At 45.4% G+C, this 72,089-nt stretch overlaps 2 long non-coding RNA genes and 1 other non-coding gene across 3 annotated transcripts; 1 reads left to right on the top strand and 2 right to left on the bottom strand.

The window, feature by feature from the left end:
* Positions 1–30,553: 30,553 nt before the first annotated feature.
* On the bottom strand, positions 30,554–39,295 carry LOC128338218 (uncharacterized). Its single transcript, XR_008312549.1, has 3 exons — positions 38,200–39,295; positions 37,760–37,887; positions 30,554–30,982 (listed from the first exon to the last, which is right to left on the bottom strand). It is a non-coding gene; the product is annotated as an uncharacterized LOC128338218 (long non-coding RNA).
* A 1,822-nt stretch (positions 39,296–41,117) lies between these two features.
* On the top strand, positions 41,118–56,634 carry LOC128337797 (uncharacterized). The gene is made up of 3 exons (XR_008312438.1): positions 41,118–41,201; positions 55,218–55,335; positions 56,171–56,634. It is a non-coding gene; the product is annotated as an uncharacterized LOC128337797 (long non-coding RNA).
* TRNAP-UGG (transfer RNA proline (anticodon UGG)) lies at positions 52,985–53,054 on the bottom strand. Its single transcript has one exon. It is a non-coding gene; the product is annotated as a tRNA-Pro (tRNA).
* Positions 56,635–72,089: the final 15,455 nt, after the last annotated feature.

The raw sequence follows: 72,089 nt of genomic DNA, 5'->3' as shown, positions 1-72,089 counted from the left end.
TAAAAACACTCCCTCTCCATGGAACAGTGACCACAGGTCATTTGAGATAGCAAGATAGACCAATGAGCCAGCGTGGTGTAGTGGTTAGAGTGCTGGACTAGGACCAGGGAGACTGGAGCGTAAATCCCCATTCAGCCATGATACTAGCTGGGTGACTCTGGGCCAGTCAGTTCTCTCAGCCTAACCTACTGTACAGGGTTGTTGTGAGGAGAAACCTAAGTATGTAGTACACCGCTCTGGGCTCCTTGGAGGAAGAGTGGGATATAAAGTGTTAAATAAATAAATAAATAAATAAATAAATAAATAAATAAAACTGCCTTGGTACTATGGAACTGCTTCAAATGTTCATTTAACTGAAGTGGAGTGAGCCATAGCCCAAACAAATCAGCCTACTGTTCAGAATTGTTGAGATTTATCATCACTGCATTTACCATGGATCATGGTTACAAGAAAGAGAGAAGCAACTAAGATTCCTGGGGATCTCAAAATAAATTGACAGAGATATTCCCCACCCACCCCTCCTTTTATCTCCTGTAGTCTCATGTGGATGACCTGTTCCTGCAATGGCAAAAGTTGTGAACCACTGGCTTAGATATCATGTCCCACCAAATTACATTGTGGCCTAAATTACATTAGACTGCTCAACTTGGGCAGCAAAACATAGACACTACTATAACTCATAAAAATCAGAAGAAAAACAAAATAGCTCTTCAAAAGACCCCTGGACAAGTCAAGAGATTCTTTCTAAACCTTTGGAAAGAAAAACCTGTGTAATTTCAGAACTTTCCTAACCAGGTTCTCGAAAAGCTTCTCCACACAATTTATACCATGGCTTTTAGCAAGAGCTTTGCAACTGCATTGAGCTCCCAAAGATATTTGGACATTTCTGTCTCAAAATGCTGTCTTCCAAATCGCTTTGCAAGGTCAGTTTGCATTTCAATCACACTGAATACAACACATACTTAACTAAACCATTCAAGCTCAAAAGCTTTTTGCATATCTTATCTTCTGCTAATCACTCACTCAGTGCCTCAGCTGGAGTGGAGAGAGTCAGAAAAGTCAATTTCAATTGCAATGCTTTCCCAAAGAACAAAGCATTCTATCCGAAACACAGTCATTTTGATTTGGAAACAAAAATCTCTGTTTTTTAATTCTTGATTTTGTTTTGGTTACAAAACCTCCGAAATTGCCATTTACGGGCACAAAATGTTTTGTAACCGAATTGAAATGCACAAGCCTACCTGCCACCTCAGAGAACTGCCCCCAGAGGGGGTAAATTAAAAATAAAAATAAAAATATTTTTTTAAAAGAACCAAACCGAAATGTGGGGGTTCAAGGAGGTGCCGGACTGAAGTGACCCAGTCTGGTTTGGGTCCGGTTTGGACTTGAACCGGACCGGACCAGCCAGTTCCACGCACACCCCTCACAGTACAGGTTACAGATACAGGTACAGGTTCTCCAAGGTTACAGGCAAGAGTCTCCTCCAGCCCCATCTTGGAGATGCTGCCAGGGACTACACTGACCAGCAGCAGCTTCTTCAAGTTTTAGGAACATAGGAAGCTGCCATATACTGAGTCAGACCATTGGTCCATCTAGCTCAGTATTGTCTTCACAGACTGGCAGCGGCTTCTCCAAGGTTGCGGGCAAGAACCTCTCTCAGCCTTATCTTGGAGATGCTGCCAGGGAGGGAACTAAGTGGAATATCTTACAGTGCTCACACTTCTAGTCTCCCATTCATATGCAACCGGGGCAGACCCCACTTAGCTAAGGGGACACATTATGCTTGCTACCACAAGACCAGCTTTGTGGGTGGGAAAAGCCCACACCTGGTTCCCAACATGTGAGCATAGGTTCTGTGTGTCTCTGCAAACTCACTCTGCAGATGACCAAGGATCCTGGCATTCCGGGAAGGGGAAACAAAATCTGGGTCTGCTAGTGGCCATCTTTATCATAAAGTCCCAAGGCCAGAGGGGACAAGCAGAAGAGATCTGTTGCTGTATAGCAGCCCTCTAGCCACAGGACTCTATGATAAAGATGGCGCCAGCAGCCACAAGGTTTTTAAAATGCCGAATGCACCCACATGACCAAACTCTACGGTACAAGGACGTCTCGTTTCCGCCAGCCTCAGTTAAGATCAAGATAGAGAAGTTGGGCTCTATGGGTTTTAGTGGGCTGGTTAGGTGGTTTTACCGTGGGCTCTCACAGTCAGCAGAAGGTGCCTTTACTGCCTCCTACCCTCTGATTCCTGATTGTGAGCACGGGCTCTCTCCATATTTTCCCCATACCTGCTTGGAGTTTGCCTCCTCTTTCTTTTGCACAGGAAAGCCTGATCAACGAATTCCAGCAGTTCTGAACTGATGCCAAACGTGGGAGGTGGGGGAACCTGGGGCACAGCAAGAAAACTCATAAGTGTATTTCATGGGTGGCATGTTTCTGATTACTATATGGCTGAAGCAAATGTGTCTGATACTCTTCTAGCCATGCTCCCATAAGCACCCGGAATGCACTTTAATATCCAGGTAAGCCGCTTATTAAAACATAGATAATTTCAAATGCATGAGTGATATTTTCTAATTTAAACATTCCACCCGAAGCACTGTGTGTGTGTGTGTGTGTCTGTGTCTGTGTGTGTGGAGGTGCATTGCTTCTCTATGGCGGGGGGAAAGTGGGGGGGGGGGAGTTTCAGACAAAAAGGCTCATCCGCACATGAAACCCGTTATCTCACCGATTCAATGAAGCAAAGAACTTTAAGGAGCTTAGAGTGCTGTGTGAGAGGCGCTCTAAATGGCAGGAGGAGGTGGTGGCACCTAGTCACACAGAAGACCAGGAAGAAAGGAGGAGCCATTTCCAGGAGGCCCTGTCTGAGACAGGGGCGTAGCAAGGTTGGAGTGGGCCCAGAGACAAGATTTTAAAATGGCCCCCCACCCTCACTGAAGCTCAGCTCATGAAGTCAAGAAATCTTAAATGAGGCTGAATTGTGGTAACAAAAAGCAGAGTAAAAATTCTTATATATATTTTAAAAGGTTTTGTAAATTGTGGACGATACAAGTCATTTAATGGTACTAGAGAAAGACAATCTGTTCTGGTAGCTCCAGGTCTTAACACTCACATCAATTTCGGAGGATGAATACAACTGAAGGAAGCCCAGGCAGGCGAGCAGCTGGAGGAGTCAGTCATGTGACTTGCCTCTGGGGGGGGCCCAAGGCAGTGGGCCCCCGGACAACTGTCTCCCCTTGCCCTATTATAGTTACGCCCCTGAGAGAACAGCCCCCATTCCAGAATGGGCTTGCTCCACATTATTTATTTACTACATCTCATGCAGTGATGTTGCCAAGGGTGCAGAACTGGGAATGCGCCGGCCGCTCGCTCCCGACCCATTCGGGGCATGGCTTCTTTGCCCCATCCTCAATTTGAATTGACATGAAGCTTCCCCGGCTGCCTATTGGCTCAGGGGTGTACAGGGCAGGCCTTGGGCTGGCCATAGAGGAACACCCCAGACTTTCTCCTTCCACCCATTTTGAGCAGCAACCCCCTCCCTCTGGGAACAGTGTGGGACTTACTGGTCGCCCTTAGGAACATAGGCAGCTGCCATATACGGAGTCAGACCCTTGGTCCATCTAGCTCAGTATTGTCTACACAGACTGGCAGCGGCTTCTCCAAGGTTGCAGGCAGGAATCTCTCTCAGCCCTATCTTGGAGATGCTGCCAGGGAGGGAACTTGGAATACTGACAGTACTGAGTGAGAGGGACTAATGGTCTGACTCAGTATTTGGCAGCTTCCTATGTTCTTATGTTTCTAAATGTCTCCAAGGCATTTCCTGACTCCACCAGTGAGCTTTTCCCACTGCCACTTCCCCCAGCCCTGCAAAAGAGCAGATTTGGTTCTCTGACCCCGTCAGAAGAGCAGATCAGGGAGGAGACAGAGCTGGTCTTGTGGTAGCAGGCATGAATTGTCCCCTTTGCCAAGTAGAGTCAGCCTTGGTTTGCATGTGAATGGGAGACTACATGTGTGAGCAGTGTAAGAGATTCCTCTTAGGGGATAGGGCTGTTCTGGGAAGAGTATCTGCTTGCAGACAGAGGAGCCAGGTTCCCTCCCTGGCATCGTCAGATAGAGCTGAGAGAGACTCCTGCCTGCCTTGCAACCTTGGGGAAGCTGCTGCCAGTCTGTGTAGACAATACTGAGCTAGATGGACCAAGGGTCTGACTCAGTATATGGCAACTTCCTGTGTTCCTCTGGTTAGAAGAGGTGGAGGAAACTGGTAGGGAGGGCTGTATGGGGGCAGGAGCTGAGTGCATTACAAAGCAGCCTGCATTCAGAAGGGCTGGGGCCTATTCCTTAATACGGTGGCCAGCATCCTGCAAGAAGATTGGGTAGCCGTGCTAAATAAATCACAAGGATTTTCGCAACTGTGCTTCTGCACAAAGGTGCCCCGGGAAACATGAGGCGTGCCACAGGTTCCCCATCATGTTGCACCAGCGCCTTTGCACCCGTGTAGGGGTTCCCAACCCGTGGTCCTCCAGATGTTGCTGAACTAGAATTCCCATCACCCCCACCACAAATAATATTTTTTGTGGGGAACGATGTGAGTTGTAGTCCAGCTACAACTATGACTTCAACATGTTGTGGTGGGGAATTTCGGGAGTTGTAGTGCAGCTACAACAGCTACAACTACAATAAATTGTGGCATGGGATGATGGGAGTGGTAGTTCAGCCACAACTACAACAAATTGTGGCAGGGGGTGATGGGAGTTGTAGTTCAGCCATAACTACAACAAATTGTCACAGGGGGTGATGGGAGCTGTAGTTCTGCAGTTCTGTAGTTCTGCAACAACTACAACAAATTGTGGCAGGGGGTGATGGGAGTTGTAGTTCAACGACATCTGGAGGACCACAGGTTGGAAACTCCTGCACAATAGCCTTATGCTAATGTTACATCCTTGCAGGAGTGCAATGTTAGGCTGTCGGCTGGTACATTTCAAACTCCCCTAGTTGTGAATTCATCACCACCACGAAGCAAACCAATGAAGCTTTTGCAAGCTTTCTCTGGATGATTTTTATTTTTTTTTCCCCTGTGAGCATTTAAACTGAGCACCAACCTCGATCATTTCTGTAAAAAAGAAGGTCAAACATTTGTTAGATTGAAAGTGACATTAATACTTTCCAAATTTGTATTTGAGAAGTTCCATCATGGTTCCATTTTCCTGGAGAGTAATAGGTCAGCTGCTAAATCCATTGCTGTGGTCGCCTCCATTCTTCCGCCTTTCAAGCCATGATCAAAGCAATTAATTTTCTAAAATATATATATACACCTACAAGAGGAACAAAACGGAGTACATTTTGTGACAGCATCCATTTGACAAGTTTAATTAAAAGCCAAAAAAAAAGTCAAGCGGAGAGCAATCCATTACCTGACATCCCTAGAGTGGAGTTTTCATGCTGCACTGACCTAGAGAAAAATGAACATGTAGGCAGAGACAAAAGGTGGGTTCACATTAACTCCCTTTTGTTTCGTGACAAAAATAATAGTAAGGAATAGAATTGGGAGGCAGCTCCTGGGTTATGTCAACAGAATTGTCAACAGAAACATGGGGATAGTCAACTGGTGTCTTGCCCGTCAGTTCATGAAGCAATTTTATCTGCCTCCCAGTAACCCTGCCAAAAGGTTGGTGGCTACATTTAGATACTGCCTTTTAGGGCTGTGCATGCTGGCAAATGTTGGAATAGGGTCCAACCTGATCTAATCTGATGCCACAAATGTTGGTTCGGGGTCCTTTGGACCTTTCAAGATGCCAGGGTCGGGGTTGGTTTCCCCCCAGCAAAAATCCCTGGAAAAAAAGTAATGTAACACCAGAGAATCGCAGGGCAAGTGATGTAACATCAAACATAAGGGAAATGATGTAACATCAGAGAATCTCAGAGGGAAACGCAGAAATTGGTTGCTTAAATTTTTAAAAAATTAAGTTTGTTTAAAATGGGCATTTTTTTTTTTAAAAAAAGGAGATAAATACAAGCAGGACAAGCAGGTGGACAGAGAGATGGCAGAAGTGGGGTTTTTTTGGGGGGGGGATGATTGCCAGCCACAGACATGGGGGCGGGGAGCACACAGACTCCCAACAGCTCCCATTTGGAGTTTTGGAAAGCTCTGATTTCCCCTGAAGAAGTCCAAACTGAAATGGGCTTCTTCAGTTTGTATTGGGAACTTCCTTGATCTTCTTTTGAAATGGCTCATATAGGGCAATTTCTGATATTCCTGACCCAAAATTGATGTGCTCAGGGAAGTGTGCAATCTAAAATAATGGCTTGTAGGCATGATAACAAAGAGATGAATGACCAGGTAGGAGGGGGGGAGGGAAATAAGGAAGGAAGGAAAGAAGGAAGGAAGGAGGGAGAGGGATTGTGGGAGAGATTTGTGGGAAAGGAGAATTAGAGTAGCGTTGTGTGTTTTTTTCTTTTTCCTGTTTTGTTTTTGGCCTGAATCCGAAACACCCCCATTTTGTTCTTTGTTTGAAATCAACCAATCTGAAACACCCCAATTTTGTTCTTTGTTTGAAATTGCAAAATCTGAATCTGAAACATTTTGGATTTTAAAAAATGACCCCCGGGGTAAAACTAGTGATTGGGGGTGCTAGTGCCCAATGGGTGGAAGCTACCACCCAAATTTCAGAGGCAAAGGGATGATTTTTGGTGAATTTTTGAAGTTTAAGATTTTTCCCATACAGAATAATAGAGGTTTCAGCATAAGTATAGCTTCATGCTAACCCATGGGGTACTGGGTTCTGTTGTTTCTGAGGTGTTCTGAGTGTAGATTCTCTGGTAGCATATGAGAGTGGATTCATGGTTTGTCGTTGAAAATCTCATATGCTACCAGAGAATCTACACTCAGAACACCTCAGAAACAACAGAACCCAGCACCGCATGGGTTAGCAGCACCCCATGGGGGTGGTTGGCACCTATGTGCACTACTCTACCACTTGCTTCCAGCCACCACAGTGCCCCCCCCCCCGTGGAGTGATGGGTCTGCTGAAACCTCCATTATTCCCAAAGGGGGGGACCTTAAAGATGCGTAAACTTCAACAACTCCTGAGAAATCAGCCATTTGCCCTATTCCTTTGGAATCTGGGTTGTGACAGGCACCCCTTGGGGCACTGCCACCCAACCCACTGTTTTGCCCCTCAGGCCCCCTTTCTGCCATGAATCTGCCCCAAAGACATGTAAACTTCAGAAATTCTTTAAAAATCAGCCCTTTTCCCAATTCCTTTGGAATCTGGGTGACAGCAGACACCCATTGGGGCACTACCACCTGACCCACTCTTCTGCCCCCAAATCCCCCTTTCTGCCTCTAATCCACCCCAAATAACATCAACATCACACTTCAACAACAGCAGAGCTTTGCAAAGAACCAGGCAGATTCCCAAAGGTCATGCACATCCATATCCCCCCTCCCAGAAATGCAATTGATCTACACACAACAGTGTGAAACAACAACAATGAAATGCACACTTCCCCATGCAGTGTGCACACTGCCCACTGGCCAATGAGGGTAAAATTTACCCTTAAATTTCCTTAAAAGGAATGAGGAGGCAATTACCAGAAGATCAGCCCATGCTTTCGCCGGCCAATCTGCAGGCTGGAAGGGCTGGAAATTCAAACAGATGTCAAAACCCAAAGTGGAGACTGAAGTAGAAAGACTTTTCATGATTGCAAAATGGAGTTCCAAAACAGCCGAAACAACAAAACGTTTTATATCCGAAACAGGGCTGTTTTGTTTCGGCTACAAAATTTTCTGTTTTGAGCATTGCATGTTTTGGTTCGGCTACAAAACAGCCGAAATGGCCTGTTTTGGGCACAAAACATTTTGTATCCAAAACAAAACGCACAGCCCTAAATTGGAGAGAGTTGTGGGAGAGGAGAAGTAAGGAGCTGGTTGTAGCTAGGGAGATAGAGGCCACTGGTAAATTGGAATGGGTTCAAAGCAGGACAACAGAGATGGTGAAAGGTCCAGAAACCAAGTCCTACCAGGACTGGTTGAAGGACCTGGGAATGTTAAGAAGAAAAGACTAAGGGGGGCGTGGAGGCAGATGACTTCACATATCTGCAGGGCCATCACAAAGGTGGAGAAGTGAATTTATTCTCTGTTACTCCTGAGGGCAGGATGAGAACCATTGGGTTGAAATGACAAGGAGACAGGTTTTGGCTGGACACCAGGGAGTATTTCTTAACTGCAAGGTCAGTTAGACAGTGGAGCAGTCAGGTGCTCATGCATGGCTGGGCTCTTCTTCTTTAGAGGTTTTCAGCTAGAGGCTCAACAGTCCTCTGCCTGGGATGCTGTATCAGTTTCCTGCACTGAGCAGGGGATTAGAGAGGACCTCTCCAAAGTTCCTTCCACAGCAAGAATCAAATTCTATGGGTCTCCCTCTTTCTCTCATATGTTGCATCTGGGAGGAATGGAGACTGATGGAGACAGTCTGGGGAGGGAGGAAGCTGACCTCCTGCATTGGTTTGGCTGGAAACAATGGGTTAAATCAATGCAGAGGGGCTTGCCCGCTTGCTTTTCCTTCTGAAGCAGCCAGGAGGAATGGTTGGTGAGGGAGAAAGTACTGGAGAATGAGGAGTCGGTTGGTCCCAGCCAGGCTGATGAAAGGGGCCTTGTTTTCAGAGGAGCATAGGAATAAAGGGAGCTGCCACATACTGAGTCAGACCATTGGCCCATTGAGTTTAGTATTGCCTACCCAGACTGGCAGCGGCTTCTCCATGGTTGCAGGCAGGAGTCTCTCTCAGCCCTATCTGGAGATGTCAGGGAGGGAACTTGGAACTTTCTACATGTAAGCAGGCAGGTATTCTTCCCAGAGCAGCCCTATCCCCTAAGGGGAATATCTTCGAGTGCTCATATGTAGTGCTCTCATTCAAATGCAAATCAGGACAGGCCCTGCTTAGTAAAGGGGACCTTTCTGATAAAGGCAGGTTCAAATGCTGCTGGTGCAAAGGAGTCAAATGGCATTTGATCCCAGTTGAGCAGATGAAGAGCAAAGATGTTTTTAGCTGCATACTTGCCCCTGGAGGATATAATCAGTATGGAGGTTATGTCTTACATGGCGACAGAATCTCCATAGGAGAGGGCAGAGAAATCATGGCAAATTGGGCCCATGGAAGAATTAACTTACATTACACGCCTGCGGAATTTGTTTGACCTTCATTTCACAAAGGCTCCAGGGGTTCCTCACACTTTGAATGACTGCATGAAAAGCAGCTCTAATCCACAGCTGAGTGAGGACTCTGGCAACGGATAGATCAGACCCGAGTGACAAAACGAAGGAAGCTTGTTAGCATGAAAGAACCAACGTGGGTGGGAATAAGAGTTCCCTGGTAGAAAGATCATGATTTACTGCACATATGATATTTGGCATCCCTGAATTAACTGCCAGACCCCGAAGCATTGGCTCAGCTGTGACAGGTATCAGATTGGATTTCTAAATACCTAAGTGAGAAGTGTGTGTGTGTGTGTGTGTGTGTGTGTGTGTGTGTGTGTGTGTGTGTGTGTGTGTGTGTGTTGGGGGAGGGAGAGCCACCCGGAAAAGCAGATATTTGTTTTTTCATAAATTTCTCCCACTGAGCTCACAGGTTTGTATCTGATCTTGGCAGATCAGTTCTCTCAGGGTTGATGGAATTGGCTGTTGGGTTTCTGTTTACTTCTGTTTGGGATTATGCTGCTCAAGAGAAGGAGAGGGGAGACAAAGATCCCCATGCAGTGAGAAGAAGATATAAATCATTTGGAGGAAAATTAACAAAGAAGTTGTTATATATCCATTGGGCAGGGGGGGAGAAGGGGCTCATGAGTTCTTGATGTAAGCTTCCATTTGGAATCAACCATCCGCAGCTCGATAAACTCCCTCCTCAAAAAAACCCCCCTCTGGTTTAGAAGCTTATAGTTAATATAGTTCAGTGCAAGCTACTTTGCTTCTGCATATTTTGATTGATTGATTTAAAATTTTCTACCCCATCCTCCTGACTCAGTTTTCGGCACTCCGGGCAGCTCACAACTGAATGACATAATCAATAGCAAATTATAAATGACAGAATGAACAAAATTAAACAACTCAGTAAGCACCAACCAATACAACAAATAAAATCACGATGAAAATGCAATATTTATGTATTGCAGTTTGACCAAAAAAAAAAAAAAAAGTCCTCAGTGAGGTTTGCTTAGGAAAAAGGAATGAGAAGATAACTCGCTATCTAAAGAGAAACACAAGGAAGGCACCAGCAACTTCCACTGGGAGAGATGTTGTTCTGTGCTTCAAAGAGATGCTATCCCCCAGTTGCTGTCCCTTTGGGATGGTGCTGAAAGTTTGGAAAAGAGATATTCAAAGCAAATAGCAGGGTTTCTCTCAAGGCAAAAGAAATCTTAAGAATTTTCAGGGGAAGCCAAAGGAGTTTTTTTTAAATAAGAGAAGTACAATTTATTTGGGTGGTTCCTAAACATCCCTACATACTCCCCCTGCTAAATATGAGAGGCACCAATTGAAAAGGTTCCTCTGAGCATCCATTTGCAGGGTCTGGGAGACAACTGGGTCTCATTGGGTAGGGCAATCTAAGGTGAGGCACAGCAGCAATGAAGGCCTTCTCTCATGTTCTCATCAGCCATATCTCAGATACAGGCCAGACACTGTGGGAAATCTCTTAGAATGTTCTCCGGGGCAGTAAGGTCCATGTGGTACTCCATAGTTTCTTCCCAAAGCTGTCTTTCTCTAGGAAAAGCAGTCATTGGGCACTTACTTGCATGAAATATATGTAGTTAGCCTCTGGAGATGTTGTGGCTGAAAGCAGTGTGGTGCAGTGGTTAGAGATTAGGGTTGGAGAAGCCTAGGCTTAAATCCCCCAGTCTCATTGGGAAGCATTAAGCTGGTTGCTGTCTCACATGTTTTTTTTTAACCTCACTGGTTTTTCATTAGGCTGAACTGGGGGCATAACACTGTTATGGTGCATTAGAGAAAGGGTAGGCTCAGGGGCGTAGCAAGGTTGGAGTGGGCCCAGAGATGAGATTTTAAAATGCCCCCCCCCCACTCAAAGTCCAGGGCCTCCGCACACCCCAGGTCCCTAAGGATTTAAGTCTGATATTTCAAAATAAGTATGCTGCCTGGAAATACATTTCACTGAATACACACACGCACACGTCACAATATATAGTGATATACATTGAGTACTATACATCTGTGCTACTTTTAATGCCTAGAACACACTAGAAAGACAAATTATTAAAATGGCCCCCTCGCTGCAGATTAGCAAAGGAGACTTTCAACCATGCAGTGTGAGCCTATGTTTGTTTTCTCAGAATTCTGAACAAATTCAGTCAAGTTTGATTCCAGGAGGTTTTTCACAGGAGGCTTTTAAAGCCCTTTAACACACTTCTCCTCTGGAATGGAGGTGCTGCATTCACATGTTGGCCAGATTGACCCTGAAGTCCCTGCAAGTTATTGGGGAGCAGTTCACACACAAGAAAAATAAAATAAAAGCACCACACATGCTTCCCAGTTTTCACTCAGACCTTCTGGGTTGCAAAACAACTTGAACATAAGTGTATTTATAAATGAATGAATGAATGAATAAAATAAATATAATACTGTTTGTTCCAGAAGTTTTTGTAATTTTCTGCCATGAAACAAGCCACTTATAGGACTTTTTAGATAGTTTTTTTTTTAAGCCAGCAAATTTTCCAAGCTGTTTTAAAATAAATAGTCAGAGACTTCTCAGTCCCACCCCCCATATCAAAGCCCTATGGCAAGCAGATCCCTATATATCCGGGGGCGGGGCGGGAAAGGTAACCACAAAAAGGAGTTCACACTCTACCTGGCAAATGCTGGGCTGGGTTGGGCAGGGCAGCAAGGGGTCTTCTGCTGCAGAGACCAGTGGTGGCCACTCTGGCTGCCTCCTCCTTCCTGGCTGGCTTGGGCCCTACTCGAGTAGGGCCCAGGCAAGCCAGGAAGGAGGAGGCAGCCTTGGGGCTGGGCAGGGGGCAATGGGGAGTCATGTGAGGTTCCCCTGGGGGGCTCCTCCAGGCAGTGGAGCCCCTAGACAACTGTCTCCCCTTGCCCAATCGTTGTTACGCGTGTGGGTAGGCTAAATGCCATACATATGTTTCAGTAGTGTGTATAGGTGTTTTTAAAAGATCACACACTGATTGCTAACCATCATGAAGAGAGAACGGGTGCTTCACAGGGCAAATCAAAAGTTGACAACTTATGGGTTGGATGCAAAGGTATGGAGAGGAGAGCTGATCTTGTGGTAGCAAGCATGACTTGTCCGCTGAGCTAAGCAGGGTCCACCCTGGTTGCATATGAAAGGGAGACTAGAAGTGTGAGCACTGTAAGATATTCCCCTCAGGGGATGGAGCCACTCAGGGAAGAGCAGAAGGTTCCATGTTCACTCCCTGGCTTAGAGAGAGATTCCTGTCTGCAACCTTGGAGAAGCCACTGCCAGTCTGTGAAGACAATACTGAGCTAGATAGACCAATGGTCTGACTTAGTATATGGCAGCTTCCTATGTTCCTCTTTTGCACATGGAAGAAACCTCATGCTCACCAAAGGCCTGTTTTATAACTTTGTAGGGTGCTGGGAAAGAAAAGTGGAACTGAATACCAAGGAGATGTTCTGCTCATCCAACAGCTTGAGCAACTTCTTTCAGAAACCTGCAAATGGCAATAGGGTCTAACCTATAGTATTGTAGCAATTCAGCAATTGCATAACAGTTCTAGCAGCTATTTTCCTTCTGCTCATGCTACTTGGAATCTAACCCATTAGTTCAGATCCAATGCTAGGTCACTTAACTAAAATTTTTAACATTTCAGAGGAGGAGGAGGATTTTCCATTGCAGGTGCCCAGCTACCTTGGATCAGGTCTACCAAAGTAAGCTCAATATGTTGAGAGAACGCATTCCTGTTCCTGTCCTCCCTCCATCCCACTCTACCCACCCCCTCGATGATTCTAATTTGCTAGCGCAGAAGGAAAGCCCAGCATCTATCATCTGACAAACTTGCTCCGTTAAGTATTGATCATACAATCACAGCTAATGACAGTAGCCTTTAAGTGAATTAGACAAGGTTTCCCCCATGCCCTTCCATTTAATTTTCCCTGTCCACCCCAATGCGCTTTTGCTACCAAGTGAAAACCCTTTCCTGAAAGACCGATGGTTCTGTGACTCTACAGATCCCTTTCCATTACCACTGTTCTTTATTTATTTCCTTCTTTGGGGAAGCTTAGAGGCCCACTTCCCTTTCATAAGTGACGATTCTGAAATTCTCCCCGGACAAATGTCTCCCCAGATTCGGATGTTCTGCTCATGTGTACATGCTCCAATTCCAGAACTGCTTTTAGACATTCTCCAAGTTAAACCATAATTCAAGAGGTGTGGGATGCAAGTCAGAGTGAATCTGTGGAACATGTTTTAAAAAATAAGCAACCAAGGAAATCAGCTCATCCCTAATGAAGCCCAAGGCAACTCACAAAAATGCATTTCAACGCATGGGAAGAGAGCTGGTCTTGAGGTAGCAAGCATGAATTGTCCCTTTCGCGAAGCAGGGTCCACCCTGGTTGCATTTGAATGAGAGACTATGAGCTGGGTCTCACAATCAGTGAGACCCGGTTTTGGAGGGTGCGCAGAGAGCGGCCTAAGCCCGCTCTTCCCGCACATGAGCAGGGAGGGAGCCCTGGGCGGCCGGATCGGCCGCCCACACGATTGCCGGGTCTGTGACGGAGCCGGCGGGGGCTGGAGAGCTTGGGGACTGCGTGGCCCCCGGAAGCTCCAGTATCCAGTATCCAGTATGAGAGCCAGTGTAGTGCAGTGGTTAGAGTGCTGGACCAGGACCAGGCAGACCCGAGTTCAAATCCCCATTCAGCCATGATACTAGCTGGGTGACTCTGGGCCAGTCACTTCTCTCTCAGCCTAACCTACTTCACAGGGTTGTTGTGAAGAGAAACCTAAGTATGAAGTACTCTGGGCTCCTTGGAGGAAGAGCGGAATATAAATGTAATAACAACGACAACAATAACAATAATAATAATATGCCCTGCGCTAGTGTGCAGGGCATACTGGGGAGACCCCCAGATCCGGGAGGCAGCTTTTCGCCTCCCCTCCAGGGGTCTACTTGTGAGTAACCACACGCAGAGCCACGCCACGGCTACTCACGATCTGTAAAACCAGGTTTGTGGAGTGCTTGCTCCGCAAACCTGGTTTTAGGGGAGCGCTACAAAAAGTGGGCTAGCCGCTTTGTAAGCCACCAGGCTCGCCTGCGAGCCCGGTGGTTTACACGAGCAGCAAAAATTGGGCTAGGCTCTCATAGCCGAATTCTTGCTGCTCGTGAGAATAGCCCCTTCATGTGTGAGCACTGTAAGACATCACCCTTAGGGGATGGAGCAGCTCTGGGAAGAGAAGGTTCCAAATTCCCTCCCTGGCAGCATCTCCAAGATAAGGCCGAGAGAGACCCTTGTCTGCAACTTTGGAGAAGCCGCTGCCAGTCTGTGTAGACAATACTGAGCGAGATGGAGCAATATTCTGACTCAGTAGAAGGCAGCTTCCTATGCTCCTGTGTTTCTATGCCATGTTATCAAGATACACCACCATAAGAAATGGAGTTGCTCACTGAGAAATCACATGCTTTTTATCCAAGAAGTCATTTTGAATGAATCACTTAGACGTAAAACACTGTAGAATCCAAGGGAAAGAGTTGTGGCATGCAAGGACAAGGCAGTGGAGTGGAAACAGGAAAATGAATAGATTAATGAAATAGATATTGTGTACAGAGAGACAAGGGCAGACGGCTTTTCAGTGCTCTTGCTGCTGGTTTAGCCGCAAGTTAGACCCTCCTCGACAGTACTGGAATCCAAGTAATTAAAGCCCCATTCATGAGCTGGCCTGGATCAAGGAATGGGCTAACCCAAAACACCAGAGATACATATTGGCCAAAATCAGTGTAGATGATTTTTGAGATGATGAAAAGAATGGAGCTGTTCTCATGACCGGCTGAAGAGGGTTACCCAGGAATCTCTGGTTATCTCCAGCAGCGGGCGCTCTCCGGATCCAGCAGCAATCTCCCTTGGTAGCCCAGCCTTGCTACCCAGGCTCAAAGTGAGGTAGGACATGTAGGGAGCCTGTCCTACCTTTTATTTTGGTGGTCTGCAGCATCGGCATGATTTAAATGGCTCCTGGGCTGCCGGTGGCCATCTTTATCATAGAGTTGGGTGAAAAGAGGGGCCAGGCAGAGCGAAGCAGCTGTAACACAGAGGGCTGTCTCTCTGTTGCTTCCATAATTCATTGTGGTATAGCTAGAGGACCCAGCTCTAGGGCACCCCTCCCTCTTAGGCCCCTCCCCCCCGGGACAGGTGTGTCATGGCATCTCCATGCTGAGTCACTTCCTGAGCTAGGGGGCTGTGGCAGCAACCACAATCCTTTGGGTAGTTCCTTCAGTGGTGAAATGGGGCACACGGTGGCACTTAGGTTAGATGATTAGGACTGCCAGTTTGCAGGTTGGAATTCCCTTGTATCTTGGCATCCATGGCTGCATCAAAAGATGAAGCATTTTGTACCTCTGTCTCCTATTCCTTTCATCCATCCTACTGTAGAGAAAGCAAGACTCCATCTAAGTACTGGAGACACAGCTCCAGTTGCATTGCTTGTTCGCACTTTCTAACTTAGTGGCCACCAGGGGCATTAAAGGAGTAGAGATAGTGAGGAAGGGTCTTCTTCTTTATCCCCCCTCTTGTTGTTTCTCTCAGGTGTCCCCCACTTCCTCCTCCTCCTCTACCTGCATTCTGTATTAGCTATGCGGCTTCTTTCTCTCCCTCTCTGATCTGCACTATGGAGACAGAAAGCTCAGCATCTGGGACAAATATAAGAAAAGGATTCGTCCAGAATGATCACCACTGGCATTGATTTGGAATATCTTTTTTTTAATGAAGAAGAGAAATCCAGCAAGTACGACCTCTGGAGAAAGAACACATATACTTTACAAACTTTAACCACTGGAAAGGCTAGACCGAAATCAATTCAAACTCTTACTTTGGGATGGCTTGAAGAACTTCCTTGGTTTCAATATTTACAAATTAGCTCGACTGTACAGAAAGAAATACAGAAACAAGGTGGAAAGCTCAGAGATCTAACCGAATTTGAAGAATTAATAACTAAAGAAGTGGATTATTTACTGGGATTGATATATAAATTGCTACTAAAATATGATACAGAAATGGAACAGATTAGAGACTGTATGGTTAAATGGATGCAAAACATAAATAACACAATTATTATTCAGGATTGGGAATATCAGTGGAAGACAAACATCAAATTTACTGCAAACAGCAATTTAAGAGAAAATTGATACAAAATGTATTTCTGTTGGTATACCACCCCCGTGATCATCATCAAGATTGACTGCAATTATCCACGAGATTGTTAAGCATCATGCGGGGACTTTTTATCACATGGGGTGGATCTGCAGTAAAGCTCAACAATTCTGGGGGAAAAATTCACTACAAGATGCAGCAAATTTTAAACATAAATATTCCTTACCTACCAGAACTTTTTTTTGCTGAATGTGACCAAACCTATCATACCTTCTAAATATACAGAGTTATCTTACAGCTGCCAGGATTCTTTATGCCGCTAACTGGCGGTCATAGATAACTCCGACTCTGGATGAATAAATGGCTATTATGGGAATATGCCTCTAAGATTACAGCCGATCTTTGTAACAATTCTGATGAATCATTTGCATCAATTTGGGAACCCTTTATAAATTTTAATATTTTGCAAAGTTATCATCCACATCCAAGATTTGGGTTTTTTAAAATGTAAACCATTTACATTTGTATTCTTGCCTAACTACACCTGGGTGTGGGGTTGGGACTGACTGGGGGGAAGAAGTTTTTCTTGAATGTTATCTTAATATTTTACATATAACTACTGTAAACTGGACGTTCAAGAGATTATAATGTAACCATTTTATTTTCTTAAATATTTTTTTTTTAAAAAGAAGAAGACAGAAAACTCAGGGACACAGGCTTTTCCAGCCAAGTATGTAACTTTCCCAATAAACCTTATTTGCTTTTGGTCCTTTTGTCTCCAGATACTCTTTAAGGGGGGTTACTCTTCTCACACACATTCGCTCTGCTATAATAGGGATGAACTAAACCTCTCATCTCCAAAAGTAATTTGCCCAATAAGGGAGTGGATAAAAGGGCTGGGGGCAGAGGCCATGAACACCATCTTCATTTCAGTGCTGAATTGGCATCAGGATGCAGTACGGTCCACCCTAGCTCTGCCTCATCTTGTTGCAAATATAGACTAAACTAAAGGCACATTCAGTGGGAAGCATCTCACAATCCCTGCAAAGCTGCTGAATCAGGAAATGGGAGATTCTGGAGGCATGAACACTCCTGATTTCAAATTGTAGGAACCTGGACATTTTTGCCAATGTTGTCACTGTGCCGACCCAATATTTAACCAATATGGGCAGCCCTAGATGAAATCCTAGATTATGGATCACAGTTAAATGCTGGATTGGCACAGTGCCAACCTAATGTTGCCCCCCAATTTCCTGGTTCTTATGATAGGAAATTGGAAGCCACATGCCTTGCAGATCTCTCATCTCCAAGTACAGTGACATCGGGCTGGTTGTGAGAACCAGGCCAATGTCAAAAATTAAATGTCGTATTTTCAAACTGGGATGTCAAGCGTTGGGTGGATGTTGAGATGCTCAGTTGCCTTGCCAATGCGAAAATCCTTACTTCAAAACAAGATTCTTTGGGGTCTTTTCAGCTCAACAAAACAAACACCAGCACTGCACAATCTGCTAATAACTCCCAATCCCTCTCCTTGCCTGTTCCAGCTTTATGGCTACTTTTAACCAACCCCTATAAATTCTCCAGCAAACAAAGCATCAATTAAAATGATATCTCCCCTGGTTGAACACCAGATAGGAGGACAAGGCTTTATCTAGCAGCTGCTGCAGGTAGGGGCGGGGGGCGGGGCGGGATGGAGGAACCGTTTCTCTTGAACAAGATCAATACTTTACTCATACCTGAAGGCACTTTTCAGTTTTTTAAAACAAACAAACAATTGCAATAAGCTAAAGAGGAGATGCAGAATGTTTTCAAACCGAACAGAGTGCAAAGCTATCATTCTCCTCCTCTGACTTCCTTGTGCAAGAAGAACTGCACTGAGAATTTGACATCTCATCACGTTGAGTCCACAAAAGGACTGGAGCTATACGACGAATATTTATCTACCACTATTCAACAAAGTCCCCAAAGCAGTTTACATAGATACAAATAAATAAACACTTTTAAAAAGCATCCCTTTCCTTTTTTAAAAAAAAAGCAGGGGTGATTAGCATGGCTATTAGATTACGAAAGCTGTCTAAAAATAGCATGTGTTTCTTTTTTGCCTTGCAATATGGGGAATGAGATCCACCTTATAACAGAGGCCGACATACCAGCACAGGGCAAGGTCGGTTAACAGGTAGGGTTGCCAGTTCTCAGTGTTATCCTGGAGTGTCGAGCAATCAGCATCCATCTCCAGGTGGATGGATTACAGTAATCCTGGAGATGTTATTGCTTAAAGCAATCCTGGAGATGTTATTGTTTTGTTGTGGTGGGAAATGTGGGGCGGGGGTGCATATTGGAGGGGAAAAGATCTCCAGGGATAAGCTTCAGAGCTGAAAACTATAGACACAGAAAGGGTGGACTATTGAACAGCATATGCTACATAGAACATAGGCACATAGGAAGCTGCTTTATACTGAGTCAGGAGAGGAGAGCTGGTCTTGTGGTAGCAAGCATGACTTGTCCCCTTAGCTAAGCAGGGTCTGCCCCGGTTGCATATGAATGGGAGACTAGAAGTGTGAGCATTATAAGCTATTCCCCTCAGGGGATGGAGCCACTCTGGGAAGAGCAGAAGGGTCCACGTTCCCTCCCTGGCAGCATCTCCAAGACAGGGCTGAGAGAGACCCCTGCCTGCAACCTTGGAGAAGCCGGCCGCTGGCAGTCTGTGAAGACAATACTGAGCTAGCTGGACCAATGGACTGATTCAGTATATCGCAGCTTCCTATGTTCCTATGTACCAGACCATTGGTCCATTTAGCCAATCTAGTCTACACTCACGGGCAGAGGCATTCCAGAGTTGCATGCAGGAGTCTCCCTCAGCCCTACTTGGAGATGCCAAGGATTGAACATGGGAACTTGGACATGCAAAGCCGATGCCATACCATTGAGCTACAGCCCTTCCCCCAAAGAAGCCCGTGCAGTTTGAACATCAGAAGCTGACTTCTACTGAATCAGACTATTTGTCTGTCTAACTCAGTAGTGCCTACACTGATTGGCAGCAGCTCATCAGTATTTCCAATGTGGGCTTTCCCCAGCACTCCCTGGAGTTGCCAGGGATTTAATGTGGGAACTTCTTTGTGAAAAGCAGATGCTCTGCCAACTGAGCAGTTGTCCCTCCCCAAGCAAGCTTCAAGTTGAGGGAGGACAGAATAGAGATGTGCATGAAACGAATGTCTCAATTCGTTTTGAATTCAAATCAAATTCTAAAAATGCATTTCAAATTTGAATCGCATTCAAATTCGGCCCGAAAATTCAATCCAAATTTGAATTGAATTCAAACCAACTCAACCCTGTTTGGGCATGTTTTTTTAACCAATCAGGGGGCCTGAATGGTTTAAAAATGATGCCAAACGGCTCTCAAATCAAATTCAAATTGAATTTTGAAAATTCACTTTGAATTTGAATTGAATTGCCCTTTTGAAGGGTGATTCAATTCAAATTCAAATCACTCGAATCACCCAGGTTCGAATCAAATCAATTCAAATGCAAATCGATGTGCACATCCCTAGGACAGAACTGTGGTGGCATCCAGGAACGTTCTCTGTGTTGTCACCATGCAAATGGTATTAAATAGCATTTCCACATAGCTTTCAGCTTACGGTATGTATGCTAAGCTTAGTTCTTCAGCATCAAAAGCCTCTTCTATCAACTTCAAAAGACAGGGAGGTGATGAGGGGAGCAAAATGTGATGTGAAGTCCTTGGGTGGAAACATGTGCGATAGATTTGATTTCTCTAGCACAATTGAGAGATGCCATTACGGTAGCAGCTGCTGCACCTGCCTCAGAGAAATATTAGAAATGCCACCACAGCCATTAAGAAAAGTTCAGCTAGTGGTGATGAATCTGTTTGTGACAACAAAAGCTCTATTGTATTTTATGGCGCACAAAAAAGAAGTAGGGAAGGAAAGAAAGAAATCAAGTGCCCTTACATCTCATATTGGGAATTAACTTTCTGTCCTCAGAAGAAAGCTGCCATTCGTCACTCAGTTGGACATGTAAAGAAGATGCAGTCAAAGAGGGAATGCATAAAGAGAGGTGAGGATGATAGAGTAGAGTGGGCTAGGAGTGTGGCATTGATATCGCTTCAAGGCGAACCTCCTCTTTCTGTAATTTCCTGAACTTCAGAGGAATGCTGGAGCATCACATAAGCACCAGGAACTGCACTTATCAAATCAATCAATCAATCAATCAATCAATAGCAAAAGGACTGGTCTGCATATTCAGAGTCTGGGATGGGGGTGGGGGGTGGAACAAAGATCAGCAAATTGATGAAGTTCAGAAAAGCGAGGCAGCTTTTCCCATTTGGATTATGGCTTGTTCTACTCCTTCAACCGGAGGACTATGCCACTTGAGTATAAAAATGATTAGACCACTTCAGAGTGCAAATTGACTGGACCACAAGTGCAAATTGTCTAGACCACTTCAGAGTGCAGATGGGAAAGCCATTTTTCAGTGCTCCACTCAGGCCAGTGATAACAAGAACTCAAACCCACTCTTGCTTATATGGCAATGGAGTAAAGACAGATGCCCACCACTAAGACCTCAGAGGCTCATCTTTCTCTCTCCCATTGGGGGTGGAGGCACAAGAATATTTTTCTCTCTTCATTGGGCTGGTTCTCATAATTCCTGTGATGTTGGGGAATTGGGAAACGAGAGATCCCAGTTTCCAAATGTAAGAACTTTGAAATGTTTGGCAGTAACACACCAACCCAATATTTCATAAGGATCAGCAACCCTAGATCAAATGCAGGATTACCAACAAAACAAAATCACTGAAAAAATTATGGGTTCTTACAACTGAAATCGGGAGCATGTATTGCTTGTGAGTCTCCCATTTCCCAATTCCACGGCATCACATGGACTGTGCGAACGAGCCCCTTGTGGACCTCTGAATAAAGATCTTATTTATTTTTAATTTCTCTGTGTAAATCACCCTGAGCCATTTTTGGAAGGGTGGTATAGAAACTGAATGAATGAATGAATGAATGAATGAATGAATAAGATGCTGCATACTTTCAACAGAAAACAGCTGTGGATTGGCAAGCACCAGTGCTGTCAACAATCCTTATTCCTTGAAGCAGTTTCATTAACCCCCTTTAAAAAGGTTTCCTTAAAAAAAAAGCAAAGGATGGATGCATAAATGGATAAGTGCTTCAAGGAGCACTGACATAGAGATATAGTGATGGATGAATTTAAGAACATAAGAACAGCCTTACCGGATCAGGACCATCCAGTCCAACATCCTGTTTCACATGGTGGCCCACCAGATACCCCTGGGAAGCCCACAGACAAGAGGTGAAGGTGTGCCCTCTTTCTTGCGGTTGCTCTCCTGCAACTGGCATTTAGAGGCATCCTGCCTCTGAGGCTGGAGGTGGCCTATATCCCTCAGACGAGTAGTCATCGACAGAACTGTCCTCCATGATTTTATCTAAGCCCCTTTAAAAGCCATCCAAGCTAGTGGCCATCACCACATCCCGTGGCAGATAATTCCATAGATTAATTATGTGCTACGTAAAACAGTACTTCCTTTTGTGGGTCCTAAGATTCCCAACGTTCAGTTTCATGGGATGACTCTGGTTCGAGTGTTGTGAGAGAGGTAGAAAATTTTCTCTCTGTCCACTATCTCTACTCCATGCATAGTTTTATACACCTCCATCATGTCTCCCCATAGTTGCCTCTTTTCCAAACTAAAAAGCCCCAGAGTAGCCCTGGCACCTGTTCCAGTTCTACAATGTCCTTCTTAAGATAGAGTGACCATAACTGCATTCAGTCCTCCAAATGTGGCTGTGCCATGCATTTGTATAAAGGCATTATCATGTTAGCATTTTTATTTTCAGTCTTCTTCCTAATGATTCCTAGCATGGGATTTACCTTTTCTAAAGCTGCTACGCATTGTGTTGATGCTTTCAATGAGCTGTCCACCATGACCCCAAGATCACTTTCCTGGTCAGTCAATGACAACTCAGACCCCATCAGTGTATATGTGAAGTTGAGTGTGTGTGTGTGGTTTTTTTTTTGCTCCAGGTACAGAGCAATATGCAGAAGAAGAATGGCTGTTGGCAAAAAAAAAAAAAAAAGGTCAGAAGAGGGTGCAGGAATGAAAAGATACAAATATGCATATGCCTTGTCGTCCACAATTTGTAATACTGAATGGAGCAAAAAGACGTTAATACGTTCCTATGCAATGATTGTAATGAAGGCTGACTTTCCTTGAGTAATGGTATCTTACACTGTATGCATTTTAAGTCAAGACAGAAAATGGAAATGACTTTGTAGGTTGCCGCCCCTGAGAAGCCCTTATCATGAATATGAACACTAATCAAGTCCATTTGAAGCCAGACAAATTCCATGCATTTGAACTTGCATCCATACACTGAGATGAGCAAGATTCCCTTTCTTTCAGGGGTTCCTGACCTGTGGTCCTCCCGATGTTTCTGATCTACAACTCCCAAGCAGCTTCCAGTAGGATGCAAATTCAGTCACATCACATGGTATAGGTCTCTTGGGATTGTACCACATTGGGTGAAAGAACTACATATTTATTTATATTGATTTAATTATCCATTGGTCATATTTCTATATCACCTGAGATAGATATCTCTAGGTGGTTTACAATGTTAAAACATAACAAACGTAAAACCAACATAGAACAGTTAACATTCATAAAACAGATGAAAACAGTGAATAAAAACATTAAAATTTCAGTTAAAAGCCTGGGGAAACACTACGTCTTGAGGGTCTTCCTAAAAGCAAGCAGAGATGGAGATGCTCTTCTTTCAATCGGGAGTGTATTCCAGAGCCCCGGGGCAGTCAAAGATAAGTCCTGGTTCTGAGTCACCACCAAGCAAGCTGGCATCAACTGTAACTGGATCTCACCAGATGATCTTAATAGGCAATAGGGTTCATGACAGAGAACCCTGTCATATTTGACTGAAAAGGGTGGTTTTGAGGAAGGAGAGAGAGAGAGAGAGAGAGAGAGAGAGAGAGAGAGAGAGAGAGAGGAGGCAGCAATACGAAGGTGTCCCAAGGGAGAGATACTCTATATACCTTCTCCCAATCATCACCCAAACATCCCAATTATGGTCACAGAAATAAAAAATGTCTCCTTAGCAATGCTCTTATGAGTTTATTTTTTCCCCTTAAGAAAGGTTCCAACTTGAAAAGTCACTCGTGGATTAGCAAAAAAGCACTGAAGTAAGCACTTCCCACCCAAATGAAGATGGAAAAGACACAGCAAAGCATTTCTAAGGGCAGGAAAGGGACTGTATCTCTTGCAAAAAAAAAAAAAAAAAAAGCCAGAAACTCCACCGGTTAATTACATTCATTTCCAGAAATCCTCCTCATCACGCTTTCCCCCTCCCCTTTCCGATCATGCCTGGAGACGCAGACCCTGGTGTGTGCATATTAAGCGTCCTAATAGACTGGTTCTGTTTATGATCTCGGCGGCCTCTTTTTGAGTTTCCTAGCAGGAGCTGTGATAGTGCAGGTACTGAGTAAATTGCCTGTGTGAACTCATTCTGTCGGAATCTCCTCATTAGGGCCAGGGAGGAAAGTAGAACTGTCATTTCTGTATGGAGATGCTCCCTCTTTTTCCTCCTCTCATCATCATCACGGCTGCTTACGGCTGCCTCAGAGCGGCGGAGAGCAAGTAGGCCAGGAAAGTGGCACATTAAACGCAGAAGATAATGAGAGTTGTGACCTTCAGGTGGTAGCAGCAAGCCCAGTAGGACTGCGGGGACATCTGACACTGTAAGATGGTACCAAGCTCTGCTATTTGCATACACGCTTCAGTTTTGATTGCCAATGTGGTGCATTGCAGGGATTTCCAGATGATCAACATGCATCTATGGTGGCCTTTAAACTGTTCATGTAGGAATGTCCAAATCTACGTAAGGAATCGCGGTTGGCCCGACCTTTAGGCAAACTAGGGCACCAAGTGGGGAGGGGTGGCCACCCCCTGAGTCATGGGTCGCCTGCAGGTGGGAGCAAGGCAGAAGACGAGCAGCCTTTCTCCATCCCTGTCGCTTGCTTGCTTTCCTTGCTATGGCAAGTTCTTGCCCCTGCCACTGGCCCAATGTGGCACATTGTAGTCAAATCGCTATCTCATTATGATGCACCACAGCAGGTGAGCAGAGATGTCAGGCCGTCATGTGACAGGGACCGCCCCCACCCAAAGGTAGGTGTCCACCCACATGAGCAAATGGAGCGCAGGGTGCCCATGTAGGCAAGCAGGGTGTGGGGCACCCATGAAGGTGAATAGGGTACAGGACCCCACTCTGTCTGGGTGAAACCAACTCTTAAGCTGGCCCCGGTAGGCTCATTCACATTTTAATATTTTAATGTGATTTTATGGGATTTATTGTATTGATTTTTGTAAACCACCTTGGGATAAATTTTAGGGAAAGCAGTATATCACTCTAACAACAAGTAAGTAAGTAAGTAAATAAGTAAATCACATGGCACTAAACAGGGTCATAGGACTGCCCAACCAGAGTAAATGAATCACGTGTCCACCCAATCAGTGGTTGTGAGAATCCAAACATCAGTGTAGGAGGAGGGTGTGTGATCATGCCCACCCTCCATAAAATGCTAAGGATGGGGTGTGGGCTGGGTACACCCGTCTTACACATTTCCTGGCTCCCACATGGTAATTCTCTCCTCCTCTCTTGATGTTTGGATTCACATGAACACCTATTGGGAGTGCGCACAACTCTCCTATGCTGATTGGGCGCTGGATGCTGTCTCAAACTAGCAGCCGGGTCTCTGATGCCTCACCTCTTGTGCCATTGGGACAGCTTTCAGCGGGAGGGAGGGCCTAAGCCTTGCTGATCCACCAATCCCTACCCCCCTTGACAGTGTCAGGAATGAAAATTGCAGCCAGTCAGTGCCAGAAGAATCAAGTGACCTGGGGTGCCAATTAGGGCCTTGCTAATCCTATACAAGAACTCTTCTAGGCTTAGTTCTCTCATCCGAGCATTTTATCTGAAGTTTTCTTGTGTGTCAGAAAAGTAGTATTTAAAAGTGGCACATGGGACCTCTGAAAGGACGATCTGACCAGCAGAGGGCACTGCAGTAATCATGCAAGGTCCATGCTGACCTGCATGTGAGATCATTTTTCAATAGAGATTATTTTTGTATTTATATTAACAGCTGTATTTTCCTCTGTTTTAATTCTGTATTGTTTTAACTATGTTGTAAACCACTTTGAGAGGATTTTCATGAAAAGTTGTATGTAAATCAAAATGAATGAATGAATGAATGAATGCTGGAAAAGACTACAGGATTCTGCTAGATTATATGAATGCTAAATAAGCTCTCACCTTCAAATTACTCTCAAGCTTTTTTCAAAGTGCTGTTTATTGCTATCTAGAAGAGCCCATGGTAAGTTTCCAGGGGTCTCGATCACACAAAGAAAACTCATTCATTCTGTCCCTGGATATCTTCCCCTTGAAAAAGTTAGAATACTTAAAAAATGGAGCAACCAATCTTCACACCTCCTACGAAGTGAGATATCTGTTTCAAAGGACGCATCTATATCCATCCACGGGTTGGCCTTCTGGTGTCAATGCTAGCTATTACTGTGTGTGCGCAGACAAATGCAAACTTATTCAGTATAGCTACAGATGTATAATCTAAATTGTAGCAAAAGTTCTGTTCATGCCTGATCTTGTAGAGTTGAGCGAAAGTCAATTTCAATAGCAACATGAGAGGACCAAAACGCTCTTATTACCTTAGGGGAATTTTGAAGGATCTGTGAGTATTTGTTACAATACCATGGGATTATTGGTAATTGGGGGCTTAAGGGCTTGATGTAATCGCAAAGCAGTGGAGAATACATGTTCTCTCTCTCTCTCTCTCTCCCTCTCTCAGCTTCATATTACAATACCCACTGTTACATTATATTCCCAGCCTGGAATCACAGTACTAGATAAAAGTATATGGGATCCCTCTTTGCTGACCTGTACATGGGAACATGAAATTTAACCAACCCAAGTCAATCAATGAGGCTATTCACACGATGGGGCGAAATCGGGCTAGCGGAGGCTAGCCCAATTTCACCCCATCGTGTGAACCACCAGGCTCGGCTGCGAGGCCCATGGTTCCTAGGCGGGTAACCCACCTAACTACCCCTGCCCTAAAACCAGGTTTGCAGAGTGAGCGCTCCACAAACCTGGTTTTAAAGATTGTGAGTAGCTGCGCTGTGGCTCTGTGCTGCAGTTACTCATGAGTAGACCCCCAGAGGGGAGGCGAAAAGCCACTTCCCGGATTGGGGGGTCTCCCCAGTATGCCCTGCATGCTTGTGTTGGGCATACTGGAGCTTCCGGGGGCTGAGGGGCCCTCGAGCTCCCCAGCCCCCGCCGGCTCCGTCACGGAGCCAGCAATCATGTGGGCGGCTGATCCAGCCGCCCAGGGCTCCCGCTCTGATCGTGAACGGGGAGAGCGGGCTTAGTCACAGTCTCCAGCAAGGAACCCAAGTGCTTTATTCAAGCCAGAGCTGATCCCCAACATTTTTTTTAGAAACAGTTTTGGGGAAAATAGATGGTGTCGTAGAGTGTGGAAATGGATTGGGCCAAACCAAGTAGTTTCAGTAGCTGACATCATGAGGAAAATTACTCAGAGACATTGGGCTTTGCCTAACTTGCCCTTTTAATTTCAATGGGGCTACTCTGAGTAATCTTCATCATTATGTCAGCTTCTGACATTTGTATACGCTGTACGTTTTGGGGATGAAATACGGCAATTTGTGTGTGAGGGAATGGGGGATGAGTTTTCTTTGGGGATAAATTCTTGTAAGGATCTTAGAGTGTTCCAGTGGGTCAGCTTATCATTGTTTGGGATCAGGATAGGGGCATTTTTGCCCACTCTGTATCATCAGGTCATATGGGCTACATTCTGCTTTAAATCCTTGCTTTCTAGATTGCTACCTTCCTGGTGGTCACCATTCTCCCCCCCCCCCAAACAATGCCTTAGACATTGCAGAATTTCCCAAGGGAAATTGGGAAATTAAGGGGGAGATATGGGGAAAATACTGAAGATGCCAGAAAGCATCCACTGGAAGGAGCTCCAAGATTCCCTTTTCACTTCATACAGGGCTTTTTTTAAAAAGAAAAGAAAAATCCAAATCCTTTCATAACTGAATTTTATTTGTTGTTCATTGGAATGATACATTTTGTGACAACGTAAACCCATAAAATTGGTCTATGCTGTAATCAGATCTAGGTAATAAAATATATTATTTTAAAAGAGTGAGATGATTGATGTTTGAAACCAAGTTCTGCATCCTCTAATCTAATGAAGCCTGTACAAATGAATAGTTTTAGCAAGGATAGATTGGTGGAGAAATGAAAATCTTATCAAATATTGTTATCTACTTTATCTGGGCACTCTGCAATGAATTGAATTGGTAAGCAGATTTTTGTCAGTGTTGAAAGAACAGAAAAAATACAGGGCTTGGTGACCTGAAATGTTGTCATCTATGGTTTATAGCTGGTAGAGAAAGTTATGGATTCCAGATAAGGATATGTGAACCTGGTTGTACCATTCCAGAAATTTCTGGCAGTGTAGGAAATCTTTCCATTCCACTCCATTAAAACTCCAAAGCAGAATCTGGAATTCAAAGTGGATTTCCCATTGCTCTACTGCTATGTGCCCAAGAACATTTGTTTTTATGACCACAGGTTGTATTTGGAAGTAGGATGCTCCCCTTCTCCCTTCATCAACTTGTCTTCAGTCTCCGATAGGGCTGTAGTTCAGTGGTAGAACATGTTCTTTGCATGCAGAAGGTCCCAGGTTCAATCTCTGGCAGCATCTCCAGGTAGGGCTGGGAAAGACTCCTGTCTGGAACCTTTAGGAACCACTACCAGTCAGTGTAGACCAGGGATCCTTAGCATTGGGTCCCCAGATGTTATTGGACTCCAACTCCCATAATCCCCAGACCCAGTGGCCTTTGGTTGGGGATTATGGGAGCTGAAGTCCAATAACATCTGGGGACCCAACGTTGAAAATCCCTGGTGTAGACAGTACTGAGCTATATGGACTATTTGATGGACCAACCACTGGAGAAAGTTATCTGATGTTTATCTTTCATACAAACCCTGGAGTGCCTCTTCAAATGTCAGTTTCTCTTTGGAGGAATCCTGAAATTCTATTTTCACTTTCAGTTTCACTTTGGAGAAATCTCTGTTCCAGTCCCAAGAAGATAGGAAGCTGCTTTCCTATGTTTCTATGCTTACGTTAATATCACATAAATAATAAAATCAGTATAATAAACAGTGAGCCACCTAATGGCACAGTGGGCAAGTAACTTGTCTAGGGACCAAGAGGTCGCTGGGTTGAATCCCCGCTGGTATGGGAAACACCTATATCGGGCATCAGCAATATAGGAAGATGCTGAAAGGCATCATCTCATATGGCGCAGAGATGGCCATGGAATACCCCTCCTGGATTCTACCAAAAATACCCACATGGCTCTGTGGTTGCCAGGAGTCGACACCGACTCGATGGCACAACTTTACTATAATAAACAGTGTAATCAAGTCAGATTATATGCCTGTGTTAATATCACTATATTATTTCAATATTTAGTTTGCTTTTGGGGGTGGATCTTTATTTCTGGTGGTAATACTGACTCAGACCATTGGTTCATCCAGCTCACCATTGTCTACACTGACTGGCAGAGACTCTCCAAAGTTTCAGGCTGGAGTCTCTTCCCAGCTTTATCTGGAGATGCTACCAGGGATGGAACCTGGGGCATTCTGCATGCAAAGCAGATGCTCTGCCACTGAGTTATGGCACCATCCTCAACACAGAAGGCTTTCTTATGGCCCCATCCCAAACAGGAGTCTTTCTCAACCCATATCTGGAGAAGCCAGGGATGGAACCTGGGACCTTCTGCATGCAAAGCAGATGCTCTACTACTGGGCTGAGGGGCCCCATCCCTAGATACTGCATATGGATACATAATTACTGTGACTTAAACACAACTCCTTCCAGAATAACAGCAATAAGAATAACAATAATAAATGATCTTTGTTTGTTAGCCGCCCCATAACAAATTGTTCTCTGGGAGGCTCTCAACACAGCATTAAAACATCAAGTAAAAACACCCAACACATGAAATCCAAATCCAAATCCAAATCGATCTTTATACAGTCTTAGATCAGCACAAAATACAAGGTATAAAAGGCATAAAATGGCAGAAGTATTAAGAGACACAAATTGGCATAAAAAGCATTATGAATTGGCATAAAAGCATAAAGGCACCTCCTTCACGGACTGTCTCCCACTACAATGTCGTTATCGTCATCATCATCATCATCATCATCATCATCATCATCATCATCATCATCACATTTATATCCCGCTCTTCCTCCAAGGAGCCCAGAGTACTACATACTTGCGTTTTCTCCTCACAACAACCCGGTGAAGTAGGTTAGGCTGAGAGAGAAGTGACTGGCCCAGAGTCACCCAGCTAGTATCATGGCTGAGTCGGTCCTAGTCCAGAACTCTAACCACTACACCACAAACCTGGTCTGCTGAAATCTCACATGCAACGGTTTCCATTCATACTCATTAGGGGTAGAAGCCGGGACAGGCCAAGACAGACTCAAGGGCAAACTGCAGGTGCTAGACTCCACCATCCTACATGCAACATTGGTAGCACCCCCCCCCCCAAGCAGTATGTCATATATATATCATGTGCTAATTGATTCGACCTCAAGCCAGTTTGCCATTGAACTGGTCTGGCTTGAGGGCTTACCAGGCCCAGTTCAGCTCAAAGTTGAGCTGAATCCCCCAGCCGGCTCAGGGCCAGTTTGGGGGTTCAAATGCCAATTTTAAAAAAAATTAAAGCACAACCGCCTCCAGGGGGTGCTGCTGTGGCCATGGGCGAGTGTCTGGTGATTCCCGTTCCCTCCTGCTGGCCTCCCCCCTGGTCTCAAAATGGCCCAGTTCGGGCGGTTTCCAGCCTGTTCTGGGTCTCTTCGTGCTGGTGGTGCCCATTTTGGAGGCCACCACACATGCACACTGGCCATCTGCGTGACCTCACCACATTCGCAGCAAGCCTCCAAAGTGGCTGCCGCCGGCACGAAGAGGCCCAGAATGAACCGGAAACGGCCCAGAACAGGCCCCAAACCGCCTGAACCAGGCCGTTTTGAGACCGGGGGAGGCCAGCAGAGGGATAAAAATATTACATTTTCCCATTTACATTTTTTACATTAGAACCCCTGAACTGGCTCAAATGTGGGGGGGGGGGCACAAAACCAAACCTGTCTGGTTCTCTTTGAGTCCAGTTTGGACGCAAACTGAATCAGGCAGACTGGTTTTGCGCCCAGCCCTAATGCTATGGCAGTCTTATTCTGCTCTAGACACTGCTCCCTACTGCTAATAAACATTTACCTCCCTCCCCAGTGTCGGGAACACCTGGTCAACACATGAAATCACAACACACCCAAAATGTGTTGTGTCAAGAATCAAGAATGTTTGCAGCCATTCTGAGTTCCTCTTAGAGTTCGTTGGATTGTCCTTGAAACGGTGATCGAAGCCAAGAGGGAGGTTCTAATTTGGATGGCACCGCTCCAAGATAACGACATTCATTGATGCAACCGTGACATCATCTCACTGTAACAGATGAGCCTTCGTGTTACTCCAAAATATCATTCTTGGGTACAGCTACTGAGGATGATTATTTTTTCTTTGTGATACACAGTAATTTACGAGCCTGTTCTTTATGTAAGTGATTGGTGTCCCCTTTCCCTGCACGAAGCATTTCACCCGCTAATCATAATGCAGCTCTGAAACCCCATTAAAATGAGAGACACAGCGTATAAATGTCAAGTGTGTAATTGATGTGTGAAATAAATGGACTCTCGGGGCTTTAGGAAGGGTAAACAGGCACAGTGAAGGGTACTTCAAAATCGGTGCCACAGTCATGTCTGTTCAAAGGCAATGCAGGATTACATCTTGGGGAAATATCTGTAGTCAACATTTCTGGCAAATGTTCCCCATTTGCTCCTAGAGGATCTCACTGAAGCATCCAGCCAAGTCGGCTGCTTTCGACGAATTGATTTCAGTTTGTGCGATTCGATTTGAGCTCGAATCGAATCACAAAAATTGGTCCGTGCGTACCCCTAGTATGAAGCTGCCTTCTACTGTTAGATCATTGGGCATCCACATAGCTACTCTGATGGCAATGGCCCTCCAGGGTGTAAGGAAACTGACTTTGTGAGACCATTGGCCCACAGTTCAGGGATGCTGCCACAATCCACTGGATCCCATTTCCTGAGCAGGTATTGTAGTTCCACGTGGGTTGACAATTACCCTGAATTATCGTTGGATTCTGGCCAACCCACTTCCCAGTAGGGGGGAAAATGGTTGCAAGAAGTTGTGCAAGCCTCGTGGAAAGGGGGAGGGGGAGGAGGTTGAAGAGGAGAACTGGTCTTTTGGTAGCAAGCACGAATAGTCCCCTTTGCTAAGCAGGGTCCACCCTGGTTTGCATTTGAATGGGACACTATGAGGCTATTCTCACGACTGTACAGAGCTGGGCTAAGGGAAGCCAATCTGGTTCCGTGTGGTCGTGTGCTGCAATGGGAGTCATGTGGCTCCCGGCAGCAAACCTTCAAAATACTCCTTCTCTTAAACTAACAGAGTGAGCACTCGGTTAACCTGTTTCCCCCCCGATTGTGAGATTCCACAATGTGGCTCCTTGCCACAGCGACTCACAAGGAGACCCCCAACCAGGAGGCTCCAACAAGCCTCCCAGCCTTAGGGGTCTCCTCAGAATGACCCATGCACTCGCATGGGCCATCCTGGGACTGCCGGGGGCCAAGTAGCCCCCAATCCCTGCCACCCCTACCGGCTCCGTGACGGAGCTGGTAGTCACATGGAGCCTAACTGGATTCAGCAGGGAGAAGTGGGCTTATCCCACTCTCCCTGCACACGAGCAGAGAGCCATCCCTGGGCTGGCTTGGAATGATATGTACAGAGAGAAAGAGAGTGGGTGAGACAAGACAGGAGCGTGTGGCATGCACTCAGTCTGTATTATCCTTTGGCGGGAGATGGGGCATGCCCTCTCTCCTGCTGTTGCTCCCCTGCATCTGGTGTTCAGAGGCATTTTGCCTCTGAAGCTGGAGGTTTTCTTTACAGAGACAATATTGAGTTAGGTGAACCCAGGGTCTGTGCAGGGTGGGGCTGTATGAATGAATAGCTTTATTATGATCATAGATTAGACATAATGAATTTTTGAAGATTTTTTCCTCCCGTTTTTACATTTCTCCCATAGGGAATAATGGGGATTTGAGGATGCCCCATTCCCCCCTTTGGGGTGCCTGGGCACCCCAAATTGGGTCTAGGGGCATGGCAGGTTGTGTCAGAACTCCTGCCAGGCAGCCCCAAGTCAGTGGGGTTTTACAGGTTTCCCCCCAGGAATTTTTTAGTTCTGGCCTCACTTAACAGTCTATCTCAGAGTGGATTCTCTGGTTTCTATATAACATTATGAAAAGCTCTTCAAAAGGGCTGCCTGGGGGGAGTTCTGGCACAATCTGCGGTGCCACCAGACCCACTTTGAGGTGCCTAGGCACCCCCTAAAGTGGGGAAATGAGGCGGAGGGGCCACCTCAAACCCCCATTGCTCCCTATGGAAGAAATGGAAAAAATGCAATTTTAAAAAATCACATAAAATCTCCATTGCTTGGGGGTTTGGTGGATGGTGGGCACCCATGAGTGCCTACTACTCACCCCAGGTTTGTGCCCCTAGCAGGCCACACTACCAACACACAGTGACACAACTGTGTGTGACCTTAATTGCTTAATTGCTGTTTGGAGTTCACAGTAATTAGGGTCACTCTCACTGTTCTACTTATATGAATGGGAAGAGATTCCTATGCATTGCAATTAAAGGAAAAATATATTTAGAAAAATATTTTTTTAAAAAACAATAAATCCTACAAACTTGGGTCTGCCTGGGGGGAGTTGAGGCCAGACCTGCTGTACCCCCAGACCCACTTTGGGGTGCCCTTGCACCCCCAAGGTGGGGAATGGGGCATCCTCAAATCCCCATTATTCCCTATGGGAGAAATGCAAAATTGAATTTTTTAAAAAGAAAATCATTAATAAGCAGAGGATGTCCAATTGCTTGGGTGCTTGATGGGTGGTAGGCACTCAGGGGTACCACCCACCCACCCCTGTTTTGTGCCCCTAGGTACTCAACATAGGGAATAATGGGCTGGTTCGAGTCCCCATTACACTTTATGAGAAAAATAATAAAAATAATAAAAAATCATTAACAGTTGTAGGAGTGTCCAATTGCTTTGGGTTTGGGGTGGTAGTTGGAACCCATGGGTGCCTACCACCCAACACAGTTTTGGAGTCTCAAATCAGTTTGAACTGCTTCAAATAGAACCAGGCTCTGTTTGGTTTGAACTCAGACCGGCATTGCCCAATCAATGCCCTGTTTGGTTTGAGTTTGAGCCTTTGAACCAAACTGGTTTGAATTAGAGCTGGTTCGAATTTGAACCTGTTTGCACATCCCTATTTGCCAGCAGTGCTTGTGTCCTGAAAGACTGGAATCTGTTGGCCAGTACAAAGGGAATCAGTCCCAAAGGGGGAAAATTGATTTTAAGCCAGTAGTTGAAAATTGAAATCCATGCTTTGGATTCCACCCTATGAAATCCTGTTTCTAACCTTAGTACAGCATTAGAAATACATCTGGGGCCCTGAGTACAGCTCTTATAAAATTAGACTGGACAATCCCCAGTGATTTGTTGTTGGAATAGGGGCTCAGTTGTACACTGTAGAGACGTTGGGCTAGTGGTTTGGCAATGAACAGATTTAGTGCTCTGGGAATAACCTCTCCTCCTTAGGAGTGGAAAAATCTCAGAATCACTGATGTTCTCCTTTAAGCCTGTTCAGCAGTGAGGCTGTATGTCAGTAACAGAGCACCTTGCTTTACATGCAAAAGGTCCCAGGTTCAATCCTTGCCAGCATCTCCAAGTAGGACCGGGAAACAGAGCTGCTGCCAGTCAGTGTAGACAGTTTTGAGCGAGATGGACCAAGGGTCTGACTTAGTCTAAGGTCGCGCTCCTGTGTTCCTGCGTTTGCTAATGGCAGCTGATCGCGAATCTAAAGTGCATTCAGTTTCCACTCCCCTTTCCCTACAGATTGTCATTTAATAAAAGTTCGTCAATAAACTCGGTGGAGTGCATGGTCAAGAAGGAGGCCGCTCAGTCACTTAAAAAGGTAACTTGGCGGGTTGAGGGACGTGCAGTTTACTGCTCTGTCAGAACACACAGTAATAACTATCGATCCTATTCAGATTAAATGCCTATCCATCTAATATGCTTAGACCCAATCTCCCCTGGCTCCCTTTCATCTGCCTGTTTTAGCCTCCCATCATTGCCAAAACAAAACGCCATTTATGTAGAAATAAATATACCTTTTTGCTACAAAGAGTTGCAGTCATTTTCCTGCCCAAAACAATCTATATGCCTAAACCGTGTGATCAACAATCAATTTGTAATTCCAACCCCCCCCCAATGAAGAATGCTGAATTTTTAAATCCAGAACAAAGTGGATAAACTTCCCAGGCAAATTGGACAGTGGGCGCAACATGAGACATTGGAACATTGTGTCGGGTTTCCTCCCCTCTTCGCTGAGACAGGGAGGTGTGCCCAGCCAGCTGGTAGAGTGCCGAGAGAAGCCAAGGGGGCTCCTAGACGCCAGGACAGTCCCGACAATTACTGCTCAGAAGCCAGAGAGGATTCAGAGAGACATGCCCCAGCTGCCAGGGGATGGGCGGGTGTCGCCCGAGAGGCAGCAGACTGGTGGAGAGGGACTAGCCAGGATAGCAGCTCCACAGCGGTGGAGTTGGGGAATGAGCCCCCTATGGAGGCCAGGGATTGGATGTCCAGAACACGTGCCTGGCCAGAGAAGACGGAGCTGGTTGAAAGCGGGGAGGAGTGTCCGAGATGCAGGGATTTATTGAAGGCAGAGGCAGCTGAGGATGAGCAGATCAATTGGAATGGGGTTTGGGAGCCTGACAATCTCCTGGAGAGGGGCTCGGGCTTTTGGCTCCCACCGATAAGAGAAGGCTGGGAGTGAATAAACTTACTTACTTCCCCAACTCTGAGGCAACGCCCGTGCCAATAATTCACTGCAAGAGAGCAGAAAGGGCGCTTTGGAGAATTCCTCCTGCCAAAAGCTGGACACATAGGAAGCTGCCATTTACTGAGTCAGATCCTTGGTCCACCTAGCTCAGTATTGTCTAGCCAGATTGGCAGCGGCTTCTCCATGGTTGCAGGCAGGAATCTCTCTCAGCCCTATCTGGAGATGCCAGGGAGGGAACTTGGAACCTTCTGCATGCAAGCAGGCAGGTGCTCTTCCCAGAGTGGCCTCATCCTCCGAGGGGAATATCTTACAGGGCTCACACATGTAGTCTCCCATTCAAAAGCAAACCAGGGTGGACCCTGCTTAGCAAATGGGACAATTCATGCCTGCTACCACAAAACCAGCTCTCCCCAACAATAACCATCAGCTGAGCACCTATGATTTGTATTCATCTTTTTTTTTTTTTTTGCTTTGGACATTGACCCTTGAAAAGAGTTCCATCTACATTTTCGATCAGTGATCATAATAAATAAATCTGAATTGGAGTTCCACATAATGCGAAATATTACATCCAGTTATTAGAATGAACTCAAAATGTTTTATACAAGCTTGCCGCCAGCTTGTTTTATCAAAACATTTCTTATGTTTTATCAAAACATGTCTGGGTATTGATCTCTCATGCTAGCAAGATTAAAAGCCAATGGTATTATTGTGTATTCACAATTGTATGTTGCTAAGGAGATGAAAGGATTTGTAAGATAAATACAACCAGCTGCCCCTGACATTATTTCCCTCACAGTGCTCAACCACCGACTCAGCTTGGTCAACATGGATATCCAGTGTGCAGCCTGCCAGATAAAAGGAGCTGGTTGGATCACCTTCAAAGTAGACTCCTGACCCAAGCCTCAGTGTCCAAACTTCATGGGAAAAGAGTCTAGAAATCTGAAGGAGCCTCTCATCCCACCCCCCTGAAATTTCACCCCTCCTATAGAAGCTCATTTAGTTTCTCTGATATATTCTCAGGTGTTTCAGTTTGGGAGGAACCCTGGAATTTGCTTTGAATTTCACTTCTTAAAAATGTGTGCCTATCCTAAGTTGGAAGTGTGTAAAGCATGTTTACTCCAATGTATGAAGTAGGAATGTGCAATTTGATTCGACCTCGAATCGATTCAGGTCAAATTGGGGGTGATTCAGGGGGTCGACCGCAACTCAAATTGCCCTCAAAATAGCGGTCCCATTTGGGGTTGAGGAGAATCACCCCCAATTTGACCTGAATTAATTTGGGTGATTCGAGGACCAATTTTTCTGGGTATAGCAGGTCTCCATTTGATAGACCAACTCTCCTTTCTCCGATTTGAGGCTCGTTTTTCCAGCTCTCCCTCAAAATGGCACTCAAAATGGCACTCAAATCACTCAAATTGATTTGATTGATTTGAGGTTGATTCGTGGAGGCAGCCAGCCAAGCCAGGTGCTTTTGATAAATCAATTCGCATTTTTGTGATTCGATTCGAGCTCAAATCAAATGGCAAAAATTGATTTGTCCACACCCCTAGTATGAAGTTGCCTTCTACAGTCAGATCATTGGGCATCTGCATAACTCAGTCTTGTCTACTCTGACGGCAAATGCTCTCCAGGGTGTTAGGAAACTGACTCTGTTAGACTATTGGGTCCATCTAGCTCACACTTGTCTACACTGACTGGCAGCAGCTCTCCAGGATTTCAGACAGGAGTCTTTCCCAGCCCTGCTGGAGGAGGGTTGGCAGGTTTGGCTTATTTTAAGCCAAACTTTGGGTTACAGTCCATTTGACCCACGAGTATACCCCTTAGGTTCTGGCAACATCCTGCGGCCTTGTACAAAACAAGCAGATGCTCACCCACTGAGCTATGGCCTCTCTCTGGGAGGAGAGCTGGTTTTGTGGTAGCAAGCATGCTACCCCCTTATCACCCCCTTTGCTAAGCAGGTTTCAACCTGGTTTGCATTTGAATGGGAAACGACAGGTGAGCACTGTAAGATATTCCCCTTAGAAGATGGGGCCACTCTGGGAAGAGCACCTGTATGCTTGGATGCAGAAGGTTCCAAGTTCCCTCCCTGGCAGCATCTCCAAGATAGGGCTAAGAAAGATTCCTGCCTGCAACCTTGGAGAAGCTGCTGCCAGTCTGGGTAGACAATACAGAGCTAGGTGGGCCAGTGGAATAAGGCAGTTTCCTATGTTCCTTGCTCAGCATTGCCTACCTTGACTATGGGTAGCATAGCAGCAGTGAACCAGGATTTCGGATGGATCTCTCCCAGACCTATCTGGAGATGCTGCCAGGGTTTGAACCTGGGACGTTCCACATGCAAAACACATGCTCTTCCACTGAGCTATAGTTCCATCCTCAGTCCAGTAGTCTCTCCCTGCTGGCGACTGAACAGCGACCTTCTGCATGGAAAACATATGCTCTTCCAATGAGCCACAGCCTTTTCCCTGCTACACCCCACTTTCAGATTTACCATAAAAGCTTAACCCAGCCTGTCAGATACCCGTCTGAGAAATTCTCAATGCATTTGAGAAGAAAGTGGTTGTGTTTATTATATAAATACCCTTTCCTTGCAGAAGAAGGCAAGGGGAGGGGGAGAAAAACCAGATAAAGAGGATCTTCTCCAGTTCAGTGTATCAGTGGAGATGTCTCTGCCAACATCAGTGAAAATTCACTGGCAGTTGCCAATGGTCTGTGCCCAGCATGTCACTCACAAGAGACAGCCAGAGGATTCGTTTCCGTTTGATTCTTCTTCTCCCCTCCTTGGGCTTTTATCTCTTCCACTTTAACCATCCGTTTGAGTGTTATGCTGAGAAGTATTTACCTGTCAAACTTAAGAGGAGAGATTCTCTAGGCAAAAGATAATTATAGTATTATGCTTCTGCTCCTGATGTGAAATTGTCAAAAGTGGCATCTTTAGGGACATCGCCACTGCCGGCACCATATAAGGCTGGAATAAATCTCAGGATCATGGACAGACCCGTCATTATCTGGAGCCAGAGAAAGCTGGTCATCAATCCCACTTGGCCAGAGTGCGGCTTTTAAAGGGAGATCAATCAGGATCCACCTTGACACTGACCCAATGGAGACCCTTTATGGGAGGAGGGCACATAGAAACAAGAAGCCTCTTTATACTGGGCCAAACTATTGGTTTATCTAGCTCAGTATGGTCTACACTGACTGGCAGCAGCTTCTCCAAGGTTGCAGGCAAAGTTCTCTGACTGTCCTACCTGAAGATGCTGCCAGGGATTGAACCCGGGGCCCTCTGCATGCAGAGTAGATGTTCTGCCACTGAGCTATGGTCCATCCCAACCCTGAATGATATTTTGGTTAACTACTTATATGACAGCATCAGAGGATGTTTCCCCAATATTCTGATGATACCATGTGACAATATGGGATGCTGGTGGGCTGTGTTTCTTGTGATTCTCAGATGTGGTCGACTACAACTCCCATAGTCTCACTGCAGAAGGGGATGATGGGAGTTGCAGTCAAGAACATCTGGGAATCCTTGTGACCGGAAATGCTTGTGGTGGGTATCCAATAAAGTTGATAGTAGCAAAAGGATTACTAGACCAGGAAGAGGCCACCCCCTGGCCTGCCCACCCCCTTAAAGGCACTTCTTCCTCCTGCAACAGAGGTAGGACTTCAATTTAAAAACCCCAGGTGAGTGCAGAACAGAGCCCTGAAACCCTTTGGGCCAATCTTGTTCCTGATCCCAATTTGACTTTGGAATGAAATGTAAGTTTGGGAACCATCATAGGAACACAGGAAACTGCCATATACTGAGTCAGACCCTTGGTCTATCTAGCTCAGTATTGTCTTCACAGACTGGCAGTGGCTTCTCCAAGGTTGCAGGCAGGAATCTCTCTCAGTCCTATCTTGGAGATGCTGCCAGGGAGGGAACTTGGAACCTAGATGCTCTTCCCAGAGTGGCTCCATCCCCTGAGGGGAAGATCTTACAGAGTTCACACTTCTAGTCTCCCATTCAAATGCAACCAGGGTGGACCCTGCTTAGCTAAGGGGGCAAGTCATGCTTGCTACCACAAAACCAGCCACTGCCAGTCTGGGTAGACAATCCTGAGCTCGATAGACCAAGGGTCTGACTCAGTATATGGCAACTTCTGATGTCCCTATGACTTCCACAAATTACATTGAGGTAATCCTTAAAAGCCATGATTCCTGAAAACAGTCGAAACAGAGAAGTGCTGCGAAAGCAGTAACCAGCTAGAAGGAACTGGTTCCATTGAGCAATTACATGCCACATTTGCCAATTCGCCTGCCGTGCCCGATGCCATCTTCCCCTGCTCCACCCCTGCCATATCTTATTTTTAAATCACAGTTCATTTCTGCCCGGACTCCAGAAGGAAGCCGGCCGCAGCACAATGCTTGAATTATACATAATGCATTAGCACATTATCAGATGATTAAAGCTATTAGCAATTGGGCTGGAAGTAATCAACTTTGGAATAGTTATGCACTCTCTGTTGAAACTGACAGCACCATAATGGGCCGCCGTCAAAGATAATGGAGCAACAAGCGCTCCGAGAGGCAGGCGATAAATACATGGGAGGCACCATTCTTTCCCCACTCGCACGGGGTGTTGTAAAGCTATTAGATGGATTTGAGTTTACATGGTTTCTCGAGCGGGGTGCCCTTTTAGGGTGGAATGAGATGCAATGGAGAGGAGAGCTGGTCTTGTGGTAGCAAGCATGACTTGTCCCCATAGAAGGCCTACCTTCTGGAGTCTGGGCATCAGGCACGGCAGGCGAATTGGCAAATGTGGCATGTAATTCCTCAATGGAACCAGTTCCTTCTAGCTGGTTACTGCTTTCGCAGCACTTCTCTGTTTTGACTGTTTTCGGGAATCATGGCTTTTAAGGATTACCTCAATGTAATTTGTGAAAGTCGTAGGGACATCAGAAGTTGCCATATACTGAGTCAGACCCTTGGTCTATTGAGCTCAGGATTGTCTACCCAGACTGGCAGTGGCTGGTTTTGTGGTAGCAAGCATGACTTGCCCCCTTAGCTAAGCAGGGTCTGCCCTGGATGCATATGAATGGGAGACTAGAAGTGTGAGCACTTTAAGATATTCCCCTCAGGGGATGGAGCTGCTCTGGGAAGAGCAGAAGGTGCCAAGTTCCCTCCCTGGCAGCATCTCCAAGATCAGGCTGAGAGAGATCCCTGCCTGCAACCTTGGAGAAGCCGCTGCCAGTCTGTGAAGACAATACTGAGCTAGAAGGACCAATGGTCTGACTCAGTATATGGCAGCTTCCTATGTTCCTATGCTTGCTGCCACAAGACCAGTTCTCTGGTCATATAGTCAGGCGCGTAACAACGATCGGGCAAGGGGAGACAGTTGTCTGGGGGCCCCACTGCCTGGAGGGGCCCCCCAGAGGCACCTCACGTGACTCCCCATTGCCCCCTGCCCAGCCCCAAGGCCCCTCAGCCACTTGCCCTCTTCGCTGTCTCTCCAGCTTGTTCTCCTGGCCGGCAATGGCAGCAGCAGACAAGCTGCAAAGAGCTCCTTTTCTCTCGCCTCTCAGCTGATCGGCGGGTGGGCGGGGCTTCCACGGAGGCCTCGTGTAGGCCTCTGTGAAGCCTGAACTCCAGTAGAGCCTAAGCCAGCCAGGAAGGAGGAGGCAGCCAGAGTGGCCACCACAGCTCTCTGCAGCAGAAGACCCCTTGCTGCCCTGCCGAACCCAGCATTTGCCAGGTAGAGTGTGAACTCCTTTTTGTGCTTACCTTCCTTCCTCCCCCCCCCACCCCGATATATAGGGATCTGCTTGCCATAGGGCTTTGATATGGGGGGTGGGACTGAGAAGTCTCTGACTATTTATTTTAAAACAGCTTGGAAAATTTGCTGGCTTAAAAAAAAACTATCTAAAAAGTCCTATAAGTGGCTTGTTTCATGGCAGAAAATTACAAAAACTTCTGGAAGAAACAGTATTATATTTATTTTATTCATTCATTCATTCATTTATAAATGTACTTATGTTCAAGTTGTTTTGCAACCCAGAAGGTCTGAGTGAGAACGGGGAAGCATGTCTTGTGCTTTTATTTTATTTTATTTTTCTTGTGTGTGAACTGCTCCCCAATAACTCGCAGGGACTTCAGGGTCAATCTGGCCAACATGTGAATGCAGCACCTCCCTTCCAGAGGAGAGGTGTGTTAAAGGGCTTTAAAAGCCTCGTGTGAAAAACCTCCTGGAATCGAACTTGACTGAATTTGTTCAGAATTCTGATAAAACAAACATAGGCTCACCCTGCATGGTTGAAAGTCTCCTTGGTTAATCTGCAGCGAGGGGGCCATTTTAATCATTCATCTTTCTAGTCTGTTCTAGGCATTAAAAGTAAAACAAATGTATAGTACTCAATGTATATCACTATATATTGTGACGTGTGCGTGTGTGTATTCAGTGAAATGTATTTCCAGGCAGCATACTTATTTTGGAATATCAGACTTAAATCCTTGGGGCCTGGGGTGTGCGGAGGCCCTGGACTTTGAGTGTGTGTGTGTGGGGGGGGCATTTTAAAATCTTGTCTCTGGGCCCATTCCAACCTTGCTACGCCCCTGCACATAGTCATATGTCTATATAACCCACAAGGCTCCCCATTTATAACTATATAGTCATATGTTTACATAACCCATGAGGCTCAAACTCTCCCAGGAGGAGAGCTGGTCTTGTGGTAGCAAGCATGAATTGTCCCCTTTGCTAAGCAGGGTCTGCCCTGGCTTGCTTGTGTGAGCACTGGAAGATATTCCCATTAGAAGATGTGGCCGCTCTGGGAAGCATAGAACATCCCAAGTTCCCTCCCGGGCATCTCCAACACCAGTCTGAGACTCATGCTTTCAACCTTGGAGAAGCCACTGCCAGTCTGTGTAGACAGTTCTGAGCTAGATGGAGCAGTGGTCTGACTCAGTATACGGCAGCTCCCTATGTTCCTATTTGAGCCATGGCATTCCCCAGCATAACGTCCCCACAGAACCTTCTCCCAGCTTGCCAAACAGCTGCCCCCTCCCCTGGCTCTGCTCTCCACAGGGCCAGCTGATCCACCATACAAAAGGAAATGGAGCAAAACACTGGAGCTGAAATGTGGAGGCTGCGTAGAAGATATCGGCTGCGAGATGTGTAAAATACAGCCGCAGGTTTCCTCCTGGCGTCCTCAGAGAGGACCCAGGAATAAACGCGATTCACCCTGGAGTGCATTGTTGATCTCATAATGGCTCTTTAGTGAGTTGTCCTCAATATGCCAAATGCCAGCAGGGAACGAACAGCTTGAAAAGGGACAGCATTGAACAGAAAGGCCAAGTTTCCCATTCCACTGAACGTCGATTCCGCCAACTAAACAGGGCTATTCTCGACGGCACTCTGTTGCAGAGGAACAGCAGGCTGGATCCAGGGGCTACGGATAAAGGAAATCATTTAACAAATTGTTTCAGTCGAAAGATGCACAGATTATGTGTCGGTTGGGAATCAAGACGTGGAATTCAGCTCTCATCATCGAGTTGCTGCCATCCAATGCAGATAATCTTTCCAATTCCTTTGTTCTCTGTTGGGTTTGCCTGTAGGACATTCCTGCAATTCTCCTTGTCTGATTCCCTTGGATTCCTGAATTCATTGGTCTTGTTTTCCTGGTCTTGGGGTGGAGAGCTGATCTTGTGGTAGTGAGCATGAAAGTCTCCTTTGGAAGGTAGGGCTCACCTTGATATACATTTGGATGGGGAGGGGAGCTGGGCTTGTCATAGCTAGTGTGAATTGCCCCCTTTGCTAAGCAGGGCCTGCCCTAGTTTGCATTTGAAGGGAAGACTGCATGTGTCAGCACTGTAAGATATTCTCCTTAGGGGATGGAGCCACTCTGGAAATTGGAGAAGGTTCTAGGTTCCCTCCCTGGCAGCATCTCCAAGATAGGGCTGAGAGAGATTCCTGCCTGCAACCTTGGAGAAGCCACTGCCAGTCGATGAAGACAATACTGAGCTAGATAGACCAATGGTCTGACTCAGTATATAGCAGCTTCCTATGTTCCCAAGTTCCTATGTTCCAATGATGATTATGATGACGATGATGATGATGATGACGATGATGATAAGATATTGCTAGGAAAGGAGGAAGGATCATCAGCATGTCCTCCTGTGCAGCTGAGGGATAGCCGTCGTCAGCATTAAAGATAGAAACTGCAAGCTGGAAGCTTTTGACTAAAATGTTCCTGTTCTAAATCTTCATGCGAAATAAAGCTCCTTGGTGCCAAACCCTGTGGGGACACCGATCAATTTGATTGAACCACACGTTCGAGTTGAGCCTATATTTAGAGCCCAATCTAGGTTGTCAAGTTCCTTGAGCACTCCTTCTAGAAGTTTCCTTTTCTTTCGCAGGAGAAAGCAGCAGAGGCTGTTTGCAAGACGTAGCTTCCTCCAACTTGTTCAAAAGAATTACAACACAGGGAGACACCGCACGGGTATTCCTTTGGGATTTCAAGTCTTGAAGAAAATTGGTACACTATCTTTCTCTGCTGGCCTTTGCCGAAGAGAGCTTTTATGGTGTCCAAATGTCTTAAGAGAAACTGACATCTCCGAAGGCATCATATATCACTGCATTACACAGGGAAATGTCTTTTTAAAAGAGCCAGGCAGGGAAATGAAGGCATACCGACGGGAAGCACTAGATAAATCAAGGAAGGATTTTAAAAGGTTTTCACATTGTGGCAAAGTTAAAATGAGTTTTTCATAAATCAGGAAGGGACGCCTTTCGTGAGGATGAGAAGAGGTTTTAGCAGGGAGCAATGTGAACAAGTTGGCCATCTTTTCTCCAAAGACACCTTTGTAAGGAGTTGTTTCTAGGGTTGGGGAGAATCACAAGCCCTGGGTGCTGCATGGAACAGTTTGTTTGTTTGTTTGTTTATGTATGTATGTATATATGTATGTATGTATGTATTTATTTCATTTATAAACCGCCCCATCCGAAGGCTCTGGGTGGTGCAAGGTTAAAAAGATATAAAAACACACACCATTTAAAACACAGTGCTCAAAACAATATAAAAACAATTTAAAAATCATTCAAAGCCATTTAAAACCAATTAAAATACTTTCAAAAGCAATTCAAAAACCTTGGAAGGCCAGGCCAAACAAGTATAGTTTTATTTATTGATTTGCTTATTTTTTTAAAAGTACGTATTTAAGGCTCTCTTAAAGGCCAACAGCAAGCCGAAACTGCAGATATCTGCTGGGAGTGCATTCCATAGACTTGGAACAGCTACAGAAAAGGCCCGGTTCCGAGTCGCCACCAGATGTACTGGTGGTAACCGAAGATGGACCTCTCCAGATGACCTCAACGAGCGATGGGGATCATACCAAAGAAAGTGCTCTCTAAGGTAGCCTGGACCTTAGGGGGAGGGAGGGAGAGGGAGGGGGGAAAGAGGGAGGGAGAGGGGGGAGAGTGGGCTTGTGAGGCAGAGAGAGAGAGAAGGGGAGAGGAGAGAGGAGAGAGAGGGAGAGGGAGGGAGGGAGAGAGAGAGAGACTTCAGAAAGCTCTGGATTTTTCTGAAGGGGGTTGGAGAAGTCTGAGCTTCAAATGAGTTGTGCAAGTCTGGGTTTGGATTCTCTCTGAAATCCTCCAATCTGGATAAAATTGGAACGTGTCCAATTTTACCGAGCCTATTTTGCACAGCCCTACTACCACAATAGAAAATCAACAACACACATCCGAGCAAGGGGCCATTTCTAAAGTACTGTGTTTCAAGGAAAGCTCAGACACCACCTACAAATAGTCTCCCCAAACAAGGTGAGTCAGCTTCAGAACAAATTATGACTTAACAAGTCCACCAGCAAAGTGTAAACACATTTGTCTCCATTCGCCATGATCCTGACAAATGGCTTAATTGCTGTCCATGTCATTGCGTTATATGCCGATGGTTTTGTGTGTCTTTCTTTGGGGATTTGTGTCATCATTTTGTCTCATTAGTTGAGACAACCCAGTCACAACCAGAGTTCAAGTATCAAAGGCAGAAAAAAAAATTGCTCACGCTCATGGACTTGACAGGTCAATCAATATAAGCATATTGATTGAGCAGATTAGTAGGGTGTCCTTTAAAGGAAATTACACCTCTGAAAAAAGAACAATGGATAAATACAAATTAGGGGAGAAATACCGAAAGAACAATGGATAAATACAAATTAGGAAGGCTGGCATATTTTTCTTGGGGGAATTTGATCCCTGAAACTCAGCACTCAGTTTGGAGGACTTACATCAAATGAATGATGAGATAATTATTAGAGAAGAAATAATATTAATAATCACCATTATCATTCAAGGAAGAGATCCAGTTGGGCAGGGAAGATTAATTTGTGTATCACTGGCAAGATCCCCATTATTATGACGGATGGAGTGTTTATGGAGGGATAGTTTCTAAACTGCACAAAATCGGAGGGTGGAGAAGTCTCTGTGTGCCACATGGCTTCTCTCTACAGATCTTTGGCTGTGGGGAACAGGCCATCCAGTATGAAAGCCGACAGATCAGTTCTGCCCCAAGTGTCATGAAGTACTTGTTAAAAAATGAGAGAAGTTCTGAGCGGGACTTATAGAGGAGAGCTGGTCTTGTGGTAGCAAGCATGGTTTGTCCCCTTAGCTAAGCAGGGTCTGCCCTGGTTGCATATGAATGGGAGACTACATGTGAGCATTGTAAGATATTCCAGTTAGGGGATGGAGACGCTCTGGGAAGAGCATCTAGGTTGCAAGTTCCCTCCCTGGCAGCATCTCCAAGATAGGGCTGAGAGAGATTCCTGCCTGCAACCTTGGAGAAGCTGCTGCCAGTCTGTATAGACAATACTGAGCAAGATGGACCAAGTGTCTGACTCAGTATATGGCAGCTTCCTATGTTCCTAGAGGTGTTGTTGTTGTTGTTGGAGTCCATTTGTTCCGTTCCCTCAAATGTGCCACTTTGAAAGCGAATGCCAAAATGAGAGAATATGCCAGGTGCTGGGGCAGTGAAGCTCAATGCTACAGAATCAGGTGGGAGATTATAGTGGGGTGGGGGACCCGGCTACTGCAATCTCGATATTAAATAATGGGGAAATCTATCACTGAGAAGGATCAATACAGTTTATTAACATGATGGCAGTCAGATATTTTTCTCCAGACAAGCCTTTTCACTTCTAAATCTCCAAAATGCATGCAGGGAACATTTGTTTCAGGGACATGTAATTATCTTTTCTTGAAGTAAATAAAAAACACAACACGGACATTTATTACATCTTGCTTTTTGATGGATGCTGCGATCTGACTTTTCTTAAATAAAAGAAGGTTAATAATAACGGTGCTGAGCAATCGCTCATGAGCAAATGCAAACCAATCAGTTCCTGATATGGCTTGACATACCATTTACTGGAAGGGAATTTATTTGACCCCACCCTCCCCCCCAAATATCAACCTCACCATCTTCCATCCCAACTTTATCCATCCTTGCAAATGAATGAAGGAGAGCTGGTCTGATGGTAGCAAGCATGGATAGTCCTCTTTGCTAAACAGTGTCCACTTTGGTGCGCATTTGGATGGGAGACGACACGTGTGAGCACTGTAAGATATTCCCTTAGGGAATAAGAACAGCCCTGCTGGATCAGGCCCAAGACTGATCTAGTCCAGCATCCTGTTTTCCAGAGTGGCCCACCAGATGCCTCTGGCAAGAGCTGAGGGAATGCCCTCTCTCCTGCTGTTGCTTCCCTGCATCTGACATTGTGAGACATCTTGCCTCTTAGGCTGGAGGTGGTCTATAGCCATCAGAATAGTAGCCACTGATAGACGTGCACTCCATGAATTTATCTAAGCCCTTCTTCAGGTATCCAGACTAGTGGCTGTCACCACATCTTGTGGCAGATAATTCCATAGGTTAATTATGCATTTTTTGGGAAAGCACTTCCTTGTATGGGATGGGGCTGTTCCAGAAAGAGCACCTGCATGTTTGCATGCAGAAGGTTCCAAGTTCCCTCCCTGGCATCTCCAGATAGGATTGGGAGGGACTCCTTCCTGTAACCTTGGAGAAGCCACTTCCGGTCTGGGTAGACAATATTGAGCTAGATGGACCAGGGGTCCAACTCGGTAGGAAGCAGCTTCCTACATTCTTGCCAGTGACCCTCACAGAAGAGGACACCTGTGCCTTCCATATTTTGGCTGGCAATTAGCTTTGTTAAAGGGAAACTTTGAGAAGGGGGGAAGGGAGGCTAAAGTCCCAGATGCCCCAAAGTGGCCTACTGCCAAATCCTTTGTCATGCATTAGAACAGTGTTCTTCTTAGTAAGGCCCAGAGGGCCAGTGTGTTGGCTCCCATCAACCCTTATTGCAGTTCTCTGACTAATTGTTCCTTGGCCTGTGTGAAACTTTGGCCAAAGCTCTCTCTACAGTTCCCTAGCACCGTGGGGAGACAACCAATCCCCCCATGTTTTGCCCAGCACTGAGGCACAGCTCCTTTAAGAGCCCTCTTGTGCTCCTGCATCATCTTGGAGTCATGCACAAAGTGCTGGAAAGTGTAACCCTTCCCAGGGCTCCTAGAGCTCTTAAGAGAGGGCTCCATCTCTCTGAAAGGGTCCTCCTAGCTCTAAGAAAAGTGCAGTAGTGTGCGGAGTTGAGCACAGTGGGAAATAGCTCTCACATTGGTTGTGTTTTGTTTTGTTGCCAAAGTGGCCTCCCCTTAAAAACCAGTGTAGAACATTGATATATAAGGAAGCTTCCTATGTTACAAATTGCTTATTTCAGTTAAAGCCAGATACTATGTCTTTGCTCACAAGGAGCTCTCCGAGGTCCTGGAGAAACTTCTATGTGCACCCTGCCATCTGCTTTTTTGCTACGGAGCTTCTGCCATTCCTGATCCATCACCCCCTGAACACCTGCTCAGCACCTCTTCTGGACTGGAATATATTATAATGTTTCTTTCTTCCACTGCCAAACCTGAAGGGACCTTTTGCATTCAACAAGGCTTGGGGAAAAGTGACGATTGCTGCATTAGAACGTAAAAGTGGGTCAAATCAAAAGGTCCACTTAGTTCAACATAACATATCCAACTGTGGCCAACTTTAGTCAACCAACATTAGCTTCTAGGGAGCTTCACAAGCAGGAGATGAGGCTGATGGGATTCCCATGTTTGCCACCAGCATCTGGTATTCAGAGATCAACAGAATCTTTGGTTCAGAGGTAGTGGGACTATAATGGGTAAGTTCCACTGAGAAAACTATTCCTTCCTTCCTGAAAGCATCTGCTACTTTTCTTTTTCTTTCTTTTTTTTAAAAAAGCAACTCCCCTTAGATGTTCACCTATCAGCCCAGTTGTAATTTCCTCCTACAATTTCTTCCATGCCTGTCACAGAAGAATTAAGGGCAGCCAGAAAACATCTGGGTGTCCAAGTCGGTGGATGTTACCATATTTTGTGATGCTGAACTCCATCAGTTAAGTATGTACTCTAGGAACATAGGAAGCTGCCTTTTACCCAGTCAGACCATTGGTCCATCTAGCTCAGTATTGTCTACACAAACTGGCAGCAGCTTCTCCAAGGTTGCAGGCAGGAGTCTCTCTCAGCCCCTATCTTGGAGATGCTGCCGGGGAGGGAACGTGGAACCTAAATGCTCTTCCCAGAGCAGCCCTGTCCCCTGAGGGGAATATCTTACAGTGCTCACACATTATCTCCCATTCAAATACAAACCAGGATGGACCCTGCTTAGCAAAGGGGACAATTCATGCTTTCTACCACAAGACCAGATCTCCTCCCTTCTCGGTGAACAAAGACATGGTAAGTGAAGAAAGATGTTTCTCATTCCTGTTCCACAGACAATATAGATATCAGATGGTTCACTCCAGGGAGCCAAATTTCTTTGCGTCGTTTGTGGAATGAGTGGTAGATGTTTCTGCTCTTGGGTACAGCTCTTGTTAGATATTCTTTGGGTGCAACACACTGATTGTTACTTCAAATGATACCCCTGGCATTGTTCACTTTTGGCTAGATAGAAAGATGCCCCATTCCTCACCCCATTTTGTACAATAAAGCTTTTAAAAGAAGCTTTATTTAAGAACATGCCTTCTTCCAAGACCTGCTGGAATGTGTGCCCTTGAGAATCAATCTCCTTTGGCAAAAACCACTCTGTATTTATTTTACCTGTACATTTGTAGGCATATTTATTATTTAAACATATGCTCCATAATTGGTTAGCAGCACCATAAAAATAGCTTACAAAACCCCTAAGAAAACAGATTTTTGCAATTAAAGGCTCAACAGGGCTCAGATCAGCTCGACCATGTGAAATAAGAGCCTTCCAATGGCTGTTAAATTCAACTTGGATGAACCTGCTTAAAGGGGGTCTCTCTGGATTTTCCATCTCTGATGTAGTATGATAGAAGTGTTGGAAAGCTTTATAATGAGATTTCAGTACTCACATAGACATCTGGATAATTCAAATTTGTGTTGGGCCTTTCATGTTCTCCTGTCAGATGCTTCAGGACACAGAGCGGCAGATGGAAAACACCCCCAAATTGAATACTTTCCCTTACATTCATTTTTTTTTTCTCGCTTTGTAGAGGTCCTTCTGGATTTTGGAGAATCAAAGTTCAAGCCTCAATTAAACTAGGCCACTTGGGATTATTAAAGTCCCTTTTGATTGTTCTCAATTTCTGTAACACTTTTAAACAGAAGTGAGGTTGATTTCACACTAGGGCCCTTTAGGGCTTCAGAGACATTGTCTTTTCACTATCAGCTGGAAGCGGAATTAAGACATCCGTTTTGAATCATGCTCTTCAGACTTTAGGCCTGTTCACACGACCATCTGGGGCTGGGTTGGAGAGTGCCTAACCCATTAGCAACACATGACCAGAATGTCTGTTTGGGTCAACAAACCCATGAAACACACCATAAAGCCAGGTGTGGTATCCAGTGTTGAAATCAGAAGCAGCAAGTCCTCCAAGGCTTCCATGCCTTCCCAGCATGCTTTGCACTGCCAGCAAAGTGGCAAGCCTTGTGGTATCAGCAGTTGCCCTCTGACTGGCCGTGAAGGAGCAGGAGGGAACCCAGCTGTGCTTCAACTGCAGGGTAATAGAGTGTGCTCTGCAGAATGTCACATCCATGGATGGCATCCCTGCAATCACAACTCTATTATTTCTATGCCTGCAGGGTCCTGATGGCTGGGTAGAACTTGGACCCCCAGTGGTCGTTGGACTGCAACTCCCATAACCCCCAGCCACAATGGCCAAAGGGATTATGGGAGTTGAAGTCCAACAACATCTGGAGGCCCAGGTATGAGAGCCCTTGCCCCATTCATTGTAATACATACAGGTATCTGTGCATGTGTACATGCGTTTTGTGTGAATGACTGTCCTTCGCTGATCAGCGGTTAACGGCCCATCCTGGAAACGAGAATGGCCAACACATTTCAGCTGTGCTGAGAGAAGACCAGCCCACCCTCCTCCAGGCCTATAGGCCCCAAAGGCATACCTGTTACTCTTGCTTAAGCCTAGTACCCTGAGAAACTGAGAAACACCCCCTTTCCTTCCAGATGATGCCTTGGAGTTTCTTTCAATCTTTCTTACTCTCTATTATCTCAGTTAACTTACATTGAATCTGCCAGCTATGGCCAAATAGGTCAAGCAAAAAAAAAAAAAAGCAATCAATGCATACAGGAGAAAGTTTGAGAAGCACTCCAATGTTTAGGGGTGGGAGAGGAAAGACATTGTGGGGGAGAAAAATAGGTTTTGAGGATTGAGGATATGGGTTATTTGATTGGGTGGGAGTTGGGAGAGTTCAGAAAAATGAGGGGGGCGGCGGCTCCTCAAATGCTTAGGGACTCTGAAGTCAACCTAGACTACAACAGTGACACCTGCAAATGTGAGAAATTCCAAAGCAATCTAGATGAGCTTTCATAAGACATGACATTTCTCAGAGAATTTCTACATATCTCTACCCCCAAGTTGGGGGCCCCAACGCATCCTCTATGTGGGGCATGCATGGGAATACCAGCCCTTATTCCTGAGCTCTGTAACTGGGCATTGGACCTGGGACCTTGTGCATGCCAAACATTTTCCCTACCACTCTTAACTCACTTAACTCTACATTGCTATGTAATGGAGGTATATAAGGTTGCCTAGCTTTAAACACATATAACGGCAACTCATTTTCATCCCACGATGGTGTCAGAAGCCCAAGTTACTTAAAGCATGCAAAGATGTGAAATGCTATGCATGGTGATTGTTGGGTGAAGGTAGTGAGTTCCATTAGAGTAATAATTAGAACATTTCCACATTTTTGAAGAGAAAGAATGATGCATTAATGCATGCATGTGCCTGTGATCCAGTGCATGATGCTGTTTCCAGCTCCTCTGAAGGTATATTGAAAGCTCTGCATAATTACAACCTGGAACCAATATGAAAAGTATAAATAATGTTTGCAATTTGAAGCTTTCAAAACAGCTTGTTTTAGTTAGCTCGAAGGCTGAGGGATGGCTTAAAAGGAGGGAGGAATCACCAAGCCCATTGTTAAATGCTCAAAATATTTTGATTTTTCTTTCACGTCCATCTTTTTTCAAGCTTATCTTGGTGCACAATAAGGGCTAGTAGCTTGAACTTTTCTTTTCTTTTTAGGCAGCTGAGATGGGGGCACAGAGTTCTGCAGGTAGCACTAAATTCTGCACTTTAGGGACATAGGAAGCTGCCTGCCATATTCCGAGTGAGACCCTTGGTATATCTAGCTCAATATTGTCTACACAGACTGGCAGCAGCTTCTCCAAGGTTACAGACAGGAATCTCACTCAGTCCTATCCTGGAGATGCTGCCAAGGAGGGAACTTGGAACCTTCTGCATGCAAGTAGGCAGATGCCTTTCCTAGAGCGATCCCAACCCCATGGGAAACAGATAGTCTCACAGGCAGTCTCCCATTCAAATACAAACCATGTCAGACCCTGCTTAGCAAAGGCATCAATTCATGCTCACTACAAGACCTCAGAAACAAAGCAGTCCCTGGGACCAAATCCAGTCTGGGTGCTGGCATCCGCCCCCCAATTTCTAACTTCCAAGGCAGGTGAGGGGTGTGGATGAGCACAATCTGTAACAATGGGACATTGTGCCAGGCCATTTGCAGATTGGTCTCCCATTCCCATGTCTATTTGCATCAACATACTTACATAGGAAGCTACCTTTATACCAAGTCAGATCAGTATCGGCTACACCAGGGGTTTCCAATCTGTCGTCGTCTAGATGTTGCTGGACTACAGCTCCCATCATCCCTGGGTACAATATGTAGTGGCTGGGAGCTGTAGTTCTGCAGCATCTGGAAAACCACAGGTTGGGAACCCCTGGTCTGAACTAACCCTTAATGGTTTCATGTCCTCCTGAACTCTCTCTTCAAAGTTCTTTTCGACTCTCCCTTACAGTACTTTCTGACTATCAGTATTTAGCCTTAGATGGAGTTTACCACCCACTACAATGACTAGTAGAAGCTCACCAGGGTTTCTGCTATGGGTCTTTCCCAGCCCTACCTGGAGATGCTACCAGGGATTGAACCTGGTACCTTCTGCATCCAAAGCAGATGCTCTATCCACTGAGCTATGCCCCATTCCCAATACAGCAGTCTCTCCCTGCCATACTTGGAGATGCCAGGGACTGAACCTAGGACCTTCTGCATCCAAAGCAGATGCTCTATCCACTGAGCTATGCCCCATTCCCAGTACAGCAGTCTCTCCCTGCCATACTTGGAGATGCCAGGGACTGAACCTAGGACCTTCTGCATCCAAAGCAGATGCTCTACCACTGAGCTATGGTCCATCTTGGGCAAAACAAGTGGCTAAGCAGGGATTACCCTACCCTGAAGCTGCGGTTCTTCTCAGGCCACCATAATGTTCACTATTTGTGAACAATGTGTATTTTGGATAGCTAATGGAGGCTGCATTCTCGCAATCACGGCAATCCTGATCTCTGTTTATTGTCGCCTGGTTGGTTGGTTGTGCCGTCGAGTCAGTGTTGACTCCTGGCGACCACAGAGCCATGTGGTTTTCTTGGTAGAATACAGGAGGGGTTGACCATTGCCATCTCCTGTTACTGTAGGCTACTTACTTTAAAAAAGCCAAGATCTGTATCCAAAGTTTGAAGTGAGTTACAGATCTTGGATTATCTGAAGCAAGTAGATTAGAATATGGTAAGAGCCCCTGGTGGCGCAGTGGTAAAAAAAAAAAAAAACCTGCTGCCCTGTAACCAGAAGGTTACAAGTTCCATCCTGACCAGGGGCTCAAGGTTGACTCAGCCTTCCATCCTTCCGAGGTCGGTAAAATGAGTACCCAGAATGTTGGGGGCAATATGCTAAATCATTGTAAACCGCTTAGAGAGCTCCGGCTATAGAGCGGTATATAAATGTAAGTGCTATTGCTATTGCTAAGACTGGAGGGTTTGGACCACATAGCCAATCTCAATGTGTTTCTACCTAGATAGGAAGTAGACAGTCATGAAGGGATGAGAAAAGGAAGCACATATTGCTGAGTCTCAAGATGTCATGTGGAGTCCGACCCTAACAGAGATTCTATGTGTCATTTGAACCAGCCCCCATTCAGTTCTGGTCAAAGAGTTAACCAGAACTGCTGAGACCGATGGAGCTGGTTGTGAGAACACAGATTTGCTCAGCAATCCTGGTCAACTCTTTAAACAAGATCTCCAAGATTGGGAGAATACATCCACTTCCTTATTTTATTTTTTTACATTCACAGTTGCAGAGGAAAGATAACATTGTGACAAAACCCTATAAATTAGCTTTGTTACAAAAATCAGTGCAACTGCACCCTTCTGTCATGGCTCAGACTTTGGAATCAGAAGACTCAGAGCAGGAAGACTCACCTTCTAGTGAGCCACAGCAGCAAGATTTGGCAGAGAAACCAGACTCGGGACCTGAGGATTCTCAGCAGCTGCCAGACTTGAATTCTGATGTGGAAGAGCCTGGGATTCCACCTATAGTGAGACAAAGTATCAAGAGGCAGGCTCAGAGGGACTCACTCAGGTGCAGGAGATAACAGGGAAGAAAGCCAAACTGCTGACTCAGGGAAGCCTGATTGGTTCCAGGTTCTGTTGAGTCATATATATTCAACAGTCTCTCATGGCTCAGTTGCTGTTTGCAACTTTGCTGGCAGCAGATACTGTGCTCTTGGCATTATATCTTTTCCGTGCTCCAGTTTGTCTTGTCTGTATTGTTCCCTTAATTCCTTGTTCTGTGTCCTTTGCTTCTTTCATTCCTTGTTCTGTCTTTTCTTTCACTTATTACTCAGTTATTGTTAGAAGGGGGTATCTAGTTTCAGTTCAGGGGACTTAATTCATTTACTGTTTTCTTTGCAAGCCTTTTATTTTTCCTTCATCCAGTTTCATTGCTGCTTTCTGTTTACTCTCTCTCTGGGGGTTGTAAATCCTGTAGGGATAGCCGGGATAGCAGTTCACAACACATTCTTGAGAATCAATCTGGCTGCCAAGAAGAACATAGGGACATAGGAACACAAGAAGCTGCCATATACTGAGTCTCCCTTTCAAATGCAACCAGGGCAGACCCTGCTTAGCTAAGGGGACAAGTCATGCTTGCTACCACAAGACCAGCTTTCCTCCCAAGAAGAAATAATTTTTCTGAATGCATGTATCCTACTTGCAATGGCAAAAGTGCCCAGAGATGAAGGTTTGGGCGGTATAAAAGTTGAATCAATGTGTTCAATAACCAGCCACCTGCTATACAATGACTTTGCTTCAGGTTTGCTGTTCACCTTCTGGAACAATTCAGAATTCCCTGCTGATCTGCAGAAGGGGCCAGTTTTGGGGATCTGTGGCTCCATGGATGCAGAAAATGCCATTGATGTGGAATGCAATAGGTAGGAATGGAATTATTTTAATTTAGCTCCTTAATTTGTCAATTAAGACTCATGTAGCTCAATAGGATGGTTATCCTTCCCTGGTTTTGATCATGTGACCAGCCCTTGTATAGAATCCATGGTTCCTTCTAGGCTTTCTCATCCAGATTCTGATCAGATCCATAGCTGCTAAGCTTCAGCAAGATGGCTGCCTTCAGACTCTCATAATCCCCAGCCACAGTGTCCAATAGCCAGGGATTATGGGAGTTGTAGGCCAACATCTGCAGGAGGGCCAAAGCTGAGCAGGTCTGCTTCAGACCCTAGTCTCACTTACATTCCAGGGTTTTTGCGAGAACAAAATCTATGGAAAATTTTACAGGTTGCATTAATATTCTTAGGTGAAGTGGTGTTTTTTTAAAAAGTCACTCATTTTCCTATTCATTCTAGTATTATTATTATTTTAATAATAGCCAACCATGTCAGCTAATTAATTAAAGAATAACATTTTCCCCACTTATTTCAAGGGCAAAAGGCTAATTTGGCTCGCTTGAATTGTCTATGGCAAATTGTTTTCTAGACACTCATTTACAATATGCAGATTTCTGCATGACCTTTGCATTGTCGCTTGCCTTTGATGATAAAAATAATTGCCTTGTTATGAAGCCTGTAAAATGCACAGGCATCTATTTTACTTCTAAACAATCCCACCCACCACCGCTGCTGGAACTGATCTCTGACGTACAACTATACTTTTAAGTTTCTGAGTAAATGCAGTCCAGTTAATTAGTCAGAGAGGGCCTGTGTTCAATACATTAACATGCCCCCAGCTCATCTTTCTTTTTTTACTTTTTGCCAGCTTACACAGCAGTAAAAGGTTTTAAGGCTTCTCTCCTTGCTTGAGCAAGGAGATAAGCCATGGAGCCCTTACAACTGGAGGAGGTGGAAAGGAACAAAAGGAATGGAGCAAGTAGCTACGTCTGCTGCCCTGGATTCTTGGAGGAAGGACAGGTTTAAAAATATATGTATAATTCCTGACCAGCTCTGTAGTTTTCATCGAAAAGCCACTTTGTCTTTTGACTGGGTTACAATTGTTTGAAGGCCTATTGGCTAATACCAGTGATGTCACCAACCTTTCCACCTAACCCCTAGAGCAGTTTTGTTTTAAAAATCTTTTGAAATTATTGGAGAGAGGAGGATGTGCACATATGTATACATGGGCACATATATCATTCACTTCCACAGCATCACCCCATGATTTGATGGATTATTCTTTGTAACAAAACATTCTCAGTAGGCCCTTCATCAGTACTGGAACAAAGATCTCTTGGCAATTAAGAGCATGGAACATCTGCCAGAATATCATGTATGACTCTAAGAGAGACTGAGAAAATCCACACACAAAAATTGTACTTAAAAATAAAACAAAACTTGCTTTACAAAGCACAGGCTTTGTTTGATTTTTTTAGGGAACATTCACTAATCAATCCAGCTATCATAAAACACTCATCAGAAAACAGTCTGTGTTCAAAGACATTAACTTCATGTCTTGGGGCTTTTCTTTAAATGAACAATATATTCTTCAGTCTTCAGAACAGCGTTTATTTTTGGGGGGTGGGGGGATCTTCTTTCAAATATGGCCCAGCAAATGTTCTGCATATGTATAATATCATATCAAAACACTCAAAAATTAATGTTCTTAAAAAATAATAATAATACAAAACGGCTTTTTGTTGTTTTTAAGGAAGAGCCCAAACAATTTAAAAGGTAAAGTGGAAGAGATCTGGAGGCTCTTCTCACGGTCATACCAAATTGGGCTAAGAGAGCCTAGCCCAGTTTGGTATGCCCATGAGAACCACCGGGCTCGCAGCCGAGCCTGGTGGTTCTCAAGCGGCTCACCCGCTTGAATACCCCTCCCCTTAGCTGCGGTTAGCCGAGCGAACGCTCTGCTAACCTGGCTTTTTTTATCATGAGTTGCCACGCCGCGGCTCTTCACCGCAGCAACTCATGAGGAGACCACTGACAAGGAGGCTAAATGCAGCCTCCTGGCTTGGGGGGTCTCTCCAGCATGTGCACTCGCGAAGGGCATACTGGCGCTTCCAGGGGGCGTGTGGCCCCCAAACTCCACTGCCCCCACTGGCTCTGTAATGGAGCCAGCAGTTGTGTGGGCGGCTGGTTCGGCCACCCATGGCCGACTGACGGGTCGTCTGCGAGGAGAGTGTGCTAAGCCCGCTCTCCTCACTAACCTCATCTCAGCAGTTCCCACTGCTTGTGGGAACTGCCTCCAGGTCTTTTGGTAGCAAGCATGAATTGTCCCCTTTGCTAATAGGGATCTGCCCTGGTTTGCATTTGAATGGGAAACTGCATGTGTGAGCACTGTAAGAAAATCTCTTTAGCACCTTCATGCTTGCGTGCTGAAGGTTCCATGTTCCCTCCCTGGCAGCATCTCCAAGATAGGGCTGAGAGAGACTCCTGCCTGCATCCTTGGAGAAGCCACTGCTAGTCTGTGTAGACAAAGCTGAGTGAGATGGACCAATGGTCTGACTCCGTATAGGACAACTTCCTGTGTTCCTATGGTCCTGTTAGAGAGCTTGGCAGGGTAGGGGGAAGTTTCTATATCTGCCTCAGCTACAGTTTCTTCCACTGCATTGTAGATTGCTCCGGTCTCACCCCTTCTCCTTAGCTTACTAGGAGGACAGAGCTACCGAAAGATGCTGAAATTAAACAACTATTGCAGGTTCAGGCATCATGTGAGACCACAGTTGGGCCAAAACAACAACAACATCCCAACTTCAAACCGTTGGTTCAGATCCTATGTAGTGGGTAAAAAAACCAACAGAAATGAGAAAAGCAACCCACCCACCACATCTAATATTCTATAGATCCTGATCTGTTATGAACATAGAAACCACAATTTTATTTTCACTATGTAAACTGCAAACATATGGAGTCACAATAATAAACACACTAATTAAATGAAGTTCCATAAAAATAATTATACTGCCATTCCGACAACATGTAAGTAAAAAAGTGCACTACAATTGTACGTATTGGAGCTTGCCAAAAGTCTGTGCTCTTATTGTTGGAATTCCTCTGAAGAGTGTGTATTCAAAGTTGTTCCTTTATGCCAGCCATACACATTTTGAGCCTCTTGATCTTCCTCAGTAGCTTTTTGGGCAACCTTTATATAGCTTTCTCCTCCACTATAGCAATGGTATTCTCCAAGTAAAAAAGTACTTTTAAATTGTAGGTCTGTATCCTTTATCCTCCTCAGAAAGAAGCAAGCATCTTTCCATGACTTGGAAATCTGTACCAGCGTCCAACCAGATCACAATCAAATCAGATAGCTCCCAAAGCCTTGTGCTTCATTAGAAGTGAGGTTGCGACCAAGAAGCTGTGTCCAATATGTGCCTGTGAGAGTGGATAGAATCTGTGGGTCAATGTGCATGAGAAGAGCTTTAGAAGCATCATAACAGATACTGGAAAGGGCTGCCCTGAAATCTCCTTTCACTCATGTTAGACAAGTGGGGAGCATGAAATATATGGATTTAAACGATGAAAGGATGGTGGAAAATGTAGTTTAGACCTGAGGATTCCCTATGACATTCCCTGTGTTTGCTGATAATCTCTCAGATTAAATCCATTGGCACACCGTACAGAAGCCCTGAATGGTATTGAGATGTGTGACCTTCAAAATATTATCACATATTGATGTGCCCAATTTGTAGCACAGGGTGGTTGGAGGCAAATTGCACTGTTATTGCAATCAAAGATGTTAGCTTTCAGAAAAAAACAGCGGCTAGACACAGGCTTCCAAAGATCCCACTTTTTCTGTGGGTTTTTTTTGGAAAGCAGGGTCAAACATGGAATGAATGCAAAGTAGCCTCCTTTTGATTACATCATGTTTAATGCAACGAGAGCAAAACTCCTGGATCTCATGCTTATGAGGCAAATGAGCTGGCCATCTCATACTGACAGGGAGAAAACAAGCAAGAATCCAGAGGCTGAAAAGGAGGATGGAGAGATCTAGAGGCTGTTCTCATGACCAAATGGGGGCGGACTGGAGAGAAGACAGGATCCTACCTTTGTGTTTTTTAGAAACATTTTATATCCCGCTCTTCCTACAAGGAGCCCAGAGCAGTGTACTACATACTTAAGTTTCTCCTCACAACAACCCTGTGAAGTAGGTTAGGCTAACAGAGAGTGACTGGCCCAGAGTCACCCAGCAAATCTCATGGCTGAATGGGGATTTGAGCTCGGGTCTACCCAGCCCTAGTCCAGAACTCTAACCATTATACCACACTGGCTCTTTTCCTCTTTCCCCAGACAATCAGAGCAACTTTTTTTATTCTGTAGCTCACACACCCAGATGAATGCTGCAGCAGCCCTGAGCTGAAATCAGGAACTGGGGCCTCCAGCCATCCCACAATGCATTGTGTGAGCAGCGGAGAGGCAGTCCTCCTCAATACTGCCACAGCTCCACTCTGCCTGGCCCTGCAAGCCACAGGACTCTATGCTCAGCCGGCCTGCTGGCTCCATGGGCAGAAGTAAAACTGTGCTGGTCATGCAGACAATCAAAACGAAAAGGTAGGATTCTTCTTGTCCTACCTCAGTTTTAACCTGGGTAGCAGATCTGGGCTACTCAGGTTCAGAGCTGCTGGATGAGGAAGACTCCCAGTGTTGTCATAAGTTGGAAAGAAGATATCATGTCAGGATCTCAGAGACAAACACCTAGAAGTAATGTATCTACATTTCTTTTATCCTGGAAACTCAGGAAAATCCATAGATACCCCTCAGCTGCCTGGTGCTGTGTATCTCAATATTCTTTTATGTGTCACTTTAAATCAGCCAGAAAAAACCAAAATATACTCTGAGCTTTTCATATGTATGAAGATGAACATTATTGCAGGGAAACCGGATCCAGGCAACAACAACTTGCCACACAGTTATGAACAAAGCAAGCATCTTTTCAGTCACTTTTTCTGAAAAGTAAGATTGAATGGTATTGAAATTCCCGAAACCAGGTGATGGAAGTTGAAATACTCAATCAGAATAATTTACAGAGCTGTTGTTTCCGTTCTGGTTGTGCACTTTCCAGAGGTATCATTGCTTTGGGAAATAGATGTTGGACCAGATGACTTTTTGATCTGATCCTGTAGGCAACTCTTCCATTTTTAAGAATTAAGATGTGGTTGTTGGAATGGTCGGTATGACTTTGATTTACCCAGATATGCAACCTATGTATGTGTTTTTCCTCCATATTTTGGCATGTCACTTACAATATCTCCTTCTAGAAGTATCCCTGCTTCCCTTCTGTATTAATCTGGACAGCTGTGGAGATGCACACTGGAGCCAGATCCATTTTTACAGTCCTCCCAACATGGAAAATGGGCAAGAATCCAGATCAGGAAGGTCAATTAAGGAAAGACACTTTTTGACAGATGATTTGGCTCATCGTTTCCAGGCAGTGGGAACCAAGACCATCTGAACAAGAAAACAAACATCAGCATTAGACACTATCTTCATGGCCTCCATATAAAGCAATCTCCATTGTGCAAAGAACCTGTGTTGACTTAGAAACCCATCTTGCACCATCTTCAGTTGGAATAGAAAAGCCACAACTTTTGCCATTTGATTGTGATCTTTGGATATTCATCCTGTTGAGGTTTGGGCATTCATAGAAGTCACTGATTCTACTTCTAAGGGAAGAAAGCTGGTCTTGTGGGAGCAAGCATGAATTGTCCCCTTTGCTAAGCAGAGAGTTTCTAATTGTTTTTATTCTGTGAAAGGGTTTTAATTGTTGTAACTTGGATTATGTACACCGCCTAGAGAGAAATAGATCAAGTAGTATATAAATATTATAAATAAATAATACATGATAAAGTTCAGCCCCTGGGTTGCAATCCCACCACAGCTGTGCATCTCATGATGCTTCCAGGTCTGAAGAACCAAAGTAGGAATTAGAAGCTGGGGATGGAGCCATAGCTCAGTGGCAGAACATCTGCTTTGCATGTGGAAGGTCCCAAGTTCAATCCCTGGCAGCATCTCCAGGTAGGGATGGGAGAAACTCCAGTATTGGGGATGGGACCATAGCCATAGTCACAACCCAGGCATGCAAATGGCCAGTGCGTATGCACAGCGGCATTCAAAATGGCCAACACATGCAGGCCGAGGGCCAGAAAGGCCTGTAAACAGGCCAAACCAGCATGAAGAAGACCAGGGGTGGCGGGGGGAGCGGAGATCATTGGAGATGCTTCTGCAGCCATGGCAGCACACCTGTTGTAAATCTGTTGGCATGGCTGACCCGACAGGATTTACGATCCCTTCAGCTCTATTTGTGCAAGTCAAAATAAAGTTCTGTAGATAAGCGAAGCAGCTTAGCTGCACAAATGAAAGCGAAGAATGACTTTCAAGATAAAGTATTATAACCAAAAGAAAGTCCCTTGAAACTAAACTAGGTACCCCCCTCTACAATAACAGAGAATTAACTGAAATAATGGAGCAAGGGAGAACAGAACAAGGACAGGCTGAAACAGGGAAGATTGAGAAAATACAAATATGAGGACATTGTCTGCGAAAAAAGGCAAAGTTGCTGACAGTAATCAGTGCCAAGAACAGTCTGCTTAATATAGGGCTCAAGATAACCGGCAGCCAATCAGGCTTCTATTTCCTCTCCTGTGAGATCTTGCACCTGTGTGTCTCCCACTGAGCCTTTCTCTTGAGACGCCTTCTTAACACAGGTGAAATTCCAGCTTCCCCCTGATCAGCCTTTTCAGCCCTCATGTCTGCCAGCTGTTCCGATTCCTCAGCTCCAGAGTCTGTTCTCCCAGCCAAATCCTGCTGCTGTGCCTCTGAGCCTGCACTCCCAACCGAGTCCTCCTGTTCCTCCTCTGACTCTTCTGACTCAGAAGTCTGAGCCATGACAACACCCCAGAGGCTGCCACACTGGGCAGTAAGGTCACCCCCTTTAATTGAATTCTAGAACCTCTGAGCCAGCTCAGGGGGTTCGGCTCAAAGTTGAACCTCAGCTTCTCCAAGGTTGCAGGCAGGAATCTCTCTCAGCCCTATCTTGGAGAAGCCAGAAACCTTCTGCTCTTCCCAGAGTGGCTCCATGCCCTGAGGGGAATCTCTTACAGTGCTCACACTTCTAGTCTCCCATTCATATGCAACCAGGGTGGACCCTGCTTAGCTATGGGGACAAGTCATGCTTGCTACCACAAGACCAGCTCTCCTCTCCGCTGTTTGGCTCAAGGGCGAACCATCAACCTTGAGCCAGTTCACAGATCCCTAGTCCAATCCCCATCAACTCTAGCTAGAACTGGAAAAGACTCCTGTATTGAAGATGGGGCTGTAGCTCAGTGGTAGAACATCTGCTTTGTATACAGAAGGTCCCAGGTTCAATCCCCAGCATATCCAGCTGGTTTAGGAGAGACTCCTGTCTTGGGGATAGGGCTGTAGCTCAGTGGTAGAGCATCTGCCTTGCATACAGAGGGTTCCAGGTGCAGAAAACCCTGCGCTAAATGGACCAATGGTCTGTCTCCGTAGATGGATGTTTCCTATGTTACTACCAAGTGCAAGGGAGGCCACCAGTCCTACATTCCTAGCCAACTCAGTGTTCCTCACTTCCATTCTCTGGACAATTTGGACCTGGGCTGGTGAAAAACCAGTCAGGATAGCTGATGCTAAGAAGAGGCTCTGTTCTTCATGCTAATGAAGGCCGAGTTATTCATCTATGCTTCTGCCTAGTAACAATCATATTAGCATTTCAACAGGAAATTCCAGAAAAGCAACTTTTGGGGTTGCCGAGGCGACTGGCACAGCAATCCACGCATTTGATTTTGTAGGGCTTGCAAGGTCCTGGAATACAATTTTGCCTTTCAAAACATGGAGGGCAGCATGTTTTATCTGACCTAATCCTAGCAATGTATGAACCAACATAGTCTATCACTGCAGGGGGTAGTATCTGGCTGCCAAATAATTTATCAGCGGCTTGGGAGACGATTGGAGAGCATTTGGATCAGAGTCCAAAAATTAAGGCACCGCAACGTGACAAATGTGGGAAAGTCTGATAACTCACCAGACGGCATAAATTAAATCCAAGAGGTGTCTCATAGTAGGCAATCCATTCTCAGTGGTGGTTCTTGGGTCTGCTGTAAGAGATTGACAACAGTGAGGCCTTTTTCAAGAGAAAGAAGGACATTTACTTTCTTCCGGATGAGGAAAGAGATTGAAATGGAGTCACAAAGGGTTACCTTAGATCAGGATGAGACAACGCGGGATCTCAGTCCCACAGAGGGTTGCTGGTGAGCCATATGGCATATTTTTTTCTATTGCAAACCTTCAAAAATGGTTTGGGCCCTGGATATCTGAAGGACTGTCTGCTCCCAAGGGTTTCGGCCCATTGGATAAGATCGTCGGAGGGGGCTCTGCTCCTCATGCCAACAGAGAAAGAGGCTCAGCAGTTGAGCACACAGGACAGGGCCTTCTCAGTCATGGCCCCAGGCTTTGGAATGCTCTCCCGGCTGCCATTCGCTCTTCAGCTTCCACCACAGTTTTTAGGAAACAAGTAAAGGCATGGCTCTTCACCCAGGTTTTTAAATGTGATTAGTTTTTACTGCTGATGCTCTGTGTTTTATGTAGTACTGTTTTATAGAGGCTTTGAAATTTTTATATAAAGATTATTTTTATATTTATATTAATAGCTCTACTTTTTGTATTTTAATTGTGCATTGTTTTAACTATATTGTAAACCGCTTTGAGATTATTTTAATGAAAAGCTGTATTAGTTAATTGTTTTGATTACTTGTTTTGTTTTAATTTTGATAAAAACTTTAATTGATTATAGTTTTGATTAATTGAGCCACTTTTGGGGTGGCACTATATAAATCAGATAGATAGAAATTGAACAATCAAATAAATAAAACAAAGAAATAAAAAGAAGGGATATGGAGAGTCGTTGAAGCCTGCCACATGGTCTGAGGTTTCATAGGAAGCTGCCTTATTCAGAATCCGACCATTGGTCCATCTTGCCCACACTGACTGGCAGCAGCATTCCAAGGTTTTAGGGCAGAAGTCTCTTCCAGCCTCACCTGTAGATCCTGCCAGGGCGTGGCCCTTGAACCTTCTCTTCCACAAAGCTGTGGCTCCATCCCCTGCGGGGAAGAACTTACAGCACTCATATGCAGTCGCCCATCCAAATGCAAACCAAGGTGGACCTTGCTTCGCAAAGGGACACAATTAATGCTCACTACCACAAGGCCAGCTCTCTTTCTTCCATTTCTCCGAATCTGCCCACATCCTGCTCCTTGGCTCACCAAAACCACTATCAAGCGCCCAGCTATCGCGATCTCTAGGCGAGGCTGTTGACAGGCAGAACCAAAGGATTTTATCCTGTTGGCTGTTTGAGACACCATATATCATCAGCTGTAGGTTGCAAAGAGTGTTCCTAATTTGAGCCGAGTTCATGGGAAGCTTGAAATTTGGTGAGGTGCCAGCTTCATTGCCTGCAGTTTCTCAATTCATCCTAACTGACAAGCACCGTATTTTTCTGCTATTGCCGGATCTCAGTTCTACTGGATCAGTTCTGACGGCTCCTTTAGGCCTCATCCGATGTCCTATGTGGGCCAGGCATAATCACAGATGTAAGCATTAATGCAGTCTATGCCCTGCAAGGAGAATATCTCAATCAATTCTGCCCTTGTGAGGTGACTGAATACAATTTAAATATCAAAAGGGCATCAAAGAAATTGGCCTCCCAATAAAAGGAGAGAGCTTTGTCATCTTTGAGCTTACAAGTTTCATCGTGGGGTCGAGAGGACCATCCCCTCAAATCCAAAGAACTGTGAACAGATCAGAGAGAGAATTCCTAATGGAGAACTCTTTTCATAAGGTTAACTGCACTGAGTTAACTTTATACCCTTGTTATGCCTCCACAACCCTCACTTTAATTTCACTTGCCAAGAAAGGTCACCTTGAGTTTTTTAGTTAAGCCTTAGAACAGTTGTTAAAAATTAGGTCCTAGAAAAGGAAAGAAAGATTGTGCCGTCGAGTCGACATCGACTCCTGGCAATCACATATATTTATTTATTTATTTATTCATTCATTCATTCATTTTCTATACTGCCCTTCCAAAAATGGTTCAGGGTGGTTATATCCATTTGGTTTTCTTGGTAGAGTACAGGAGGGGTTTACCATTGCCTCCTCCCATGCAGTATGAGATGATGGACTGGATCTCACGATCCGTGAGACCCGGTTTGGGGCGGTGAGTGGGAAGAGCAGGCTAAGCCTGCTTTCCCCGCTCACGAGTGGGGAGGGAGCCCTGGGCAGCTGGATCGGCCGCCCACACGATGGCCGGCTCCAAGACGGAGCTGGCAGGGGCTGGGGAGCTCAGGGGCCACGTGGCCCTCGGAAACCCCAGTATGCCCTGCGCGAGCACGCAGGGCATACCGGGGAGACCCCCGGAGCTGGGAGGCAGCTTTTTGCCTCCCCTCCAGGGGACTACTCGTGAGTAGGCATGGCACAAAGCTGCGCCGCGGCGACTCACGATTCAAAAAACCAGGTTTGTGGAGCGCTCTCTCCGCAAACCTGGTTTTGGGGCCGGGGTTCTTGAGCGGGTTACCCACTTCAGAACCACCGGGCTTGCAGCCGAGCCCGGTGGTTCTGACGATCTGCAAAAATTGGGCTAGGCTCTCCTAGCCCAATTTTTGCAGCTCATGGGAATAGCCCCGATGTCTTTTTCAGCACCTTCCTATATCGCTGCTGCCTGATACTATTGTTGTTGTTGTTGTTGTTTGTTACAATTTCAATTTCTATACTGCCTTCCCAAAAATGGCTCAGGGTGGTTTACACAGAGAAATAATACATAAATAAGTTGAATCCCTGTCCCCAAAGGGCTCACATTCTAAAAAGAAACATCAGATAGACACCAGCCACAGTCACTGGAAGTCCTGTGCTGGGGGTGGATAGGACCAGTTACTCTCCCCCTGCTAAATAAAGAGAATCACCACATTAAAAGTTGCCTCCTTGCCAAGTTAGCAGGTGACTACAAATATATGTGTGTTTACTAGGCACAGTCTGGGAAGCATACCAGTGGGGATTTGAACTCACAGCCTCTTGCATTCTAGGCAAGTGGCTTCCCCACTGCACCAGTCTTGGAAGACCAGAATTATTCTGGTTTTTACTCCAAGGAAGCCTGCAGTCCTGCTCAGGTATACTTCACAGTGCTTCTGGGGGAGCTTATTTTCTATGGGTTCCTCACACAGCCCTGGAGTAAAATGTGTCCCTTTGGATAGGTCCATTAATGAATCCTAGTCAGACTGGTTGGAGAGCTGGTCTTGTGGTAGCAAGTATGAATGGTCCCCTTTGTTGAGTAGGGTCCACCCTGGTTTGCATTTGAATGGGAGACTACATGTGTGAGCACTATAAGATATTCCCTTTAGGGGACGGGGGCTGTTGGGAACATAGGAAGCCATATACTGAGCCATATACTGAGTCAGACCATTGGTCTATCTCAGGGATTCTCAAACTTGGGTCCTCAGATGTTTTTGGACTTCAGCTCCCATGATCCCCAACCAGAGGCCACTGGGACTGGGGATTATGGGAGTTGAAGTCCAAAAACATCTGAGGACCCAAGTTTGAGAATCCCTGGTCTATCTAGTCCAGTATTGTCTTCACAGATTGGCAGTGGCTTCTCCAAGGTTGCAGGCAGGGATCTCTCTCAGCCCGATCTTGGAGATGCTGCCAGGGAGGGAACGTGGAACCTTCTGCTCCATCCCCTGAGGGGAATCTCTTACAGTGCTCACACTTCTATTCTCCCATTCATATGCAATCAGGTCGGACCCTACTTAGCTAAGGGAACAAGTCATGCTTGCTGCCACAAGACCAGCTCTCCTCTCTAGGAGAGAAGGAAGAGCATGTTCTAGGAAGAGCTTCTGCAGAAGGTTCCAAGTTCCCTCTCTGGCATCTCCAGATAGGGCTGAGAGAGATTCCTGACTGCAACCCTGGAGAAGTCACAGCCAGGCTGTGTAGACAATCCTGAGCTAGATGGACCAATGGTCTAACTCAGTATAAGGCAGTTTCCGACGTTCCAGACTATTGCTCCACATAGGCCAATGCTGTCAATTATTACTGGCAGTTTTTTCTCCAGGGTTAGCCAGGGATATATTTCCTAGCTCTATCTGGAGATGAACCTGGAGATTGAACCTGGGACCTTCTGCATGCAAAGGAGATGCTCTGCCACTGAGATATAATCCTTCCCCTGAATAAGGAATCATAGATCACATTAGATAAGTGTGATTTAGAGCAGAGATTCTCAACGTTGGGTCTCCAGCTGTTATTGGACTTCAACTCCCACAATCCCCAGCCCTTGTGGCCTTTATTTGGGAATTATGGGAGTTGAAGTCCAATAACAGCTGGAGACCCAATGTTGAGAATCCCTGATTTAGAGCATCCAAGTAAGGTTGGAACCAAAATTCCTCCATAATAAAATTGAAAAGAGAATTTCTGAAACTCTTCCACAGAGAAGCACCATATAATTTGCATCAGAAAGTTTTTTCGCATCCCAACGTCCTTAATCTCTCTTCAGACAAAGATACCATTTTGGACTTTCCCCTTTTTGCCCAATAGTGTGAGCAAAGAGATTTAGAAACATACGTACAAACAGCGCTCCTAGAAGACAAGTCCGTATTTTCAGCAGCCATCCCTAAATGCCAGGTTTCTAATCAGAAGTAACACTGCTGGCTCATAATCACTCTGGAGGAAAGGAGGAGAGTGCATCCCTGGCTGGCAACTCAGACGACCCGCCAAATTCCATCGCAACAGTGATTCTTTTCAACCTACTTGGCATATATTTTTATCTGCTTTCGCACTCATTATCCTTCTGGATGGCTAGGTTTAGACCTGTCAGTTGCCTGAATAAAGTGGTCTCCCCTCTTCCATTTGTCTTGGGGAGGCAAATATTAATATGCAAAGAGCAATATAAATTACAGTTGGCAGTGGAAACCAGCTCTCCCCTAGCGTTCTGCTTTTAAAAAATTGGAGCTATAATTTATAAGTTTGAGGGCCTTGGAAGGGAAGGGAGAGAGTTGGCTTCCTTTTCTTGTTAAAGCTACAGACAGCTAGAGTTTCATCTGCAGTGGTTTGAGAATGCTTGCTATTCCTGGCATAAAATGGGGACACTTCATCCGATGAAAATTACATTATTTGAGAATCACCCACTTCCCTGGAATCATCAGGAGTTAACAGGAGGAAATCCAATAGGCTATGAGCCCGAGAGTGCATTTGTGAAACCACGTCCCTCATGTTTTGCAGGCATTTTTGCCTCTCCGTACACTGACAGTTTATGTTGGGGACACTTATCCGCAAAATGAGATATGCAGTTCCGCTTGCTTACCTGGAATGAACCATCAAAAGTCAGCAGGAGGAAATCTGATAGGCGATGTGTCCGAGAATGCATTTGTGAAACCACATCCCTCAAGTTGGATGGAGAATTCTGCCTCTCTGTACACTGTCATTGTATGTTGGGAACACTAATCTGCAAAATAAGAGATGCAGTTTGGCTTGCTTACCTGGAATAAAGCGTCAGGGGTCAACAGGATGGCATCCAATTGGTTATGAGCCTGACTATGCAGGTGTGAAGCCATATCCCTCTGGCGTGGTGGAGAATTCTGCCTGCCTGTGCACTGACAATGCATGTTCAGAGCACTTATCTACAAAACTGGATAGGCAACCTTTTGTGAAGTGGATCTAAATCGTCATCGGGTACAGAATCTGCATTGACGTTTGCAATAGTGCATCATGTTCCATGTTCAGAAGCAGAGATAGAATGATAATTGTGCCTCTTAATACCCTGTAGAAGAAGCAGATTGTGCCATCGAGTCAGTGTCAACCGCTGCCGACCACAGAGCCATGTGGCTTTCTTGGAAGAATACAGGAGTGGTCTCCATTGCCTCCCCCTGCGCAGTATTAGATTATGCCTTTGCCGTTGTCACTGAAGTGAGCATCGACCTCCAACACCTTCCCATATCACTGCTGCCTGATATAGGTGGCTACAAATATATATTTACTAGGCACAGTCTGGGAAACACACCAGCGAGGATTCAAACTAAAAGCCTCTTGCTCCCTAGGCAAGCTGCTTCCCTGATCACGTACCATGATTCAATGACAACCCCAGAACAGTAGTACATCTGCGGTCACCTCCGGACTTGACTACTGCAATGCACTCTATGTGGGGCTGCCTTTGTACGTAGTCTGGAAACTGCAGTTAGTCCAGAATGCAGCAGCCAGGTTGGTCTCTGGGTCATCTCAGAGAGACCATATCGCTCATATCTTAAAAGATCTACACTGGCTGCCGATAAGTTTCTGGGCAAAGTACAAAGTTTTGGTTGTAAGCTCTAAAACCCTAAACAGCTTGGGCCCTGGGTATTTAAGAGAATGTCTTCTTTGCTATGAACCACACCATCCATTGAGATCATCTGGAGAGGTCCCTCTGCATTTGCCACCAGCTTGTCTGCTGGCTACTCAGGGATGGGCCTTCTCCATTGCTGCCCCAAGGCTTTGGAACACACTTCCTGCTGAAATAAGAACCGCCCCATCTCTTACAACTTTCAAAAGGGCAGTCAAGACACATTTGTTCACCCAGGCTCTTAATTAGATACTGTTTTAATTGTGTTTTAATAGTTGAATTTTAATTGTTGAAACGTTCTGATCTTTTTATCGGTTGTTTTTATTCTCCTGAAAACTACCCAGAGAACTTGCATTTTGGGCGGTATACAAATATGTTAAATAAATAAATACTTGATAGCATATTGCTGGGGGACTGAAGAAGAATAGGGGAAGAGGATACTCTGGCGTCTATCAACCAGAGGGACATGGGCCTCTAGATACCAGTTGCAGGGAGCAAAGGCAGGATGGGGGCATGCCTTCATCTCCGGCTTGTGGACTTCCCAGAGGCATCTGGTGGGCCACCATAGGAAACAGGATGCTGGAATAGAAAGGCCTTGGACTCAGCCCAGCAGGGTTCTTCTTAGTTCTCCTCTTATGTTCTTAGTTCCCCTACTAACTGAGCAAAGAGGGACCTTTGTAAAGTGGTAATTTTCTTTATTGATCAGGAGTAAAGCAACTGATGCACCACAGAGATACCTTCAAGGCCAAATGGAAGACAGATCATCCTGGAGAGAATCTATCTATGTGTTCGCTAAGAGCTGACACCCACTTGATGGCACTTCATCAATCAATCAATCAATCAATCAATCAGAGCAACTGGCCCTATCCAGCCCCAACACAACATCCTTCCAGTGGCTGTTGCTGGTGTGAGCCCTTTGGGGAAAGGGATCCATTTTTAAAAACTCATTTTTATTTATCTGTGTAAACTGCTTTGGGGACATTTGTTGAAAAGCAGTATATAAATATCCATAGTAGTCATAGTAGTCCTTAGAGCCATGGGGTTATATTTTGCATGGCTTTAAATACGTTCTAAACATCAATCAGGAGAAATCATCTGAAAAATTCAGAGGAAGGAGAACATTTGGGAAGGAGAGCTAGTTTGGGGCAGCAAGCATGAATTGTCCCCTTTGCTAAGCAGGGTCCGCCCTTGTTCGCATTTGAATGGGAGAAAGATGTGAGCACTGTAAGATATTCCTCTTAGGGGATGGGGCCACTCCAGGAAGTGCATCTGCATTGCTTCCCCGGCTTCTCCAAGGTAGGGCTGAGAGAGTCTCCTGCCTGCAACCTTGGAGAAACCGCTGCCAGTCTGTGTAGACAATACTGAGCTAGATGGGTCAAGGGTCTGACTCAGTATATGGCAGCTTCCTATGTTCCTATGATACTAAATCCTCTTTTAAATTTAGTACTGAAGGAAATTCAGCTCCAACCTTGTAAGCTGCGTTGAAGCTTATTTGATTGAAAGGTAGACCCAAATATTTTCAAGCTCTAGAGAGACAGATGCAGTGTGAGAGTTGCTGCATATCTGCGATCAAGCCTTCATATATTAACTGCTACATGTCAGATCCTGTCATATACCACTGCATACACCCAACAGGAAATATTAGTGCTCCTGTCATCTATTGCTGCATGCTAGCTTTCAGGTACTGTGTACCATTAAATCGTGACTGTATAATCCTGCGTTGTCCAAAGCTGACTCTGAATATCAAACATCTGCTAAATAATTGCTGGATTAAAGATGAGAGAACACCACATTCGTGTGCTGATGCCCTGCTTTCCAGCCAAGACGGGTACCCAAAGCAATTTGCATTTAAGAATATTCATGAATACATCCAGAGGATCCGTAATTCACAGAGGAGCATCAGAAGGCGGATTTGGGAGCCAGATCCTTCCCATCTCCATTTTCCAGCAGCTGTGCCTTTACCTACACATCCATTGCTCTCTGCATTTCTGCAGCCCCGTGGGTCATTCAGCCAGAGCCTGGATGGCCGCGTTCCGATTATTTTACGGAAACCAAAAATCCCTGAAGTCACTCATATCTGTGGCTACTCATTTCACCGGGGCTTGTTGACTTTCCCCTGCTGCTGCGGGAAGGAAAGGCTAGGCTTTAAAGAAGAAGATTAATGCTCAAAACTCCAGGTCTCAGCAGAGACATTTCAATAGGTCACTTCCCTCCTTGATAATGATATAGACTTGCTACTACCACTGGAGAGCCATAGGAAGCCGAATTGAAAAATCCTAGTGTGGATCGAGAATGTTTGCCATGGGGAGGTGTAATTCTCGTTTATATTATGACAGCTGTTGAGGCGAGAAAACTGCCCTTTTCTCTCTTTTAGGCA

Source organism: Hemicordylus capensis, chromosome 15, assembly GCF_027244095.1.
Source record: "Hemicordylus capensis ecotype Gifberg chromosome 15, rHemCap1.1.pri, whole genome shotgun sequence".
In the NCBI taxonomy this organism is placed as follows: Eukaryota; Metazoa; Chordata; class Lepidosauria; order Squamata; family Cordylidae; genus Hemicordylus; species Hemicordylus capensis.
The sequence above is the reverse complement of the archived record's forward strand: the minus strand, read 5'-3'. Positions and strand labels throughout refer to the sequence as shown.